Consider the following 72,089-nt stretch of genomic DNA (forward strand, 5'->3'; position numbering starts at 1 on the left):
CCATGCTAATGGACACCAAAAGAAAGCTGGGGTGGCAATCCTTATATCAGACAAATTAGACTTTAAAACAAAGACTGTAATAAGACACGAGGAAGGACACTATATCCTACTTAAAGGGTCTATCCAACAAGAAGATCTAACAATTGTAAATATCTATGCCCCTAACATGGGAGCAGCCAATTATGTGAGGCAATAAATCGCCAAAGCAAAGAAACACATTGACAACAATACAATAATAGTGGGGGACTTTAACACACTCCTCACTGAAATGGACAGATCATCTAAGCAAAAGATCAACAAGGAAATAAAGACTTTAAATGACACACTGGACCAAATGGACTTCACAGATATATTCAGAACATTCCAGCCAAAGGAACGGAATACACATTCTTCTCTAGTGCCCATGGAACATTCTCCAGAATAGATCACATCCTAGGTCACAAATCAGGTCTCAAATGGTACCAAAAGATTGGGATCATTCCCTGCATCTTTTCAGACCACAGTGCTTTGAAACTAGAACTCAGTCACAAGAGGAAAGTCGGAAAGAACTCAAATACATAGAGGCTAAAGAGCATCCTACTAAAGAATGAATGGGACAACCAGGAAATTAAAGAAGAATTAAAAAAATTCATGGAAACCAATGAAAATGAAAACACAACTGTTCAAAATCTTTGGGAGGCAGCAAAGACAGTCCTGAGAGGAAAGTATATAGCAATACAAGCCTTTCTCAAGAAACAAGAAAGGTCTCAAGTACACAAGCTAACCCTACACCTAATGTAGCTAGAGAAAAAACAGCAAATAAAGCCTAAACCCAGCAGGAGAAGAGAAATAATAGAGATCAGAGCAGAAATCAATGAAATAGAAACCAAAAGAATGGTAGAACAGATCAACAAAACTATGAGCTGGTTCTTTGAAAGAATTAACAAGAGTGATAAACCCCTGGGCAGACTTATGAAAAAGAAAAGAGAAATGACTCAAATAAATATAATCATGAAAAAAGAGGAGAGATTACAACCAACACCAAGGAATTACAAACAATTATAAGAATTTATGAGCAACTATATGCCAGCAAATTGGGTAACCTGGAAGAAATGGGTGCATTCCTAGAGATGTATCAACTACCAAAATTAAACCAGGAAGAAATAGAAAACCTAAACAGACTTATAACCACTAAGGAAATTGAAGCAGTCATCAAAAATCTCCCAACAAACAAAAGCCCAGGGCCAGATGGCTTCCACGTGGAATTCTACCAAACATTTAAAGAAGAATTAATACCTAATCTTCTGAAACTGTTCAAAAAAATAGAAATGGAAGGAAAACTTCTAAAGTCGTTTTATGAGGCCACCATTACCTTGATCTGAAAACCAGACAAAGACCCCATCAAAAAGGAGAATTACAGACCAATATCCTTGATGAATATGGATGCAAAAATTCTCACCAAAACTCTAGGCAATAGGATCCAACAGTACATAAAAAAGATTATGCACCACGACCAAGTGCGATTTATCCCTGGGCTGCAAGGTTGGTTCAACATCCGCAAATCAATCAACGTGATACAATACATTAACAAAAGAAAGAACAAGAATCGTATGATCCTCTCAATAGATGCAGAAAAAGCATTTGACAAAGTAGAGCATCCTTTCTTGATCAAAACACTTCAGAGTATAGGGATAGAGGATACATACCTCAATATCATAAAAGCCATCTACGAAAAACCTATAGCGAATATCATTCTCAATAGGGAAAAACTGAGAGCTTTCCCCCTAAGGTCAGGAACGTGGCACGGATGTCCACTATCAGCACTGCCATTCAACATAGTATTAGAGGTCCTAGCCACAGCAATCAGACAACAAAAAGAAGTCAAAGCCATCCAAATCGGCAAAGAAGAAGTCAAACTCTCACTCTTTGTAGATGATATGATACTGTATGTGGAAAACCCAAAACACTCCACTCCAAAACTGCTAGAACTCATACAGGAATTCAGTAAAGTGGCAGGATATAAAATCAATGTACAGAAATCAGTGGCATTCCTATACACCAACTGCAAGACAGAAGAAAGAGAAATTAAGGAGTTGATCCCATTTACAATTGCACACAAAACCATAAGATACCTAGGAATAAATCTAACCAAAGAGGCAAAGGATCTGTACTCATAAAAGTATAAAATACTTATTAAAGAAATTGAGGATGACACAAAGAAATGGAAAAATGTTCCATGTTCGACACTGGAGGGGCGGAGCAAGATGGCGGAGGAGTAGGAGACCTAGATTTCGTCTGGTCTCAGGAATTCAGCTGAATAGGGATCAAACCATTCTGAACACCTACGAGTAGGAGATCAAAGAGGAGAGTAGCAACAACTATCTGAACAGAGAAGCGACCACTTTCTGGAAGGTAGGACGTGCGGAGAAGTGAATCCGAGGCGATATTCGGGAGGATAGACGGCGGGGGAGGGGCCTCCGCCGGCCGCTTCTGGCAAGTGCTAGAGCCGCGGAGCACAAAATCGGACCTTTTAGAAGTCGGCTCCGCTGAGGGACGTCGCTCCAGTGGCTAAGCGGGGGTGGAACCCTCGCGGGACAGTGGGGTCTCAGGACCCTTGGGGTCACAGAAAGACCGGGGGTGTCTGAGGGCGGCAGAGCTCCCAGGTGTCAGAGCGGGGAAGCCAGCTGCAGAGACAGAGCTGAGGCGTGGGCTCTCAGCTTGCGGTTGCCATAAACTGTGATCCGCGGCCCAGTCGGGCCACTGCTCCTGCAGCAGGGACCCAACAAGCGGCAGATCCGGGGAGACACCCCTTCCTTCCCGGGGAGGAGCGGCGCAGGAACGCACTGCAGGGATCTGCTGGGTTTGGGGACTCCACATGGGGTCGGGTGCGACAGATACAAACGCTCGGTCACAGGCCGGGTGAGCACGGAGTGCTGCCGGAGACCAGGGACAAGGGAGTGACTGCTTTTCTCTGGGGGCGCACTGAGGAGCGGGGCCCTGAGTTCTCAGCTCCTCCGGGCGGAGATTGGGAGGCCACCATTTTTGCCCTGGTTCTCCAAGGCTGTACGGAGAGCTTGCAGGGAACAAAAGCTCCTGAGATCAAACCCGAGCAGCTTCCTTAGCCCGGAACGACAAGGGCGGGGCAATTCTGCCTCCTGGCAAAGACATTTGGGAACCACAGCAACAGGCCCCTCCCCCAGAAGACCAGCACGAACAGCCAGCAAGCCAAGACCAAGTTTACCAATCAAGGAGAACGGGAGAACTCCAGCGCTAGGGGAATACTGCACATAGACTTCATGGTTTTTTTTTACCATGATTCATTAGTTCATCAAAGTTAATTTTTGTTAACTGTTTTTTTTTTCTTTTTCTTTTTCCCTTTTTCAACCAACATCTTATCAATCTCTTTTAAAAAAAAAAACATTTTTTATTTTTCATTTTTAGAGTCATATTTTATCCCTTCATAGGAGTTAGCCTTCTTTTTGGCATATATATATAAGTTGTTCTCTCTTCAAAATTTTGAGATACACTTTCTTCTAACAGATCAAAATATACCCTAAACCACTAGTGTATGGCTCTGTTCTAGTCTCCTGCCTGATCACATTCTCTCCCTATTTTCTTTCTTTTTTTTTAAATCTTCTTTCTTTTTTCAAACAACTTCTTATCTTATCAAGTCCTTTTATAAATTCTATTATAATTTTCATCTTTACAGTCATCTTTTATCCCTTCATTGTATCAACCCTTATTTTGTACATATATGTCTTTCTTCCTTTAAAATTTTAGGAGGCACTTTTTTCTAACAGACCAAAATACGCCCAAAATCTAGTGTGTGGCACTGACCTATGCACTAGCCTGATCATATTTGATCACATTCTGCTTTTTTTGTATTCTTTTTTTGTTTTTACCTTTTTTCTTTTTTTTTTCTCTTTCTTTTTTCTTTCTTTCCCTTTCTTTTCCCCTGGTTTCAGGTCTTTTCGGATTTGTATAGAGTATATTTGCTGGGGACGTTGTAAACCTGTTAGCATTTTGTTCTCTCATTCATCTATTCTCCTCTGGACAAAATGACAAGACGGAAAAAATCACTTCAGCAAAAAGAACAAGAGGTAGTACCGTCAGCCAGGGACCTACTCAATACGGATATTAGTACAATGTCAGACCTAGAGTTCAGAATCATGACTTTAAAGATACTAGCTGGGCTTGAAAAAAGCGTGGAAGTTATGAGAGAAACCCTTTCTGGAGAAATAAAAGAACTAAAATCTAACCAAGTCGAAATCAAAAAGGCTATTGATGAGGTGCAATCAAAAATGGGGGCACTAACTGCTAGGATAAATGAGGCAGAAGACAGAATCAGTGATATAGAAGACCAAATGATGGAAAGTGAAGAGGCTGAGAAAAAGAGGGAGAAACAACTACAGGACCACGAGGGCAGAATTCGAGAGATAAGTGATTCGATAAGACGAAACAACATTAGAATAATTGGGATCCCAGAAGAAGAAGAATGAGAGAGAGGGGCAGAAGGTATACTGGAGCAAATAATAGCAGAGAACATCCCTAATGTGAGGAAGGAAACAGGCATCAAAATCCAGGAGGCACAGAGAACCCCTCTCAAAATCAATAAAAATAGGTCAACACCCCGACATCTAATAGTAAAACTTACGAGTCTCAGAGACAAAGAGAAAATCCTGAAAGCAGCTCGGGAGAAGAGATATGTAACCTACAATGGTAAAAATATTAGATTGGCAACAGACCTATCCACAGAGACCTGGCAGGCCAGAAAGGACTGGCAAGATATCTTCAGAGCACTAAACGAGAAAAATATGCAGCCAAGAATACTATATCCAGCTAGGCTGTCATTGAAAATAGAAGGAGAGATAAAAAGCTTCCAGAACAAACAAAAACTAAAGGAATTTGCAAACATGAAACCAGCCCTCCAAGAAATATTGAAAGGGGTCCTCTAAGCAAAGAGAGAGCCTAAAAGCAGAAAAGATCAGAAAGGAACACAGAAAATATACAGTAACAGTCACCTTACAGGTAATACAATGGCACTAAATTCATACCTTTCAATAGTTACCCTGAATGTAAATGGGCTCAATGCCCCAAGCAAAAGACACAGGCTATCAGATTGGATTAAAAAACAAGACCCATCCATATGCTGTCTGCAAGAGACTCATTTTAGACCCAAAGACACCCCCAGATTGAAAGTGAGGGGGTGGAAAACCATTTACCATGCTAATGGACACCAAAAGAAAGCTGGGGTGGCAATCCTTATATCAGACCAACTAGATTTCAAAACAAAGACTGTAATAAGAGATGAGGAAGGACACTATATCCTACTGAAAGGGTCTATCCAACAAGAAGATCTAACAATTGTAAATATCTATGCCCCAAACATGGGAGCAGCCAATTATATAAGGCAAATAATAACAAAAGCAAAGAAACACATTGACAACAATACAATAATAGTGGGGGACTTTAACACCCCCCTGACTGAAATGGACAGATCATCTGAGCAAAAGATCAACAAGGATATAAAGACTTTAAATGACACACTGGACCAAATGGACTTCACAGACATATTCAGAACATTCCATCCCAAAGCAACGGAATACACATTCTTCTCTAGTGCCCATGGAACATTCTCCAGAATTGATCACATCCTAGGTCACAAATCAGGTCTCAACCGGTACCAAAAGATTGGGATCATTCCCTGCATCTTTTCAGACCACAATGCTTTGAAACTAGATCTCAATCACAAGAGGAAAGTCGGAAAGAACTCAAATCCATGGAGGCTAAAGAGCATCCTACTAAAGAATGAATGGGTCAACCAGGAAATTAAAGAAGAATTTAAAAAATTCATGGAAACCAATGAAAATGAAAACACAACTGTCCAAAATCTTTGGGATACAGCAAAGGCAGTCCTGAGAGGAAAGTATATAGCAATACAAGCCTTTCTGAAGAAACAAGAAAGGTCTCAAATACACAATCTAACCCTACACCTAAAGGAGCTGGAGAAAGAACAGCAAATAAAGCCTAAACCCAGCAGGAGAAGAGAAATCATAAAGATCAGAGCAGAGATCAATGAAATAGAAACCAAAAGAACAGTAGAACAGATCAACGAAACTAGGAGCTGGTTCTTTGAAAGAATTAACAAGATTGATAAACCCCTGGCCAGACTGATCAAAAAGAAAAGAGAAATGACCCAAATCAACAAAATCATGAATGAAAGAGGAGAGATCACAAGCAACACCAAAGAAATACAAACAATTATAAGAACATATTATGAGCAACTCTATGCCAGCAAATTAGATAACCTGGAAGAAATGGGTGCATTCCTAGAGATGTAGCAACTACCAAAACTGAACCGGGAAGCAATAGAACACCTGAACAGACCTATAACCACTAATGAAATTGAAGCAGTCATCAAAAATCTCCCAACAAACAAAAGCCCAGGGCCAGATGGCTTCCCAGGGGAATTCTATCAGACATTTAAAGAAGAATTAATACCTATTCTCCTGAAACTGTTCCAAAAAATAGAAATGGAAGGAAAACTTCCAAATTCATTTTATGAGGCCACCATTACCTCGATCCCAAAACCAGACAAAGATCCCATCAAAAAGGAGAATGACAGACCAATATCCTTGATGAACATGGATGCAAAAATTCTCACCAAAATACTAGCCAATAGGATCCAACAGTACATTAAAAGGATTATTCACCACGACCAAGTCGGATTTATTCCTGGGCTGCAAGGCTGGTTCAACATCCGCAAATCAATCAACGTGATACCATACATTAACAAAAGAAAGAACAAGAATCATATGATCCTCTCAATAGATGCAGAAAAAGCATTTGGCAAAGTACAGCATCCTTTCTTGATCAAAACTCTTCAGAGTATAGGGATAGAGGGTACATACCTCAATATCATAAAAGCCATCTACGAAAAACCTACAGCGAATATCATTCTCAATGGGCAAAAGCTGAGAGCTTTTCCCCTAAGGTCAGGAACGCGGCAGGGATGTCCACTCTCACCACTGCTATTCAACATAGTATTAGAAGTCCTAGCCACAGCAATCAGACAACAAAAAGAAATCAAAGGCATCCAAATCGGCAAAGAGGAAGTCAAACTCTCACTCTTTGCAGATGATATGATACTTTATGTGGAAAACCCAAAAGACTCCATCCCAAAACTGCTAGAACTCATACAGGAATTCAGTCAAGTAGCAGGCTATAAAATCAATGCACAGAAATCAGTGGCATTCCTATACACCAACAACAAGACAGAAGAGAGACAAATCAAGGAGTCGATCCCATTCACAATTGCACCCAAAACCATAAGATACCTAGGAATAAATGTAACCAAAGAGGCAAAGGATCTGTACTCAGACAACTATAAAATACTCAGGAAAGAAATTGAAGAAGACACAAAGAAATGGAAAAACATTCCATGCTCATGGATTGGAAGAACCAACATTGTGAAGATGTCAATGCTACCTAGAGCAATCTACACATTCAATGCAATCCCCATCAACATACCATCCACTTTTTTCAAAGAAAGGGAACAAATAATCCTAAAATTTGTATGGAACCAGAAGAGACCCAGAATAGCCAGAGGAATCTTGAAAAAGAAAAGCAAAGCTGGCGGCATCACAATTCCGGACTTCCAGCTCTATTACAAAGCTGTCATCATCAAGACAGTATGGTAGTGGCACAAAAACAGACCCATAGATCAATGGAACAGAATCGAGAGCCCAGAAATGGACCCTCAACTCTATGGTCAACTTATCTTTGACAAAGCAGGAAAGAATGTCCAGTGGAAAAATGACAGTCTCTTCAACAAATGGTGTTGGGAAAATTGGACAGCCACATGCAGAAGAATGAAACTGGACCATTTCCTTACACCACACACAAAAATAGACTCCAAATGGTTGAAAAACCTAAACGTGAGACAGGAGTCCATCCAAATCCTAAAGGAGAACACAGGTAGCAACCTCTTCGACCTCAGCCGCAGCAACTTCTTCCTAGAAACATCACCAAAGGCACGGGAAGCCAGGGCAAAAATGAACTGTTGGGATTTCATCAAGATAAAAAGCTTTTGCACAGCAAAGGAAACAGTCCACAAAACCAGAAGACAACCGACAGAATGGGAGAAAATATTTGCAAATGACAGATCAGATAAAGGGCTAGTATCCAAAATCTATAAAGAACTTATCAAACTCAACACCCAAAGAACAAATAATCCAATCAAGAAATGGGCAGAAGACATGAACAGACATTTCTCCAAAGAAGACATCCAAATGGCCAACAGGCACATGAAAAAGTGCTCAACATCGCTCGGCATCAGGGAAATCCAAATCAAAACCTCAATGAGATACCACCTCACACCCGTCAGAATGGCTAAAATTAACAAGTCAGGGAATGACAGATGTTGGCGGGGATGTGGAGAAAGGGGAACCCTCCTACACTGTTGGTGGGAATGCAAGCTGGTGCAACCCCTCTGGAAAACAGTATGGAGGTTCCTCAAACAGTTGAAATTAGAGCTACCATTCGATCCAGCAATTGCACTTCTGGGTATTTACCCCAAAGATACAAATGTAGGGACCCGAAGGGGTACGTGCACCCCAATGTTTATAGCAGCAATGTCCACAATAGCCAAACTGTGGAAAGAGCCGAGATGTCCATCGACAGATGAATGGGTAAAGAAGAGGTGGTATATATACACAATGGAATATTATGCAGCCATCAAAAGGAATGAGATCTTGCCATTTGCAACGACGTGGATGGAACTGGAGGGTGTTATGCTGAGTGAAATAAGTCAATCAGAGAAAGACATGTATCATATGACCTCACTGATATGAGGAATTCTTAATCTCAGGAACAAACTGAGGGTTGCTGGAGTGGTCGGGGGTGGGAGGGATGGGGTGCTGGGTGATGGACATTGGGGAAGATATGTGCTACGTTGAGCACTGTGAATTTTGTAAGACTGTTGAATCACAGATCTGTACTTCTGAAACAAATAACGCAACATATTTTAAGAAAAAAGAAAAAGAAGAAGATAGCAGGAGAGGAAGAATGAAGGGGAGTAAGTCAGAGGGGGAGACGAACCAGGAGAGATGATGGACTCTGAAAAACAAACTGAGGTTTCTGGAGGGGAGGAGGGTGGGGGGATGGGTTAGCCTGGTGATGGGTATTGAGGAGGGCACGTTCTGCATGGAGCACTGGGTGTTATGAACAAACAATGAATCATGGAACAGTACACCAAAACAAATTATGTAATATATGGTGATTAACATAACAATAAAAAAAGAAAATGTTCCATGCTCATGGACTGGAGGAAGAAAATTGTGAAGATGTAATGCTACCTAGGGCAATCTACACATTCAATGCAATCCCCATCAAAATACCATCAATTTTTTTCAAAGAAATGGAATAAATAATCCTAAAATTTGTATGGAACCAGAAAAGACTCCGAATAGCCAGAGGAATGTTGAAAAAGAAAAGCAAAACTGGCGGCATCACAATTCCGGACTTCAAGCTCTATTACAAAGCTGTCATCATCAAGACAGTATGGTACTGGCACAAAAACAAACACAAAGATCAATGGAACAGAATAGAGAGCCCAGAAATGGACCCTCCACTCTATGGTCAACTAATCTTTGACAAAGCAGGAAAGAATGTCCAATGGAAAAAAGACAGTCCTTCCACAAATGGTGTTGGGAAAATTGGACAGCCACATGCAGAAGAATGAAACTGGACCATTTCCTTACACCACAACAAAAATAGACTCCAAATTGTTGAAAGACCTAAACGTGAGACAGGAGTCCATCAAAATCCTAAAGGAGAACACAGGCAGCCAGCTCTTCGACCTCAGACGCAGCAACTTCTTCCTAGAAACATCACCAAAGGCAAGGGAAGCAAGGGTAAAAATGAACTATTGGGATTTCATCAAGAGAAAAAGCTTTTGCACAGGAACAGAAACAGTGAACAAATCCAAAAGAGAACCGACAGAATGGGATAAGGTATTTGCAAATGATATATCAGATAAAGGGTTAGTATCCAAAATCTATAAAGAACTTATCAAACTCAACACCCAAAGAACAAATAATCCAATCAAGATATGGGCAGAAGACATGAACAGACATTTTTCCAAAGAAGACATCCAAATGGCCAACAGACACATGAAAAAGTGCTCAACATCGCTCGGCATCAGGGAAATCCAAATCAAAACCTCAATGAGATACCACCTCACAACAGTCAGAATGGCTAAAATTAACAAGTCAGGAAATGACAGATGTTGGTGGGGATGCGGAGAAAGGGGAATCCTACACTGTTGGTGGGAATGCAAGCTGGTGCAGCCACTCTGGAAAACATTATGGAGGTTCCTCAAAAAGTTGAAAATAGAGCTACCATATGATCCAACAATTGCACTACTGAGTATTTACCCCAAAGATACAAATGTAGGGATCCGAAGGGGTATGTGTACCCCGATGTTCATAGCAGCAATGTCCACAATAGCCAAACTGTGGAAAACGCCAAGATGTCCATCGACAGATGAATGGATAAAGAAGATGTGGTGTGTATATATATATATATATATATATATATATATATATATATATATACACACACACAATGGAATATTATGCAATAGGATACACACACACACACACACACACACACACAATGCAATATTATGCAGCCATCAAAAGGAATGAGATCTTGCCATTTGCAACAAAGTGGACGGAAATGGAGGGTGTTATGCTGAGCAAAATAAGTCAATCAGAGAAAGACATGTATCATATGACCTCACTGATATGAGGATTTTTTAAAAAAGGTTTTATTTATTTAATTGATAGAGAGAGTGTGAGAGGGTACACAAGCAGGGGTAGTGGGAGAGGGAGAAGCAAGCTTCCAGCTGAGCAGGGAGCCCGATGTGGGACTCGATCCCAGGACCCCAGGATCATGACCTGAGCCGAAGGCAGTTGCTTAACCAAATGATCCACCCAGGCGCCCGATATGAGGAATTTTTAATCTCAGGAAACAAACGGAGGGTTGCTGGAGTGGGGGGTGGGTGGGAGGGATGATGTGGCTGGGTGATTGACATTGGGGAGGGTATGTGGTAAGGTGCGTGGTGTGAATTGTGCAAGACTGTTGAATCACAGATCTGTACTTCTGAAACAAATAATGCAATATATGTTAAGAAAAAAAAAGGAGATAGCAGGAGGGGAAGAATGAAGGGGGGGAAATCGGAGGGGGAGATGAACCAGAAGAGACGATGGACTCTGAAAAACAACCTGAGGGTTCTAGAGGGGAGGGGGTTGGGGGGATGGGTTAGTCTGGTGATGGGTATTAAAGAGTGCACGTTCTGCATGGAGCACTGCGTGTTATGCACAAACAATGAATCATGGAACAGTACATCAAAAACGAATGATGTAATATACAGTGATTAACATAACAATAAAAATTTAAGAAGAAAAAAAGAAGAAATAATACCTATTCTCCTGAAGCTGTTTCAAAAAATAGAAACAGATGGAAAACTTCCAAACTCATTCTATGAGCCCACCATTACCTTAATCCCCAAACCAGGCAAAGACCCCATCAAAAAGTAGAATTTCAGACCGATATCCCTGATGAATATGGATTCCAAAGTCCTCAACAAAATCCTGGCTAATAGGATCCAACAATACATTAAAAGGATCATCCACCACAACGAAGTGGGATTTATCCCTGGAACGCAAGGGTGGTTCAACATATGCAAATCAATCAGTGTGATAGATCACATTAATAAGAGGAGGGAGAAGAACCATATGGTCCTCTCAATTAATGCAGAAAAAGCATCTGACAAAATACAACATCCTTTCCTGATTAAAACTCTTCAGAGTATAGGGATAGTGGGAACATTCCACAAGTTCATAAAATCCATCTATGAAAAACCCACAGCGAATATCATCCTCAATGGGGAAAAGCTGAAAGCCTTTCCCTTAAGATCAGGAACACGTCAAGAATGCCCACTCTCACCACTATTGTTCAACATAGTACTAGAAGTCCTAGCAACAGCAATGAGACAACAAAAAGAAATAAAACGTATTCAAATTGGCAAAGAAGTCAAACTCTCTTTTCGTAGATGACATGACACTTTATGTGGAAAACCCGAAAGACTCCACCCCCAAATTACTAGAACTCATACAGCAATTCAGTAATGTGGCAGGATACAAAATCAACACACAGAAATCAGTTGCTTTCTTATACACTAACAACGCAACCGTAGAAAGAGAAATTAGGGAAATGATTCCATTTACAATAGCACCAAAAACCATAAGATTCCTCGGAATAAACCTAACCAAAGAGGAAGGATCTGTACTCTAAAAACTACAGAATACTCATGAAAGAAATTGGAGAAGACACAAAAAGATGGAAAAATATTCCATGCTCATGGATCGGAAAAATAAACATTGTTAAAATGTCTATGCTACCCAGAGCAATCTGTACCTTCAATGGCATCCCGATCAAAATTCCAACGACATTTTTCAAAGTGCTGGAACAAACAATCCTAAAATTTGTATGGAATCAGAAAAGACCCCGAATCGCCAAGGAAATGTTGAAAAAGAAAAAGAAAGCTGGGGGCATCACGTTGCCCGATTTCAAGCTATATTACAAAGCTGTGATCACCAAGACAGCTTGGTACTGGCACAAAAACAGGCATATAGACCAATGGAAGAGAAGAGAGAACCCAGATATGGACCCTCAAGTCTATGGTCAAATAATCTTTGACAAAGCAGGAAAAAACATGCAATGGAAAAAAGACAGTCTCTTCAATAAGTGGTGCTGGGAAAACTGGACAGCCACATGCAGAAGAATGAAACTCGACCATTCTCTAACACCATTCACAAAGATAAACTCAAAGTGGATGAAAGACTTCAATGTGAGACAGGAATCCATCAAAATCCTAGAGGAGAACATAGGCAGGCAGTAAGCTCTTTGACATCACCCACAGCAACTTCTTTCAAGATAGATCCCCAAAAGCTAGTGAAACAAAAGCAAAAATGAACTTTTGGGACTTCATCAAGATAAAAAGCTTCTGCACAGCAAAGGAAACAGTCAACAAAACAAAGAGGCAACCCACAGAATGGGAGAAGATATTTGCAAATGACACTACAGATAAAGGGCTGGTATCCAAGATCTATAAACAACTTCTCAAACTCAACACCCAAAGAACAAATAGTCAAAAAATAGGCAGAAGATATGGAAAGACACTTCTCTGAAAAAGACATACAAATGGCTAACAAGCACATGAAAAAGTGTTCATCATCATTAGCCATCAGGGAAATTCAAATCAAAACCACACTGAGATACCACCTTACTCCAGTTAGAATGGCAAAAGTGGACAGGGAAAGAAACAACAAATGTTGGAGAGGTTGTGGAGAAAGGGGAGCCCTCTTACACTGTTGGTGGGAATGCAAGTTGGTACAGCCACTTTGGAAAACAGTGTGGAGGTTCCTCAAAAATTTAAAAATAGAGCTACCCTATGACCAAGCAATTACACTCCTGGGTACTTACCCCAAAGACACAGATGTAGTGAAAAGAAGGGCCATATGCATCGAATGTTCATAGCAACAATGTCCGCAATAGCCAAACCGTGGAAAGAGCCAAGATGCCCTTCAACAGTTGAATGGACAGAGAAGATGTGGTCCATATATACAATGGAATATTACTCAGCCATCAGAAAGGATGAATACCCAACTTTTACATCAACATGGATGGGACTGGAAGAGATTATGCTAAGTGAAATAAGTCAAGCAGAGAAAGTCAATTATCATATGGTTTCACTTATTTGTGGAACATAAGGAATAGCATGGAGGACATTAGGCGAAGGAAGGGAAAAATGAAGGGGGGGTGAAATCAGAGAGAGGGATGAACCATGAGAGACTATGGACACTGAGAAACAAACTGGGTTTTAGAGGAGAGGGGGAGGGGAGACTGGTTAGCCGGGTGATGGATATTAAGGAGGGCACGTACTGCATGGAGCACTGGGTGTTATACGATAACAATGGATTGTGGTTCACCACATCAAAAACTACTGATGTATCATATGCTGACTAAATAACATAATAAAATTAAAAAAAAAATTAAACCTGTGTTAAGATGGGTTTGCCAATACTACTTTACGTGAATTAAGAATATTTTAAACCTTAAAAACTCTAATATTGTAGATATTAATACATGCAACCCACGTAATGAAAAACTCTTTGATATCTTCAATAATTCAAGTGTGGAAGGGTCTTGAGAGCACAAACTGGGAGAATTGGGATCCCGGGAATGCCTCCGGCTGTCCTGCCGCTGCTGCGCCACAAGGGGGCAGCATGCTCCCTACTACTCACCCACAGGGGTCTCCCCACATCCCTGTAGAGCACACCTCCCACCTCCTTTCTTTCCTTCTCTGCACTCTCCTGAGCTGCACAGCCTCTTCATGACAGGAAGTAACCTTCTAAGCGTGGTGCCATCAAGACCAAGGCAGTCACATATTACTCTTTAAATGTTCATCTGATGTCTCCTATGCAAAGCTTATCACCCAAGGCTGAGTGCACAGGAGAAGGCCCCTCTCAGAGTTAAGTAAGTAGTGAGGGAGTGGGACCCAAAGGCAAGACACTAAACAGCAACACGGTGATGAGTGCGAAAGCCCTTTATTTTCTCTACAGGACCGAATGTTAAGAATAGATTCCTGACCTGACGGGCGGAGGAAAACCAACAAGGGAGATACTGAGATACTGGCCAGGAATGTCTGGAAGGATCTGGAATCTCAGGGACATAAGAAGGACAAACACCAGGTTCTGAGAGACATAGAAGAGGAGGGATTGGAAAACTAGAAGCCAGGGAACAGGAAGGGGAACACGGGATTTTTCTATTTGGAAGGTGAGGTTTCCCAGAAGTCAGGAGAGTTTGAGCAAAGACCATAGGTAAAATGGGAAGTAGAGGACATTCTACCTTGGGAGGAGTGCAGGTGGGGCTCTAAGGAGCAGACCTACTGGAGGGGCCTCACTACAGAGGCAGGGGCAGGGTCCAAGCTGCCCCCAGCAGTCTGTCTCAGAGAACACAGGACACTGGTGGGTGAAGGCCATGAGCAAGCTAGGTGGGGGTCAGCCTCGTGTGGACTAGCCCGAAGGGACAGTGGTCTGACTTACCCATGCCCATCCTAATACGCCGGAGACACAGAATGAGCAGTGTGGGGGCAGGGGTGTCAGCAGGCCTGTGGTCAGGAGTCCAGATCCGGAAATCTCCATGGAAGAGCATCTGGGAGTCCTGGGCTGAGATGGAGGGAAGGAGGACAGGGAAGACGGAGGGAGGGAGGTGTACAGGAAGAGGCAGCGGGTGGTGTGGCCAGGAAGGGGTTTGGCCCAGGAGCCATCTGCCCTGCAGGAGAGGGAGCCTGACCTCTCTTGCTGGGGGAGCTGCAGGTCAATGGGGTGGAGGGTGTGGGGGGAGGGAGCAGACAGGGCCCTGGAGCCCTGAGGCATGTGGTATTGGGACAACCCCAAGCCCCCTCCAGACTCCAGCAAAGCCTGGAGGCAGCCCTAGAAATGAGTAATGGCCAGCAAGTCTAGCCTCCTCACTTAGTGAAGAAAAGGGACATAGCCGATGAACATAGGGGAAGGGAAGGAAAAATGAAATCAGGTGAAAATGAGAGGGAGGCAAACCGTCAGAGAGGCTGACCTCTAGGACACAAACCGAGGGTTGCTGGAGGGGAGATGGGTGGGGAAAGGATAACTGGGCGATGGGCATTAAGGAGGGCACTTGGTGTCATGAGCACTGGCTGTTACATGCGACTGATCCATGGCTAATTCTTCCCGTGAAACTCAGGGAAAAAAAAAAAAGAAAAGGAAAGGAAAGGGAGTCCTGGCCAGTGGGATGAATGACTTCCCCCAACGCCCACACAGCAAGTCTGGCAGAGCGAGGGCGGGACCCAGTTCCTAGCTCCCCCTTCTGCCATGACCCTTCCCCCAGGGTCCCACAGGCGAAAAGAGGCAGGGCCTGGCGAGGTCCCACTGTGTGCCTGGGGTCCCCACCCCTCCTTTACACATCAGCTTGGAAGGGGTGAGCTTCCCTGGGGGCCAACAGCAGGACAGCTGCGCAGAGGGGCAGAGACAGCCCCAGTCTTGGTCCTGGGCGTGGGGGAAGGAGGACAGGCACAGGACGAGGGCCGCAGGAGCCACTGTCTGCTCACCTGTTTGCCCATTTGCTTGAACACAGCTAAGGAGACCGCACCCATGTCTCCCACGGACAACCTCCAGGGATCCTGTGCAGACCAGGAAATCTCCCCAGTTCATTGTAGAGGCAAGGACAGGCTGCCTCAAAATGTGCCATTTTGGTATACTGATTCTCTATTTATGTATTTCTGATTTTAGTTTTAAGCAATCTCTACACCCTACCTGGGTCTCAAACTCATGACCTCAAGATGCAGAGTCCCAGACTCCACTGACTGAGCCAGCCAGGTGCCCCTGGCATACTGAATATTTTCAGCAAAAGTGACTTAGGACACAGCTTATGCAAGGACACTTAGACCTTCCCCCTGAAAGCAGGAAATACACCTCCATGGAAAAGTACCCTCCCTGAAGCAGGAGGTAAAGAGACTGCCTTTTCCTCAGAGGTGGGGAAGTTAGAGCCGAAAACGCTTTAGAAACAACCCCTGTTACTTTTTACCAAGTATGGCTCCAGCCCAAACTCTGTCTAGACGTCCTTATTAATCCAAGCTCCCAAAGCTCAGGGTTCTTTGTCCTGTCAATGCCTCACAGATTTACTGTCCCTTTGTCTAAAATGGGTGAAACTGCCTGCCTTGGTCCCTTCTTGGAGTCTCAGTCGCATTATTGGGCCCCCAATCACTGTCCTATTAATCTGACTCACGTAATTTTAATTCTTAGTCCTGCTAAGACCTTGAGGGTGGAGAAGAACTTCCCCTCCCTTCATCAAGCCCTAGTAGGAGGCTCTGAGTCTCCCCAAGGAGAAGACCTCACTTCCCACCACCTGCATCCCAACCTCTGGCCTTGGGGAGCATTGAGGAGGTTGGGTAGGGGGGAGCCCCAACTGCGGGAGCCCAGAATAGGCTGCCTGGGTCAGGACCTGCACTGTGCAGCCCGGCCCTCCCTGAAGTCCGGGTGGGCCTGGGATCACGGGGCCCGCTATGGCCTTCTGACCTGCAAGAACTCACTGGCATCACGGGACCCCCCAGTGTGGACTCCCTTGTGTTTCAAAGCCAGTCTAACCTCTCAGTCCTGCCGACTGCTGATCCTGTTCTCACAGCCCCCCAAGTCACTCTCGTCCTGATGTGATGCCCCAGGGTCACGGTCAAGGAACCTCAAAAGCCCTATGTTCAGGAGAACTCTCCCCACGCTTGTCCTGTTCCACATCACTGGGTACTCTGCCCCAAGCTGGCGCATGCGCAGCACTCTCCTCTCAGCTGACCCGAGGCACTGAGGGCCCTGCAGGCCTCTGGAGCCAGGACTGGTCCCTGGTCACCAGTGTAGTGGGGCCCACACAGCAAAAATCACCATGAGATCATGGGGTACTCGACATACACCAACTTCCAAGCACTAAGCTACACAAATGCTCATCTTTTCCCCTACAGTAGAACCACGAGTATCTGCACTGCTTTGCCAGGATGGAGCAGGCAACTGACAAATCAGCCCCGGCCCTATATGAGTGACCTGGGAATACTGAGTATGGAGAAGACTTGGACCCCATCAGGCAGAATGTCACCTTTTAAAAGCTGCTTCCAAAAAATTGGGGGGTTGACTCCCTCTACCCTGGAAGGTATGCAGGTGGTTGGGAAGCAGCCTGAGCAACATAGCCTGCCCAAGCCTGGCTGATGGGGTTCTTACTGTGCATGCACACGCTGTGCATCAACAGGGCAAGAAACGGGAGAGGCTGGTCACTGGAGCAGGCTTCTGGGGACACAAGGCCACCTGCCTCATTCTAAACTCTAATTACACAGTTTTTCACTGAAGGCAGAGATGGAGAAACCAATCTTGCCAGGACAGAGCCAGACAGGCTGGGTAGGGCACTGGAATTCCAGCAAGACTCACCAGGGAGCCTTTACTGCTGGTCAAGCCTGGAACCCCATCCAGAGTGGGTCCAAATGGGTACTGACTCTGGCCAGTTGAAAACTGCAGCCTCCTGGAGGTATCACATTCCCTGGTTTCAAACTCTAGTGTGAAACTCTAATAATGAAAACAGTAGGGCACTCAGACATATACATGAATGGAATGGAATAGAGAGCCCAGGAAAAACCATGCATATAAAGGTCAATAAACTGATGACAAAGAGGCAAGTCCATACAAGGGGGAAAAGACAGTGTCTTCAATAAAGAGTATTGGAAAGACTGGACATGCATAAGAATGAGACTGGACTACTGTCTTACAGCATACAGAAATATAAATTCAAAATGAATTACAGACTTGACTGTAAGAACCAAAACCATGAAACTCCTAGAAGAAAATATAGCCAGGATGCTCTTTGACATTGGTCTTAGCAATATATTTTTTGGACCAGTCCCCTCAGGCAAGGGCCACAGAAGCTAAAATAAACAAATGGCTTAATATCAAATGAACAGCTTTTGCACAACAAAGGAAACCTACAACATAACAAAAAGGCAACCCAGTGAATGGGAGAAAACATGTGCAAAACGTTCATCCAATGAGAGTTAATATTGAGAATATGTAAAGAACTTATACAACGTCATGCCAAAACCACTAATAACCTGGTTTAAACATGGGCAGAAGACTTGAATCGACTGTTTCTCAAACAAAACACAGATGGCAAACAGGCTTCCGAAAAGATGTTCAATATCACTGATCATCAGGGAAATGCGTATCAAAACCACAATGAGATATGGCTTCCTACCTGTCAGAGTGGCTATTACCAAAAAGACAAAAAATAACAAGTGTTGTTGAGGATGTGGAGAAAATGGAACCCTCGCGCACTGTTGCTGGGAATGTGCATTGGTGCAGCCCTACGGAAAACATTAGGGAAGGTCCTCAAAAAATTAAACATAGAAATACTGTATGACCCAGCAATTCCACTTCTGGGTATATACATGAAGAAAACAAACAAACAAACAAAAAAAAAACACCAATCCGGAAAGATATACACATCCTTGTGTTTCTGGCAGCATTATTTACAAGGGCCAAGATTTGGATGCAACCCTAAATGTCTGTCGATAAATGAATAAAGAAGATGAGGCATGTATACATAAGGAATATAACTCAGCTGGGAAAATGAATGCAATCTTAACATTTGCAACAACTTGAATGGACCTAAGAGTATTATGCTAAGTGAAATGAATCACAGAAAAACAAACCTAGAGTGATTTCACTTATATGTGGAATCTAAAACACAAAACAAATTGGAACCAGACTCATAGATACAGGAAACAAGCTTTTGGTTACCAGACGAGGAAGGGGTCGGGGCAGATTATATAGGTAAACGGGATTAAGCGGTACAAACTTCCAGTTATAAAATAAATAGGCCATGGGGATGAATATACACGTAGGGAATATAGACAATATAATTACAGTCACTTTGTAGGATGACAGACGGTAACTAGACTTACCCTAAGGATCATTTAGTAATGTATAAAACTATCGGATCACTCTGATGTACACCATCTCATTTTTATTGTATACCAATGACACTCCAATTAAAAAAAGTAATTAAATTGAAAAAAAATAAAAAATAAAACTGCTACCTCACAAAGATTCTGGGGCTGGGCTCCCCCTACCAAGCATACCGGGCAGTTACTTGGGGCTAAGGCCCCAGGTGCCCAAGACCTGCTGAAGGAGTGTGCCCTGCACATGCAGGGCTGCTCAGTGCAGCGTTCCCAGGGATTTGGAACAGGGCAAGGGTTTGCAGACTCTGGTTTCAGGAGCTGGCTCTCAGGGTACAAGGGGTTTGTACAGTCACATGCCTTATATGCACAATGCAGCCTAGGCTCACCTTAGGCACAGCTGGAGGATACTGAACTAGCTACGGCAAGGAAGGGCCACTGGCTGGCAATTCCTCCAGTAAGAGAGAGCTGGGCTGTCTGGCAAGGGAGACACCAGGTCCCCAATCAGGCAAACAGTCCAGACGTACTGTACATGGACCGGGCAGTTCAGGGATGCCCAGGATCTGGAACAAGGCGAGTGTCTGAGGAGGCCAGGTCATTGGATCCGTCTCTAGAGGGATAAGGGGTATGTCTAACTTCAAGACATAACCTGCAGAAACGAGCATACTTTTCCCAAAGACACAGCTGGAAGAGACTGGAATATATTCCCAGGGCAGAGTTAGTTGGCTGGAAGATGATTCTTCCAAGAAGAGTCCTCTGGGTTCCCTGGTTCTGGAAGAGCCCTGGACCTGATTAGGCTACAAGTCCAAATAAGGATTTGCAGCTGCTGCCTCAATGTGATTCTCGGGGAGTGAGCTGGGGACTGTGCACCCCAAATCCGGGCCCGAGGCCCTCCCACCTACTCTGTGCTGCCCTGCAAGCAGGTGCGCTCCAGGGGAAGCTGGTGGCCTCTCGGGCTGAAGTCACACATTTCCCATTCTTGGGGTCTTCATCCATTCTTAACAACTGAGCCACTCAGGCGCCCCTATCTTCATCCATTCTTTTTTTTTTAATTTTTTTATTGTTATGTTAATCACCATATATTACATCATTAGTTTTTGGTGCAGTGTTCCATGATTCATTGTTTGTTCATAACACCCAGTGCTCCATGCAGAACGTGCCCTCCTCAATACCCATCACCAGGCTAACCCATCCCCCTACCCCCCTCCCCTCTAGAACCCTCAGTTTGTTTTTCAGAGTCCATCATCTCTCATGGTTCGTCTCCCCCTCTGACATACTCCCCTTTTCTTCCTCTCCTGTTATCTTCTTCTTTTTCTTTTTTCTTAAAATATGTTGCGTTATTTGTTTCAGAAGTACAGATCTGTGATTCAACAGTCTTGCACAATTCACAGCGCTCACCGTAGCACATACCCTCCCCAATGTCTATCACCCAGCCACCCCATCCCTCCCACCCACAACCACTCCAGTAACACTCAGTTTCTTTCCTGAGATTAAGAATTCCTCATATCAGTGAGGTCATGTGATACATGTCTTTCTCTGATTGACTTATTTCACTCAGCATAACACCCTCCAGTTCCATCCACGTCGTTGCAAATGGCAAGATCTCATTCCTTTTGATGGCTGCATAATATTCCATTGTGTATATATATATATACCACCTCTTCTTTATCCATTCATCTGTCGATGGGCATCTTGGCTCTTTCCACAGTTTGGCTATGGTGGACATTGCTGCTATAAACATTGGGGTACACGTACCCCTTCGGGTCCCTACATTTGTATCTTTGGGGTAAATACCCAGAAGTGCAATGGCTGGATCGAATGGTAGCTCTAATTTCAACTGTTTGAGGAACCTCCATACTGTTTTCCAGAGGGGTTGCACCAGCTTGCATTCCCACCAACAGTGTAGGAGGGTTCCCCTTTCTCCACATTCCCGCCAACATCTGTCATTCCCTGACTTGTTAATTTTAGCCATTCTGACGGGTGTGAGGTGGTATCTCATTGAGGTTTTGATTTGGATTTCCCTGATGCCGAGCGATGTTGAGCACTTTTTCATGTGCCTGTTGGCCATTTGGATGTCTTCTTTGGAGAAATGTCTGTTCATGTCTTCTGCCCATTTCTTGATTGGATTATTTGTTCTTTGGGTGTTGAGTTTGATAAGTTCTTTATAGATTTTGGATACTAGCCCTTTATCTGATATGTCATTTGCAAATATTTTCTCCCATTCTGTCGGTTGTCTTTTGGTTTTGTGGACTGTTTCCTTTGCTGTGCAAAAGCTTTTTATCTTGATGAAATCCCAATAGTTCATTTTTGCCCTGGCTTCCCGTGCCTTTGGTGAAGTTTCTAGGAAGAAGTTGCTGCGGCTGAGGCCGAAAAGGTTGCTACCTGTGTTCTCCTTTAGGATTTGGATGGACTCCTGTCTCACGTTTAGGTCTTTCAACCATTTGGAGTCTATTTTTGTGTGTGGTGTAAGGAAATGGTCCAGTTTCATTCTTCTGCATGTGGCTGTCCAATTTTCCCAACACCATTTGTTGAAGAGACTGTCTTTTTGCCATTGGACATTCTTTCCTGCTTTGTCAAAGTAAGTTGACCATAGAGTTGAGGGTCCATTTCTGGGCTCTCGATTCTGTTCCATTGATCTATGGGTCTGTTTTTGTGCCAGTACCATACTGTCTTGATGATGACAGCTTTGTAATAGAGCTGGAAGTCCGGAATTGTGATGCCGCCAGCTTTGCTTTTCTTTTTCAGTATTCCTCTGGCTATTCTGGGTCTCTTCTGGTTCCATACAAATTTTAGGATTATTTGTTCCCTTTCTTTGAAAAAAGTGGATGGTATGTTGATGGGGATTGCATTGAATGTGTAGATTGCTCTAGGTAGCATTGACATCTTCACAATGTTCATTCTCCCAATCCATGAGCATGGAACGTTTTTCCATTTCTTTGTGTCTTCTTCAATTTCTTTCCTGCGTATTTTATACTTTTCTGAGTACAGATCCTTTGCCTCTTTGGTTAGATTTATTCCTAGGTATCTAATGGTTTTGGGTGCAATTGTAAATGGGATCGACTCCTTGATTTGTCTCTCTTCTGTCTTGTTGTTGGTGTATAGGAATGCCACTGATTTCTGTGCATTGATTTTATAGCCTGCTACTTGACTGAATTCCTGTATGAGTTCTAGCAGTTTTGGGGTGGAGTCTTTTGGGTTTTCCACATACAGTATCATATCATCTGCAAAGAGTGAGAGTTTGACTTCCTCTTTGCCGATTTGGATGCCTTTGATTTCTTTTTGTTGTCTGATTGCTGTGGCTAGGACTTCTAATACTATGTTGAATAGCAGTGGTGAGAGTGGACATCCCTGCCGCGTTCCTGACCTTAGGGGAAAAGCTCTCAGCCTTTCCCCATTGAGAATGATATTCACTGTAGGTTTTTCATAGATGGCTTTTATGATATTGAGGTATGTATCCTCTATACCTATACTCTGAAGAGTTTTGATCAAGAAAGGATGTTGTACTTTGTCAAATGCTTTTTCTGCATCTATTGAGAGGATCATATGATTCTTGCTCTTTCTTTTGTTAATGTATTGTATCACGTTGATTGATTTGTGGATGTTGAACCAGCCTTGCAGCCCAGGAATAAATCCCACTTGGTCGTGGTGAATAATCCTTTTAATGTACTGTTGGATCCTATTGGCTAGTATTTTGGTGAGAATTTTTGCATCCATGTTCATCAAGGATATTGGTCTGTAATGCTCTTTTTTGATGGGGTCTTTGTCTGGTTTTAGGATCAAGGTAATGCTGGCCTCATAAAATGAGTTTGGAAGTTTCCCTTCCATTTCTATTTTTTGGAACAGTTTCAGGAGAATAGGTATTAATTCTTCTTTAAATGTCTGATAGAATTCCCCTGGGAAGCCATCTGGCCCTGGGCTTTTGTTTGTTGGGAGATTTTTGATGACTGCTTCAATTTCATTAGTGGTTATAGATCTGTTCAGGTTTTCTATTTCTTCCTGGTTCAGTTTTGGTAGTTGCTACATCTCTAGGAATGCACCCATTTCTTCCAGGTTATCTAATTTGCTGGCATAGAGTTGCTCATAATATGTTCTTATAATTGTTTGTATTTCTTTGGTGTTGCTTGTGATCTCTCCTCTTTCATTCATGATTTTGTTGATTTGGGTCATTTCTCCTTTCTTTTTGATCAGTCTGGCCGGGGGTTTATCGATCTTGTTAATTCTTTCAAAGAACCAGCTCCTAGTTTTGTTGATGTGTTCTACTGTTCTTTTGGTTTCTATTTCATTGATTTCTGCTCTGATCTTTATGATTTCTCTTCTCCTGCTGGGTTTAGGCTTTATTTGCTGTTCTTTCTCCAGCTCCTTTAGGTGTAGGGTTAGGTTGTGTATTTGAGACCTTTCTTGTTTCTTGAGAAAGGCTTGTATTGCTATATACTTTCCTCTAGGACTGCCTTTGCTGTATCCCAAAGATTTTGAACAGTTGTGTTTTCATTTTCATTGGTTTCCATGAATTTTTTAAATTCTTCTTTAATTTCCTGGTTCACCCATTCATTCTTTAGTAGGATGCTCTTTAGCCTCCATGTATTTGAGTTCTTTCCGACTTTCCTCTTGTGGTTGAGTTCTAGTTTCAAAGCATTGTAGGCTGAAAATATGCAGGGAATGATCCCAATCTTTTGGTACCAATTGAGACCTGATTTGTGACCTAGGATGTGATCAATTCTGGAGAATGTTCCATGGGCACTAGAAAAGAATGTGTATTCCTTTGCTTTGGGATGGAGTGTTCTGAATATGTCTGTGAAGTCCATTTGGTCCAGTGTGTCATTTAAAGTCTTTATTTCCTTGTTGATCTTTTGCTTAGATGATCTGTCCATTTCAGTCAGGGGGGTGTTAAAGTCCCCCACTATTATTGTATTGTTGTCAATGTGTTTCTTTGCTTTTGTTATTAATTGCCTTTTATAATTGGCTGCTCCCATGTTCGGGGCATAGATATTTACAATTGTTAGATCTTCTTGTTGGATAGACCCTTTAAGTAGGATATAGTGTCCTTCCTCATCTCTTATTACAGTCTTTGTTTTAAAATCTAGTTTGTCTGATATAAGGATTGCCACCCCAGCTTTCTTTTGGTGTCCATTAGCATGGTACATGGTTTTCCACCCCCTCACTTTCAATCTGGGGATGTCTTTGGGTCTAAAATGAGTCTCTTGCAGACAGCATATGGATGGGTCTTGTTTTTTAATCCAATCTGATAGCCTGCGTCTTTTGATTGGGGCATTTAGCCCATTTACATTCAGGGTAATTATTGAAAGGTATGAATTTAGTGCCATTGTATTACCTGTAAGGTGACTGTTAACTGTCTGTTGTCTGTGTTCGTTTCTGCTCTTTGCTGCTTTTAGGTTCTCTCTTGGCTTAGAGGACCCCTCTCAATATTTCTTGGAGGGCTGGTTTCGTGTTTGCAAATTCCTTTAGTTTTTGTTTGTTCTGGAAGCTTTTTATCTCTCCTTCTATTTTCAATGATAGCCTAGCTGGATATAGTATTCTTGGCTGCATATTTTTCTCGTTTAGTGCTCTGAAGATAGCTTGCCAGTCCTTTCTGGCCTGCCAGGTCTCTGTGGATAGGTCTGTTGCCAATCTAATGTTTCTACCATTTTAGGTTACATATCTCTTCTCCCGAGCTGCTTTCAGGATTTTCTCTTTGTCTCTGAGACTCGTAAGTTTTACTATTAGATGTCGGGGTGTTGACCTATTATTATTGATTTTGAGAGGGGTTCTCTGTGCCTCCTGGATTTTAATGCCTGTTTCCTTCCTCACATTAGGGAAGTTCTCTGCTATAATTTGCTCCAATATACCTTCTGCCCTCTCTCTCTCTCTTCTTCTTCTTCTGGGATCCCAATTATTCTAATGTTGTTTCGTCTTATCATATCACTTATCTCTCGAATTCTGCCCTCATGATCCTGTAGTTGTTTCTCTCTCTTTTTCTCAGCCTCTTTATTTTCCATCATTTGGTCTTCTCTATCACTGATTCTCTCTTCTGCCTCATTTATCCTAGCATTTAGTGCCCCCATTTTTGATTGCACCTCATCAATAGCCTTTTTGATTTCGATTTGGTTAGATTTTAGTTCTTTTATTTCTCCAGAAAGGGTTTCTCTAATAACTTCCACGCTTTTTTCAAGCCCAGCTAGTATCTTTAAAGTCATGATTCTGAACTCTAGGTCCGACATCGTACTAATGTCCGTATTGTGTAGGTCCCTGGCTGACGGTACTACCTCTTGTTCTTTTTGCTGAGGTGATTTCTTTCGTCTTGTCATTTTGTCCAGAGGAGAATAGATGAATGAGAGAACAAAATGTTAACAGGTTTACAACGTCCCCAGCAAATATACTCTATACAAATCAGAAAAGACCTGAAACCAGGGGAAAAGAAAGGGAAAGAAAGAAAACAGAAAGAGAAAAAGAAAAAAAAAAGAAAAAAAAAGAAAAAAAAAGATAAAAACAAACACAAAGCAATACAAAAAAGGCAGAATATGATCAAATATGATCAGGCTAGTGCATAGATCAGTGCCACACACTAGATTTTGGGCGTATTTTGGTCTGTTAGAAAAAAGTGCCTCCTAAAATTTTAAAGGAAGAAAGACATATATGTACAAAATAAGGGTTGATACAATGAAGGGATGGAAGATGACTGTAAAGATGATAATTATAAAAGATCTTATAAAAGGACTTGGTAAGATAAGTTGTTTGAAAAAAGAAAGAAGATTTAAGAAAAAAAAAAAGGAAAAAGGGAGAGAATGTGATCAGGCAGGAGACTAGAACAAAGCCATACACTAGTGATTTAGGGTATATTTTGATCTGTTAGAAGAAACTGTACCTCAAAATTTTAAAGAGAGAACAACTTATATATATATGCCAAAAATAAGGGTAACTACTATGAAGGGATAAAATATGACTCTAAAAATGAAAAATAAAAAATGTTTTTTTTTTTAAAAAGGGATTTATAAGATGTTGGTTGAAAAAGGGAAAAATAAAAATAAAAAAAACAGTCAACAAAAATTAACTTTGATGAAATAATGAATCTTGGTAAAAAAAAAAAAAAAAAAACAGCCGTGAATCTATGGGCAATATTCTCCTAGCGCTGGAGTTCTCCTATTCTCCTTGATCGATCAACTTGGTCTTGGCTTGCTGGCTGTTTGGGCTGATCTTCTGGGGGAGGGGCCTGTTGCTGTGGTTTCCAAATGTCTTTGCCGGAGGCAGAATTGCCCCGCCCTTGTCGGTCCGGGCTAAGGAAGCTGCTCCGGTTTGCTCTCAGGAGCTTTTGTTCCCTGCAAGCTCTCGGTACAGCTTTGGAGGACCAGGGCAGAAATGGTGGCCTCCCAATCTCCACTCGGAGGAGCTGAGAACTCGGGGCCCCGCTCCTCAGTGTGCCCCCAGAGAAAAGCAGTCACTTCCGTGTCCCCGGTCTCCGGCCGCACTCCGTGCTCACCCGGCCTGTGATCGAGCGTTGCTATCTCTGGCACCCGACCCCGCGCGGAGTCTCCAAACCCAGCAGATCCCTGCAGTGCGTTCCCGCACCGCTCCTCCCCGGGAAGGAAGGGGAGTCTCCCCGGATCTGCTGCTTGTTGGGTCCCTGCTGGGGGAGCCGTGCCCCGACTGGGCCGCAGATCACAGTTTATGGCAACCCCGAGCTGAGAGCCCGCGCCTCTGCTCCGTATCTGCAGCCGGCTTCCCTGCTCTGATACCTGGGAGCTCTGGCGCACTCGGGCACCCCCGGTCTCTCTGTGACCCCAAGGGTCCTGAGACCACACTGTCCCGGGAGGATTCCACCCCCCGCTTAGCCACTGCAGCGACGTCCCTCCGCCGAGCCAACTTCTAAAAGGTCCGATTTTGTGCTCCGCGGCTCTATCACTTGCCAGAGGCGGCCGGCGGAGGCCCCTCCCCCTCCGTCTATCCTCCCGAATATCGCCTGGGATTCACTTCTCTGCACGGCCTACCTTCCAGTAAGTGGTCGCTTCTCTGTTCAGAGAGTTGTTGCTACTCTCCTGTTCGATCTCCTGTTGAGTTCGTAGGTGTTCAGAATGGTTTGATCCCTATTCAGCTGGATTCCTGAGACCAGACGAAATCTAGGTCTCCTACTCCTCCGCCATCTTGCTCCGCCTCCTCTTCATCCATTCTTGTTCACCGCAAGTCCCTCTCCACTGGGTTGCTTGGGCCCCATGGTAGGAAGAAACTCACCAGCTGTGCCCCCACCGCACTGTGCTAGGGTCCTCCAGAGGAGGCTCCACGGTGCAAGGATCTGGGGTTTGTCCACCATGCAGCCACAGCAGGGCTGTCACCAAATAGGCACCTAGAAATGCTGCATGAAGGATGGATCCTGCCACGAAGTCTGGGATGGAGGAAACCAGGAGCTCTACTGGGGTAGAAATCTTGTAGAGTCAACAACTCCACCTCCCAACCTGTGGAAGGAGTCTCCCACATGATCCAAGCAGCCTCTATTAGAGAGCACACCCCTGTCCCTCCACAGCTACTCCAGCCCTGAGAGACCCTACGATATCTAATCCCAACACAACCTCGGGGGCCAGCACTGATGTGGGAAACAAAGGCAGAAGAAAAATTATTAAATTTCCTTATACCTACAGCCCACTGATAAGCCCTTGAAACAGGTAGAGGGACATTTCTTCTAGGGACTCAGCTGCCTCTATTGATACTTTGCTAAGGGGGAAAGGCAATCCTAGCCCGGAAGCACCCCCAACCCCCAGATCCTGTAGGTCCAACTTTAGCATATCAAACTTTCTTTGGAAACTTCCTTTATCTCTAAACCCCCCAAGATATGTGTTGGTAATCACCCCCCAAGCAGATAGCCCACCGATATACATCTGAAGGTTCTCATGACTCAGGTTTTATTAGGTGGTAATAAATGGCCTTTTCCCAACAATAGGTAGCCCCCTCAAGGTCCTGGAAACCTTGCTTCCAAAGTTCCTTAGAGACTTACCCTATCCCTAACCCCCTCTCAACTTGAAAGTATATAATGGGCCGTTCCTCATGACCCCAGTGCAGCTCTTCCTGCCTATGGGTCCTGTCCCCGAGCTTTCAAAAAACCACCTTTTTGCACCAGAGAGGTCTCAAGAATTCTTTCTTGGCCATTGGATTTGACCCCTAATGTTCTTTCCTACATAGTCCCACCTCACGGAACTTTCCCATCCTCCCACCTTGAGAGTGGACTTCCACTTTAATTAGGTGTTTGGTGCTTGCTACATCCCTGCTGACTGTCTTAATTCAAGCACGGATCAGATCCCTGCATGAATCTTCTCCTGGAGGATCCAGGAACTGAGACCTCCATTCACACAATGCAGACTCAGGGGTAACAGCTTCAAATGATGCATGAGTGCCACCAATTGGCACCTACTGCCTCAGAATGATGGGGGGGGCTCTCCCATCCTCTACACTGTGCAGGCATTTGGGGACAGGCACTAACTCCCCAGGCCCGGAGGGCCCCAGTGCCCAAGGTCTGCAGAAGGACTACGTGCTGGGCATGTGCGGCTGTGCAGACCAGTGTCAGGAGGGATCTAGAACTGGCAAGGGTCTTGGAGTCCTGATCACAGGATTCAGCTCTTGCAGGACCAAGTTTGTGCCTAATCGGAAGCTCTACTCGGCACAAGTGGGCATGGTCCCCCTGAAGGCCGAGATGGAGGAAATGGTAGCACCTTGCCTGCATCAGCCCAGCCCCCTGGCTAGGGTCTCCTTCACTGAGAGACTTGCTTACTGGTCAGCCCAGGCCACTATCAGGCAGTCAGTCCAAACGGGGACTGGTAGTCCCCAGTTTAAAGCTGCCACCTCAGGAAGATTCGGGGGGCATCGGGCACTGTCCCCTCTGGAGGCTATGCAGCTTTGGGGGACCAGCCTGAGCCTAACAGGCCCCAAGAGCCAAAGGCCAGCTGACAGAGTACATACTGCACATGCGTGGGAGACACAGGTTAGGGGAGCCTGGAATCTGAACCAGGGCATCCGTAGGGACAGGCTGAGTTCTAGTAGTGAGCTACTGGGGGACCAGGACACAGCCTAATTCCAAGTGCTAGTCTGCACAAATGTGCCAGTTCTTCCCCGTGAAGACACACCTAGAGGAATCTGGACTGCCTGTCAGGCAAGGCAGTGCAGGATGGGTTGAGATTCCGTCCAGTAAGAGAGACCCAAGAGCCTTGATTATGGTAGCCCGGGACCCCATCAGGCAGCCACTCTAAGTGGGGAGTGACTGAGCCAGTTTGAAGCTGCCACCTCAGAAAGAGTTTTGAGGAGTGAGCTCTGTCCACCCCGAGAACGCTGCAGGTTCAGGGGACCTGACTAAGCCCAACGGGCCTGGTAAACCGGGGTAGCCCAACGCTGCTGGCCGACAGTGTAGACACTCTCAGCACACACTACTTGTCTCTCCTGGTTTAGCATCCCATATCCTCTCCTGTCTTTACCTGCTAGACCTAACTGGCTATCACCTGCATGACTCCATACTTACTGTCTGCATCATAGTACGCATACATCTTCGATTTCTTTCCTTTTATTCTTTTCCTTTCCTTTCCTTCCTCTTCCTTCCTTCCTTCATTCCTCTTTCTTATCTTCATTCTTTCCTTCTTCCTTCCTTTTTTCTTTCATTTTCTTTCTTTCTTTCCTTTCTTTCTTTCTTTCTTTCTTTCTTTCTTTCTTTCTTTCTTTCTTTCTTTCTGTCTCTCTCTTTCCCTCCCTTCTCTCTCTCCTACCTCACACCCACGCCCCTTCCTTCCTCAGCAGTCATTCATGAGGAAATGTCTCCCTTTATATTCATGCTCCGCAGTCAAGACTTTTAGGACCCATGTCCCACCCACCCAAGGGCTCCCTTCTCTAGCTGGGCCCTCGCCACTATACAAGGGTATGCAGTATAAAATGTCCATTTTCCTGTGAAAACTTTTCTTGTTGAGATTTTAATTTTTTTGTGGTTTTTTGTTTTGTTTTGTTTTGTTTTTTCAGTGAGGGAAAGGCTTGTTGCCTTAGCCACCAATGTGGACAGCAGAGATTGACTACTCCTGTTGCTGTCAGCCCTGTTAACACCACTGAGGACAGAATCAGCCCCAAGTCTCCAGCCCCCACCCCACCCCCACCAGGTCTCATTGAGGGGACAGTCCTGGAGGCTCAGCATGGGCCCTGCCTGTCACAGCAGCTCACTGCCTAATGGGCTTCCACAGCAGAACGCAGAGATCTCACTGCTGTTTCTCACGGCCTAGAGAATGGTAGGAAAGATCTATATCTTCTTTCCCTATCCGTCTTATGTCCTAATGCAGTTATTCCAGGACCTGGAGTAAAGATCCCTTCAAATACAAAACGTGGTAAGACTCGACTTCCTTGGAAACAGATCTCCACTTCCTTGGAAATTGATCTTCAATGTACTGAAGAGAGAAAGAGACGCTTACACCAGACGCGTCAGCGGGAAATGACCCAGAGACACCCTGTTAGGTAAGGACACACATCATCCAGATCTGAGGGCCAAGAGGGGCATTCAAAAGCCTCCAGAATAAACTGCAGTGCATGCACAAATGTTCCTTCTCATTAAGGGACATGCACACTTCCTTGGTCTCAAAATCTAAGTCACGACAACATTAATTAAGTTACATCTACAAGTTACAAAATGATGGCATAATATTTATTATACATTACATATTGTATATACTTATGTTTATATATGATTGCTTTACATTTTAAGCATATGTACATTTCTACTTTTACTTTTAATATTTTAAACTTCAAAATTTTTCTTTAAACATTCTAGGCTTCTGTTTTTTGTCAGTTTGGCATTACACATCATCCACTTGGGAGACAACAGTAAGAAGCATTTTATTTATACTCCCTTTTTATTGTATATTTATTGTTTAGTCATCATCAGTCTCATACTTTCAATGTTTTCAAAAGGTTATCAAGGAGAGAAACATAAGGGTAACAGAGAAGAAATCAACAATGCTACAGCACAGAAGCTCCAGCAGAAAACACTCAACTGGATGCTGAATAATTTTGGAGAGGGGAATGGAAGCACGGATGGCTGGCGGCCCCAGGATTCAAGTCCCTACCTCAGGGCTTTCCAAGGTGGTAAGTCGCCTTGTCCCCCGAAAAGCTTTGTGGTCATCTCCGTCACTGGCCTCCCAGTTTAGGATCGGAGAACAACTTGGAATACATTAAGGATAAAATGAAAGCCCCAACAGAGCTCATTTTATCATCTTCACATGATGATATACTATAAAGTGAAAAGTATGTCCGAGTGAGGTGCTCCTCTGCTGTGAAAACAAGTTGTGCCCTTTCATTGGTATGAGGTTGCATTTGCTCAGGTCTAGAGGAGTGTGATTTAAAGATATTCAAGCAACTATTGCACCCGAAGTGAAAAGCGGACCCTTGATTGGCTTATTGCAGACTCTCAGGCTCCAGACCCCACGTCTCTGGCTTGGGGGGGGGGGTGGTGGTGTCATGTTCCTCTGGCAGGGACAAGGGGTTGGGAGGGTTTTCTGTAGTCCTCAAAACCTGTGGGTGGTCCCTGCCCTGAAGGCCTGGTTTTAATCACTGTCCAGGAAAGTCACAGCCTGACTTTAACATATGAATGGAAGGAAGAGAGAAAATCTGACTTGCAGGGTCCTTGAGCCAGATCCTGACCCTCCAGGACCCCTGGCAGTTTGTTTTGAATCCTTAAATTAACAAGTAGGGTTTACCTGAGCAAACACACATGGGCAGGGAGGTAAACTTTAGGGCCTCTCCGGGGAGGCTCATGTGGCCCTCTCGGGGGGAGTCTCCCGCGAAGGGCCAGGAGGCAGCCGGCGCCAACACCCAGAGGTCCCCCCAACAGGCGCGCCCCCGCCGCTGCGCTGCTGCAGGAATGGCGGCACCTGCGTCCTGGGCAGCTTCTGCGTATGCCCCGCCCACTTCACCGGCCGTTATTGCGAGCACGACCAGAGGCAGAGGTGCGCGCCTGCGGGAGCGGGCTGAGAGTTGGCCGGGGGGAGAAGGGGCGCTTGACCTTGTGGAGGGGAGCGGGCGCGGCGGGGGGCGCCGGGGTAGAGGTTGGGGGAGGAGAGTGGATGGGCGCAGGCGCTGAGCACGCGCGGGGCGGGGCGGGGCGTGGAGGGGAGCGGACACGAAGGGCGGGGGGCCGGGCGGGGCGATCCCGCCGATGGTGCCTCTCTGTCCGCTCAGGGAATGCGGCGCCCTGATGCACGGAGCCTGGACCCTCCACCGCTGCCGCCTTTGCAGGTGTGTGTTCGCAGCTCTGCACTGTCTCCCCCAGCAGACGCCCGGCAGCTGCGGTAAGAGGATCGCGTCCTGAGCACACAGTCCCCGCACGCCGGGCATTGCTCCTTGGTACCTTCCAATCCGCAGAGATGTAGCTATGCCAGGCGACACAGAAATGAGAAGCTGGGTTGATTGATCACTTAGGAAAGTCACACTGGTTGTGAATCACATAGCATGTTATCATTATTATTTAGAGTGATTCCTAAGTTTACTCTGCCCCGATTGCTGGGTTTAAATGTGTTTTCCAAACAGTGGCCTTTGAGTGAGCAGACTTTGGGGAGCACAGCAGCTGGTAAGCAGAGCCAGCCTGGCAGAGAGGTTGCCCACTCAATCTCCAGTGACACCACGCCAACACCGTCTCCTTAACTTTGAAATGAGGAGGGCACTGGAGCAGGACAGGGACAGGCGTGGATGGCCAGGCGCCGCCCTTTAGAGCCAACCAGGCAGTGCTCCCAGAGAAGGAAGGCACCTTGTAACCACCCTCAGACCTGCCAGGCATAGGAAAAGCCAGGAGGGTGTGGAGAACACATGGGGTGAACACTCATTTGTGAGAATTCTGAGCAGGGAGCAAACTCAAGGCACATGTTTCCCTTGTTAAACTCAGGAACATGAATTTCCTGGGTCAGAAAACAGACTTAGGAAAAGGACGCACAGTCTTTCCATCCCACATCCTGCACCCTTTCCCCTCTTCAGCATGCTCTGCCTGGACTCCAGTGAGAAGCACAGTGAATGAAGGCACATCCCTTCAGCCTCTTCATCAGCCCTGGGGGCCTTGGCTGTGCAGTGAGCAGTCAAAGCTCCCAGACCCCCTTTTCTGTTCCTCCGTCCACCTTCTTCGACCCTGGCCAAATCCCACAGTTGAAGGGGATGTACTTCCTGATATCACAGCCCTTCAACAGCACCCCCCACCCCTTTGTCCACTGTCAGGACTGCAGGGGAGGGGCACCACTACTGGGGGTGGACCCTCCAATCCAGCCTCCTGCCCCTGCCTTCCTGGTGGGCCCAGTAGTGGAGGAGCGCACTTAATGACTGCTCAGCTTCCAGCCCACCTTCCTGCCCCTCCCTCCCTGTGCTGCAACCTTGGGGAGGATGAGCTGTCAAGAGATGCTAAATGAAGGTACAGCCCATCAACCCCCCCTTCCTGCCCCTCCCTTCTCATGCAGCTGTGCGTGGTGTGGCCAGTGCCAGTAGGGAGAGAGAGATGATAGTACAGCATTGCACGATGTTGCGGGTTGTCCTCCCTGTCTCCTGCCCACCGGGTTTCCCAAAGCACCCTGCTCCTTCTGTTTGCCGGGCTTATGCCCCTGATTCACTGGCTGCTCCTTTTGTGGCTCAGAAAAAGAAGGACACAAGTTAGGGAACAGGCATCGGGATGGCAAGTGGCACCTGTGTGGTCCTACAGGTGAAGTCATTTCCTACATGCCCTTGGCGCTCCCAGCAGGAATGTGGGGCCGGGGCTAGCTGTGGGCATTTGCAGTCTCCTGTGCAAGGCCAGCTTGGGTTCAGAAGCAACAGGGCAGGGACCAGATTCCAGACCCTCTGCTTACTGTTTTCTATCCTTGGAGACCTCCAAGGCTGGGACTGCTGTCTGCCAAGGACTGGGACAGTGGCTCCTCCATGTGACTTCTGCTCATCACAGCTAAACAAAATAGTCATGTTTCACAGTAATTTGTCAGGTGCCGAGAGGACAGGAGCACTTTTGTACTGTTGGACCTTCCTTCCTCAGGGCGGATGACCCTGCTGGCTTGCTGACGGAGGTTATGATGACAGGAGGGATGGTGATGAGAATGATGATGGCTCTCAGTATAGTTCAGGCCCTGTCTCCACCTTATCCCGTTTGATTCTCTTAAGCCCATGAAATAGGTATTATCGTACTTTTTATATTTGAGGAAACCGAGGCTTAGAGGAGTTAACGCCTACCGCTAATAAACAGGATCTGATGTTTCTTTAAGAGATAATCACAAAAGGCTAATTGTCAAATTGAGAAATAATACATTTTATAACATTTAATTATTTAAAAATACTGCCAAGGAACATACCATAGCATATTGATATAATTAATATTATTCTATGAATAGTAAGAATATTACTCTGAATAAAATGGCTACCATTTATGCTCTACATGAGGACATCCCTGAAGTACATCAAACACTTTTTTTAATTGCGATATAATCTACATATAACAGCATATTAGTTTCAGGTGTATAACATAATGACTCGGCATTTCTGTACGTTGTGAAATGATCACCACACTAAGTCTAGTTAATATCCATCACCTTCCATAGTTATGGTTTTCTTTCTCGTGATGAGAACTTTTAAGATCTACAATCTTACTAACTTTCAAATATAGATTTATTAACTTTAGTCAACATGCTGTACATTACATCCCCATGAGTTATTTATTTTGAAACTGGAAATTTGTACCTTTTGATCTTGGATCTTCACCCACTTTGCCCACCTACCAACCCTCACCTTCGGCAGTCACCAAACTTCTTGTATCTGTGAGTTGTGTTGTTTTTACTTAAGATTCCAGATGTGAAGCTTATGGTATTTGTCTTTCTCTGTTCCATCTATTTAATTTAGCAGAACGCCCTCAAGGTCCATCCGTGTTGTCACAAATGGCAAGATTTCCTTCTTTTATGTGGCTGACAAATATTCCATTGTGTGTGTTTGTGTTATCTATCATATATTTTCTTTTATCCACACTTATGTCACATTCATTTTATTTATATCATATATGTTCTTTGTCCATTCATCCATCAGTGTTCACTTAGGTTGCTTCCATGTTTTGGCTATTGTAAAAAATATGCAGTGAACACAAAGGTGCATATATATTTTTGAGTTAGTATGTTTATTTCCTTTGGATAAATGCCCAGAGAGGGAATTGCTGGATCATGCGGAGTTCTATTAATAATTTTTTGAAAACCCCCGTACCTGTTTCCAGAGTGGCTGCACCAGTTTACATTCCCACCAACGGTGCATAAGGTTCAGAATGTGAATCTCAACTACTGTGCCATTTCTGTACTCTTCCTATAGGAATAATTATCAATACAAACTAAAGATATTTTTGATAGTGTTATTTTGAATATTGAAAATAGGGCCATATTCTAAATCTATAGGTGTTGTAAATCCTTTAACGGGGTGTTATGAGGATTTTGAAGAACATATGGAAGATAGAATGGAAAATTATGTTCATAATATAAGGAAAAGAGGTGAATCAAGGATACCTGTGAATGGGTGAGTCGCCAGTAGATAACATCATACTACAAAATCATGACCCACCAGCACCTCCAGGGACCTGAAGGCCATGGGACCTCCTAAGGTCCTTCTTGACCTGATGCTCTGTGGGTCCAAGAATGACAGGCTTTCTCAATGCCAAATAGAATGTCTTTTCAAGGGCATGGTTTTCCATTCTGATTCAGAAGAACGCTATTAGTTTCTCAACCTGCCCTCTACCCTCTCACAGAGATGTTGAAGGATAAACTGAATGCCAAATAATCTTGTTTGTTGCTGTGAGCTATTTTGTCATTTTCCTGTTACATGTTGTAAATGGTGTTTTGTGAATAATATTCTCAATAAATATTGAACGGATTGTCTTTGACCAGTTAGTTCCAAATACAGCTCCAAAGAAGAAACACCATATAAGCCCTTACCTATTATTAGATTGCTTTCAAAAGAAACCATTTTGAGTATTCTAAACGATATGCTTGAGGCAGGCAACTCTCATTACCTCTACTATTTTCTTCATTTACATTTGTTAATTTTGCATTTAAAGAGACAGTGTAGGATAATAGAAAAAGCATTGGAAAAATCCCTCCAAAATACTTGTTCAAATCCCCCAAAATACTTGTTATAATCCTTATGATTTTGATGAAAGGTTGAATAACTTGCTTGTGTTTCAGTCTCTTCAACTGCAAAATTAGAGCTGAATATTTACCCCATTGATTTGTTAAGATGAAAAGGACTTCACCTGTTATATATGATGCACAAAATAATTATTATTTTATTCTCATCCCCATTAGCAGTGTTCAAGTCAATATAGTGAGGTTTCAAAAATTATTTCATAATCTAACATTATATGCAAGTTTCCTGAAATGTGTTTTATAGTTTGTGAACAATATCCACTAATTGAGGGGCATTAAGTTAATTATGGTTAAAAAAAAAAAAACAACAAACAAAAAACAGGCTTCCAGCAGACAGGAAGCTTAGTGTTGAGCCAGGCCAAAAACTCATTATACCATGGGGTGGTTAGCCCCCCAAAATTAAGTACTTCATTAGCTTCAAGAACCAGTTTAGTGTTCCAAAATTTAGAGTCTAAGTACTGACAGGGTGAAGTAGCAAACTCAAGTGCCTTCAGAGGTAAACAGGGAATGTGAATGTCAGGTTGGGGTCAGCTCAAGCCTCACCTCATGCTTCCAACTCAGTTTTAAAAACGGTATGTCTGACACCAACCAACCCAAACAAGGAAACAACCATCATAGGGCCAGAACCAGCCTATTCGGCCTATGGGAGAGGTGGCCCTCCAGGGTCATGGCCCCAGCCAGCAACAACATGCTGTGTGGGAGAGAGAGAGACCCTTTGTCCTGCCCTCCAGGGACAGTCTCCCACGCTAGGTGCCATTGCAATGGGTAAGATTCTCTGGGTGTCATGGCAGGAGAGGAAGGCGTCTGGCTCCCAGAGGTATCTGCAAATTGGAGAGTTTTAGGAATGCTGGTTCTGGACCCCACGTTGAAATATGGCGTTCTCCTCATTCAGGGTGGTCTTCATCCTTTTATCTGTTTTAATTTCCCACTCCCCTCCAGTAAAAATACTTGAGTATGTTCCGCATTCAGTGGTGTGAGACAGTGGTCATGCAGAGCAGGTGCAGACTTAATTTTACTTACATCTTCTTTCTCACATTTGCACAGGACTAATACACACGATAAAAATCTGTGCTGTGTTTGACCAAGTCTAAAAAAGGCCTTTTGATAAGGATGTGATACAAATCCTAGGTCACAGTAAGTCATCCCCTGGAGGCAGAGTTTCCTTTTTGGTAGGAGGTGAGTTAATGGCCATAGAACAATTGATTCAGTAGATTCTAAGAAGTACAGTAAATATTGTAAGGCTTAGTTTTACATTTTCTATAAATGTATAGTGGAAGTTCTAATATTGTCTCTCTGAGCTCAGTGGGTGACCATGGGCCTCCCGAGAGGGACACCATATGGCACTCACAGTCCCAATTTGTGGACCCCCGCGGGCAAGGCTGACTTGGTCTAACCAAAGCTGACTAAAGCAGGATCCTGTGAGTTTCTATCCAAGAAATGACTGCCAGCAGGGCCTTAATCCTTTCCTGTGGGCAGCCTGTTTCCTTCCACCACGGAGAGTCAACACTGAAGCTCAGTATGGGCTGACCCCTTTCTCACCTGGATTATTTTTTCAGACCTGGAAGATTTTGTCGCCGCACGCTCCAGTGGACTGAGTGCACAACGCATGCTGAGTGTTCTCTTCCTTCTTCCGTGCTTGTTCTTCCAAAGCCTCCTCAGGGAAGAGGGAGACTGCTGACCAGACCCTAGAGGACCGAACCCCCAGTTCCACATCGGCAGAGCCTTGGCATCCCCGCGCAGCCTGAGCTAGCATGGTCCTCTCTGGGAAAGCCGGGACTTGGGCAGCCTCTCATTTTCTGCGTTGTAGGGAATAGGTTTGTCTCATCTCCTATCAACTGACGCATTCGATGAATATTTTCATTGTTTAATAAATATTTCCGTGGAAGACTGTCTCGCTTCCCTAAGCCTTATTTGAAGGTCTGTGACTTAGACACCATGAGTAAACACTTGTGCTGGGGCCTATTCAACCCTAAATTCTCTGATGATTTCAGAGTAAACTGAGCACATGGCCCCTCGCAGATGACAACTCTTCCTCGAGCACCCCTTCATCCCCTCCACACACATAGATGCACCATGGCTGTGGCAACACGTCATGTCGCGCATTTGGGCACTGTTTGTCTCCCGCATCACTCTCTGAGTCCTCGGGAGGTAAACACGGGCCCACATGGGCTGTGCTCCGGGTCAAGCAGAGCTGCAGCTTCAGAAAAGCTTCATGGATAAGGAAGGCAAGAGAGGGGAGGGAGGGTGGGAAGGAGGGAGCCAAGACCTGAGTCTGACAGCCAGTCAGCCCACCTCCTTTTCTGCAGCTTCCTCTACTAACCAGTGCCCTTGTGACACCCTTTTCAGGGCAATTAGCACTTACTGGGATTATCACCATCTCCTTAAAAGGAGAAGATTGTACACAGCAGAGCCCATTCTCAAGGCAAGGCAGAGGGAGAATTAGCACAAAGAGGTTACAGCCTCAGGCTCTAGGCTAGCCCTCCAATCTTGGAGTCCAGCCATCTACTAGCCCACCAGGCAAGCACAGCTTCCTTGCAGTAGGCCAGCCACCGAGTCTTGTTCCAGACTCAAACTTGTCCATGCACGTGATGCGCCTTGCTCTTTGTTCCCAAAGCTGCCTTGCTCTGTTGGATCTGGGAACTGTATATATGTAGTGACTGGGGAAGGAGAGGGATACATGAGCGGAAGCTAATGGGCTTCTTGAAGCCTTGGGTGGGGGGAGCTTTAAAACAACCCAAAGGTATGTATTCTTCCAAACAATGCAGTGCCATCCAGGATCTGCTACGCTGGCGTGCATCAGATAATTTCAAGACAGGTGTTACCATCTGGTCTCCATCAGGGTTCTATGATTAATGTGCAAACGGGTGTAGAGAGTGGAAAAAGCAGGGTTAATGATCAATCATACATGGTGCTGTGAGAGGAGCATAAACCATAAGTAAGGAACATAGCCAACAACCACATGAAGCTGGGTTAATAATTAACTCATACAACTCTAGGACTGCTTATGCTTTCAAGACAGTCTAGGAAGCAAGCATCCAGCCTCAGTCTGAACCCCAAGGTGAAATCAATATGAATTTGCAAAAAATAAAGGGACTGAAGGCCCATCTTCTTATCAGTTGCACCGTACTCGGGAGTCAGGCGCTTCTAAGCTGGATCTGCCAATGATATTTCTCTGATAATTTTCACAGCCCTGTTTGGACAGTTCCCACAATGAGAAATCGGAGTGAAAACAAGAAGAATATTACCAATTATTCAGGTAAACAAATAAGAATAAAATGGGAGCAAGGAAAGGACTCGGGAATAGATAATACGGCCTGCATTGAAATATTGATTGATCAAGATATTGGTATTTTATAAGGCTTATGCAATTTCATTTAAAATGTTCCCAGCCGAACTCAACGGAAAGGCCATCCCATGACATCATATTGCCCATGTGATGACGTAACGCCGCACGTGCGGGAATACTTTTGGGGACAGAAAGGTGCCCTGCCCCCAGACAGTTACCACAGTGCTCAACTGTCAAATGCTGCACTGCAGGGGGAGTTTTGACTCCCCCTGGATGAGAGAACACTACACCTCGAGGGGAACAGAGTGCTCGCTGTGAGCTCTGGAACGGAAGTCCCGCTGAGTTCCCCCAGGCTGCTACCGCAGTGCTACACGTAGCGTGCACACATGTGGAAGTACACATATCTCCAGTCATCGGTTGACAGATCCTTAGGTTGTCTTCCTTTCTTCACCATTTTGAGTAATGCCGCGGTGATCAAGGGATTGCAGGTATCTCTTCAAGTCTCTGTTTTTATTTCCTTCACATATATACCCAGAAGTGGAATTGCTAGATCATGAGGTAGTTACATTTTTAATTTTTTGAGGAACTTCATCTGTTTTCCACGATGGTTGTACTGTCAGTGTACAAGTGTTCCCCTTTGTTCACATCCTCATAAATACTCATTAGCTCTTGTCTTTGGTATAAGAGCCATCCTAACAGGTTGCATATGTCATTGTGGTTTTGATTTATATTTCCCTGATGAGTAGAGACATTGAGTCCCCCTATTCAGATACCCGTAGACCATTTCATGTCTTCTTGGGGAGAAAGTCAGGTCAGGTCAGTAAAGGGTTGATTTGGACTATGGTTCCTGAAAAAGTAATTACTAACATTGTGAGACATAAATATTTCTAGGCAATTGTGATTTTTGACAGCAAGGTTGTCTTTAAATGGTTTCCAGTGCATTCTGAGCTGTACCTTCTATATCAGCCCAATTATTCTAGAAACAAACAAGTGATGAACTTTGAAAACTTCTCCTCAGAACTCGATGAATATGTTTATACTATGTGTAGAATATTTACCAAATGCTTTTTACACTTTTATACCAATAGGAAGTATGCTGAAAAACATAGGCAGACAAAAGGACACATTGTCTTACTTTCCAAGGCTGCACTTAGGAAATTGAACTGAGAGGATTGTGCCACATTTGAGAGGCTATAATTGTGGTCCAAAGCAAAAGCAAAATGTGTTAATTATTAGTAGGAATATGTAAGATGTAAACACTCATTTACCTTTTAAGTAGAAAATGGATCCTTTTAATAGAATAATTCCTGACTATAAATAAGAAACCCAAATTAACCATTTTTATCTATATCATCTATCTATCATCATCTATCTATCATCTACCTCCCTCCCTCCCTCTCTCCCTAAGAAAACTTTACCCACCAAACTCAGAAAAGAACATAAACTATCATCCAGTAGTTGTGAAAAGTAAGCCACCAGCTTCTTCATGGCACATGGAGAATTTGAGGATAAAAGGTATTTTCCCTGTAAATAGCTCCCCAGGGGTCCAGAGAGATCATTAAAAAGCTGACACTTCCCAGGACACAAAAAAGGATCCAGGGCTCGTGGTTGGAAATGTCACATAAATGTGTCACCTGTCTTATCTCCACCCTGCCATTGAGGAAAGCACACAGAGACAGCCTTCCTAGGCCAGGATCTCAGCGCTGCCCCATCCCAGGGATGAGCCTTCTCACAGCCCTGCTTTTGCTCACCATGACAGCTGATGCGGGGCCCTCCTTTGGAGACAGCACTTACAAGCTCTCTCCACTGTGGACTGTTTATAGAAGTGATTCTCTCCTTGCCACTTTCCCGTCTCACTCAGACTACCCTGGCACAGTCTAGAAAAGTAGGATCTGTTTCCACAAGGCCATGTGGGCTCTTGCTAAGGGAGGCCCTGAGGACACTGAGAGAAGGAACAGGGAGAGCCACAAGGGGTGATACCAGTCACGGGGTGTCAATGTCCTGACCTTTCAGAGCCTTTAACCCACTTCTGCATTAGAGTTTACTGCAGAGTCAAAGCGAATGCCTGCCGGGCCAGGAGCCCTCTTGTACCTTCGGCCACATCACAGTCCCTCCACCCCAGCCTGGAAGCAATTGATTTCTTGGCTGGGAGCATTAAGTGGAGCTCTGAATGTATGTCCAATGCTTGAGGTCTGCAAAAGCCAGCCTGGCACAAGTCGCTTTGTATCACACGGGCAATAGGCCCTGTGACTGACCTTTCCATTGAATTTATCTTTGAATCCTTATCATTAAGTTCTATAAGCTTTATAGGCACAGGCTTTGTCATTTCACCTGGACCCTCTGCCTTTGGAAAGGAAAACAAGGAGTGGTGTCTCCCCCAGTTAGAACGGCTGGGCCCCCGCACTGATCCCCTGTACAGCAACTGGATCCCGACTAGACGTTATGAAAGTCTGTCATCACAGCGATGGCTGAGTCCCCAGCAGTGACTCCTGGCAAGCTGGATGGGAGCATGCTTGGAAATGTCTGCAGTACTTCTGCTGGTGTGTAGATACTGGCATGCAAGCAAAGGTTCCATAACCAGCTCTCCAGAAAGAAATGGATCTATAAAAAATGTATATTGTTACTTATAATATTTACTGTATATATTTACAAATATGTTATACATTCGAAGCACACATATCTCTCTATTAATAGTAAGGTAGATTCAGTTTGTTATATATAACATATAGATAGATCAGAATTTATACATAATAATAATAGCAACATATATAATATTCTGTTGTAAATATCATGTACCAATAAGCTGTTGTTGAGTTTTTACCCAATTTTGCATCAGAATGCAACCTATGGTTGTGATTCAACCATAATCTGACAAATAATGCTGTATCATAATTCACTCTTTCTGCGATGAAGGTATTGTCATTACGTCTGATATGCGATCTACTGTGAAACAATTTCTAATGCTCCTACAAATGAAATTAATGAACTGAAACCTCTTTGAACTCTGGTACTACATGTGTGAGAACTTCACCGCTTGTTGACATGAGTGACTCCTTTGCTGTGTTACAATGTACCTGGGTTTAGTTTTAGTCGAGTCTGTTGAGACATAGAGGCACAGAAAAGACTGTTATGAAGGAAGAAGTTTATACGTGCAGATCCCTAGAAATAGGAGGCATGGAACATCACACAGAGCCACATGGGGAAGCACCAGGCTCATTCAGGAGACTGGGCTACAAGGGAAAGTAGAGGCAAAAGTCTTAAATGTGGTTTCCTTAGGAAGGAATGGGCAAGACAAGGTGAGAAGCCTTAGGATTGGGGAGTTTGAAAAATTTCAGCAGACTCTGGGGTGTGGAGGCTGTCATGGTCCAGATTCCTGGTACATTTTTCCCATTGCCCCCTCTGACTCTAACTGACTCTTTGTTTCCCCACGTGGCATGGTGTGCCCGTCCTCCTTGACATCTGTAAGGATAACAAGCTATCTTTGCACTGGCCTTGCCATACCTAAATAATAATAGAGGCCGCATTTGAAGACACTAGGGAAGAGCTATTCATACAGTAGAACTATAACGGACTAAAGAACCACTTAAGCACTGGCACTGGGTCATCACTGTGAGAGCTCCTACAAATGCTGGTACGGTAAATGTGTAACTCATGTTGACTGAACTTCCCCAAAGGCCAGTTCTCCAGGGAATGCCCAGAGGTCAAGGCAAGGATTGTTCGTAATGAGCCTCCACTTGGACCCCATGCATTGTCTCAGGGAAGCCTGGTACTGCTTGGGCCTCCGGAGTTTATTGTACACCAGGGACACCCCCATAAACCTGGGGGGAAATGTCATCACCTCCAAAGAACACGTTCACAGGGCTGGAAATGAACAAAAACCATACTTCCGAATCTCTGTTGCCGAGTCAATAATAACCTCATCTAATAATAAACCTCACCCTGAGCAGGCTTTTAGATGGCATTTGATCAAGCATGAGAAGAGGAAAGGCACCATAACTGTCTTTGTGTGCTCTGTGAGGGAACAGAGCCTTGAGGACTGAATCGGCACAGGGTCAGCATCCGAGAAACAGGGCACTGAAGTTTTGGTGCCTTGATTTAAAGCCCATGCACTGTCTCTCACGTCTCCACTGCCTGGAAGGGACTGTACTTTCCCCCTCCGAGTTTGGCACCAGCTGTGACTTTAGTCCTTGCTCTACAGCCTCCTGTGGGGGGGCGCTTGCCAGGCCCAAGACGTTAGTACCCCAGTCCTTGCTCAGCACTCAAGTCCTTTCTGCATCCAATGGGTACTTGCCCCACCCCCGCCCCCATGCTTCACCGCTTCTCCTTCCCTCACTCCTAAAGTCTTGTGATTATAGGCAGTCCCAGAGGGAATGCTCCCACAGTCTTCAAAGTTTGGAGTTCTGGAGCAGGTCTCCTTCCTGGGGCAGTCAGGCCCTGGGGCAGCCACAACCCACACCCAGCTCTGGTAGGAATCTGAGAAAGGAGGAGCCTTGCAGGCAGAGTTGGGGGACATTCACTCCAAAGTTCCCCAAGTGGGATAAGTTTCACTTCAGATAATGCTGCCAAAAGTGGAAATGCCATTCCCCTGTGGAAAATCTGTCTTCCTCACCTGTCCCTGCCTTGGTTTCTGTGTCATATGCAAAAGGCACTGTAATATAAAAAAGAAGCCAAAGATGTTCTTCAGGGACTGAGCATTAAGAAGGGCACCTGGCTGCCTTCCGAAGAGGATGAACGAGGGGGCCATATGTTGCAGGTGGAGGAAGAAAAAAACAGCAATGGGAGAGGAAAAGCACCACTTAGGTTCCTGTCGACTTGACCAGTAACAATAGGGTCTTGCTGTCTTATGAAGACCTTTGGAAGATAGCAAACCTAGGACATTGTTCTACTAGGTATAAGCATAAAATGAGACAAATTGTGGTTTGAGTTTTCCTTTCAGATCACGTATATGTATGAAATACGCTACATCTGAATGGACTTTGTGTGCCCTGTCAGGGTCAGTATCTTCTTCCACAAAACAAAATCTGAGACTGCTGGATTGAAAACTGTCACTTACTCACCCCAGAAACTCCTAGAAATCCATCATCTCCAGAAATAGTTTCCATGCCGTCCACAGGGAGGCTCTAAGGATTAAGAGTCATGATGTCAATCATTGCTGGGCTCAGGTGGTGATACTCTACAGAGTCTCTTCATCTGTCCCATGGTCTCATGCACGTAGTCTCTTCCTTCTGCCCTCAGAAGTCTTGATATACATTATCTTATAGTTTAAGGTGGATCAACATCAGAGTGATCCAATAGTTTTATACATTACAAATGATTCTTAGGGTAAGTCTAGTTACCACCCGTCATCTTACAAAGTGACTGCAATTATATTGACTATAATCCCTATGTGTATATACCATCCCCATGGCCTACTTATTTTGTAACTGGAAGTTTGTACCGCTTAATCCCCTTCACCTGTATCATCTGCCCTGATCCCTTCTTCCCCCGCTGGTAACCAACAACATGCTTCCTGCATCTATGAGTCTGGTTCCGTTTTGTTTTGTTTCTTTGTTTTGTTTTTTAGATTCCACATATAAGTGAAATCATACTAGATTTGTCTTTCTCTGACTCATTTCACTTCGCATAATACTCTTAGGTCCATCCGAGTTGTTGCAAATGCAAATAAGATTGCATTCATTGTCATGGCTGAGTTATATTCCTTATGTATACATTCCTCATCTTCTTTATTCATTTATCGAGAGACACTTAGGGTTGTATCCATATCTTGGCCCTTGTAAATAATGCTGCCAGAAACACAAGGATGCCTATATCTTTCTGGATTTGTGTTTTTTTGTTTTCTTCAGGTATATACCCTGAAGTGGAATTGCTGGGTCATACAGTATTTCTATGTTTAATTTTTTGAGGACCTTCCACAGTGTTTACCTTAGTGGCTGCACCAGTGCACATTCCCAGCAACAGTGCGTGAGGGTTCCATTTTCTCTACATCCTCGACAACACTTGTTATTTTTTGTCTTTTTGGTAACAGCCACTCTGACAGGTAGGAAGCCATATCTCATTGTGGTTTTGATATGCATTTCCCTGATGATCAGTGATGTTGAAGAGCTTTTCAGAAGCCTGTTGGCCATCTGTGTTTTCTTTGGGAAAGAGTCGATTCAAGTCTTCTGCCCATGTTTAAATCAGATTAATTGTGGATTTGGCATGAAGTTCTAGAAAAGTTCTTTACATATTCTGAGTGTTAACTCTCACTGGATGTACCTTTTGCACATGTTTTCTCCCATTCACCGGGTTGCTTTTTCGTTATGTTGTAGGTTTCCTTTGTTGTGCAAAAGCTGTTCAGTTTGATATTAACCCATTTGTTTATTTTAACTTCTGTGGCCCTTGCCTGAGGGGACTGGTACAAAAAATATATTGCTAAGACCAATGTCAAAGAGCTTCCTGACTATGTTTTCTTCTAGGAGTGTTATGGTTTCATTCTTACAGTCAAGTTTGTAATTGATTTTGAATTTATTTTTGTGTATGCCAGAAGACAGTAGTCCAGTCTCATTCTTACGCATGTCCAGTCTTTCCAACACCCTTTATTGAAGACACTGTCCTTTCCCCCTTGTATGGGCTTGCCTCCTTTGTCATCAGTTTATGAACCTTTATATGCATGGCTTCTCCTAGGCTCTCTTTCCATTCACGTATATGTCTGAGGGCCTTACTGTTTTGATTTATTAGAGTTTCGTAGTAGAGTTTGAAATCAGGGAATGTGATAACTCCGTGGAGGATGCAGTTTTCAATTGGCCAGAGACAGTACCCATTTGGACCCACTCTGGATGGGCTCCTGGGCTTGACCAGCAATAAAGGCTCCCCAGTGTGTCTTGCTGGAAGATGCCCTACCCAGCCTGTCTGGCTCTGTCCTGGCAAGACTGGTTTCTCTATCGCTGCCCTCAATGGAAAACTGTGTAATTAGAGTTTGGAATGAGGCAGGTGGCCTTGTGCCCCCAGAAGCCTGTTCCAGTGACCAGCCTCTCCTGTTTCTTGCCCTGTTGATGCACAGTGTGTGCATGTGCAGTAAGCACCCATCAGCCAGGCTTAGGCAGGCCTATGTAGCTCAGGATGCTTCCCAACCACCTGCATACCTTCCAGGGTAAAGGGAGTCAACCCCCCCAAATATTCCAGTGCCTTTTAAGTGGTGACAGTCAGACTGATGGGGCCCAAGACTTCCCAAACTAAGTATTCCCAGGTCTCTCATATGGGGCCGGGGCTGCTTTTGTCAATTGTCTGCTCCATCCTGGCAAAGCAGTGCAGATACTCGTGGTTCTACTGTAGGGGAAAAGATGAGCATTTGTGTAGCTTAGTGCTTGGAAGTTGGCATATGTCAATTACCCCCTCAATCCCACGGTGATTTTTGGTGTGTGGGCCCCACTACACTGGTGACCAGGGACCAGCCCCAGCTCCAGGGACCTGCAGTGCCCTCAGTGCCTCGGGTCAACTGAGAGGAGAGTGCTGCGCATGCGCCAGCTTGGGGCTGAGTAGCCAGTGATGTGGAACAGGACAAGCGTGGGGAGAGTTCACCTGAATGTAGCGCTTGAGGTTTCTTGACCGCGACCCCGTATCATCTAGTCAGAACGAGAGTGACCTGGGGGGCAACGAGAACAGGATCAGCAGTCAGCAGGACTGAGAGGTTAGACTGGCTTTGAAACAAAAGGGAGTCCACACTGGGGGGTCCCGTGATGCCAGTGGGTTCTTGCAGGTCAGAAGGTCATAGCGGGCCCCGTGATCCCAGGCCCACCCGGACTTCAGGGAGGGCCGGGCTGCACAGTGCAGGTCCTGACCCAGGCAGCCTATTCTGGGCTCCCGCAGTTGGGGCTCCCCCCTACCCAACCTCCTCAATGCTCCCCAAGGCCAGAGGTTGGGATGCAGGTGGTGGGAAGTGAGGTCTTCTCCTTGGGGAGACTCAGAGCCTCCTACTAGGGCTTGATGAAGGGAGGGGAAGTTCTTCTCCACCCTCAAGGTCTTAGCAGGACTAAGAATTAAAATTACGTGAGTCAGATTAATAGGACAATGATTGGGGGCCCAATAATGCGACTGAGACTCCAAGAAGGGACCAAGGCAGGCAGTTTCACCCATTTTAGACAAAGGGACAGTAAATCTGTGAGGCATTGACAGGACAAAGAACCCTGAGCTTTGGGAGCTTGGATTAATAAGGACGTCTAGACAGAGTTTGGGCTGGAGCCATACTTGGTAAAAAGTAACAGGGGTTGTTTCTAAAGCGTTTTCGGCTCTAACTTCCCCACCTCTGAGGAAAAGGCAGTCTCTTTACCTCCTGCTTCAGGGAGGGTACTTTTCCATGGAGGTGTATTTCCTGCTTTCAGGGGGAAGGTCTAAGTGTCCTTGCATAAGCTGTGTCCTAAGTCACTTTTGCTGAAAATATTCAGTATGCCAGGGGCACCTGGCTGGCTCAGTCAGTGGAGTCTGGGACTCTGCATCTTGAGGTCATGAGTTTGAGACCCAGGTAGGGTGTAGAGATTGCTTAAAACTAAAATCAGAAATACATAAATAGAGAATCAGTATACCAAAATGGCACATTTTGAGGCAGCCTGTCCTTGCCTCTACAATGAACTGGGGAGATTTCCTGGTCTGCACAGGATCCCTGGAGGTTGTCCGTGGGAGACATGGGTGCGGTCTCCTTAGCTGTGTTCAAGCAAATGGGCAAACAGGTGAGCAGACAGTGGCTCCTGCGGCCCTCGTCCTGTGCCTGTCCTCCTTCCCCCACGCCCAGGACCAAGACTGGGGCTGTCTCTGCCCCTCTGCGCAGCTGTCCTGCTGTTGGCCCCCAGGGAAGCTCACCCCTTCCAAGCTGATGTGTAAAGGAGGGGTGGGGACCCCAGGCACACAGTGGGACCTCGCCAGGCCCTGCCTCTTTTCGCCTGTGGGACCCTGGGGGAAGGGTCATGGCAGAAGGGGGAGCTAGGAACCGGGTCCCGCCCTCGCTCTGCCAGACTTGCTGTGTGGGCGTTGGGGGAAGTCATTCATCCCACTGGCCAGGACTCCCTTTCCTTTCCTTTTCTTTTTTTTTTTTCCCTGAGTTTCACGGGAAGAATTAGCCATGGATCAGTCGCATGTAACAGCCAGTGCTCATGACACCAAGTGCCCTCCTTAATGCCCATCGCCCAGTTATCCTTTCCCCACCCATCTCCCCTCCAGCAACCCTCGGTTTGTGTCCTAGAGGTCAGCCTCTCTGACGGTTTGCCTCCCTCTCATTTTCACCTGATTTCATTTTTCCTTCCCTTCCCCTATGTTCATCGGCTATGTCCCTTTTCTTCACTAAGTGAGGAGGCTAGACTTGCTGGCCATTACTCATTTCTAGGGCTGCCTCCGGGCTTTGCTGGAGTCTGGAGGGGGCTTGGGGTTGTCCCAATACCACATGCCTCAGGGCTCCAGGGCCCTGTCTGCTCCCTCCCCCCACACCCTCCACCCCATTGACCTGCAGCTCCCCCAGCAAGAGAGGTCAGGCTCCCTCTCCTGCAGGGCAGATGGCTCCTGGGCCAAACCCCTTCCTGGCCACACCACCCGCTGCCTCTTCCTGTACACCTCCCTCCCTCCGTCTTCCCTGTCCTCCTTCCCTCCATCTCAGCCCAGGACTCCCAGATGCTCTTCCATGGAGATTTCCGGATCTGGACTCCTGACCACAGGCCTGCTGACACCCCTGCCCCCACACTGCTCATTCTGTGTCTCCGGCGTATTAGGATGGGCATGGGTAAGTCAGACCACTGTCCCTTCGGGCTAGTCCACACGAGGCTGACCCCCACCTAGCTTGCTCATGGCCTTCACCCACCAGTGTCCTGTGTTCTCTGAGACAGACCGCTGGGGGCAGCTTGGACCCTGCCCCTGCCTCTGTAGTGAGGCCCCTCCAGTAGGTCTGCTCCTTAGAGCCCCACCTGCACTCCTCCCAAGGTAGAATGTCCTCTACTTCCCATTTTACCTATGGTCTTTGCTCAAACTCTCCTGACTTCTGGGAAACCTCACCTTCCAAATAGAAAAATCCCGTGTTCCCCTTCCTGTTCCCTGGCTTCTAGTTTTCCAATCCCTCCTCTTCTATGTCTCTCAGAACCTGGTGTTTGTCCTTCTTATGTCCCTGAGATTCCAGATCCTTCCAGACATTCCTGGCCAGTATCTCAGTATCTCCCTTGTTGGTTTTCCTCCGCCCGTCAGGTCAGGAATCTATTCTTAACATTCGGTCCTGTAGAGAAAATAAAGGGCTTTCGCACTCATCACCGTGTTGCTGTTTAGTGTCTTGCCTTTGGGTCCCACTCCCTCACTACTTACTTAACTCTGAGAGGGGCCTTCTCCTGTGCACTCAGCCTTGGGTGATAAGCTTTGCATAGGAGACATCTGATGAACATTTACAGAGTAATATGTGACTGCCTTGGTCTTGATGGCACCACGCTTAGAAGGTTACTTCCTGTCATGAAGAGGCTGTGCAGCTCAGGAGAGTGCAGAGAAGGAAAGAAAGGAGGTGGGAGGTGTGCTCTACAGGGATGTGGGGAGACCCCTGTGGGTGAGTAGTAGGGAGCATGCTGCCCCCTTGTGGCGCAGCAGCGGCAGGACAGCCGGAGGCATTCCCGGGATCCCAATTCTCACACCTTGTGCCCTTAAGACCCTTCCTTCCACACTTGAAAAATTATTGAAGATATCAAAGAGTTTTTCATTACATGGGTTACATGTATTAATATCTACAATATTAGAGTTTTTAAGGTTTAAAATACTTCTTAATTCACGTAAAGTAGTAATGGCAAACCCATCTTAACACAGGTTTGTTTAATTTTATTTTTAGTTAAGAGATCATACAGTGCAAAACGGGTTTCTGTTGTAGAATTCAGAGATTCAGTACGTCCATACAGCCCCAGTGCTCATCACAACAAGTGCCCTCTTTAATACCCATCCCCCATCTAGCCTACCCCCCACCCACCTCCCTCCATCAACCCTTAGTTTGTATCCTTAAGAGTCTATTGTGGCTTGTTTCTGTCTCTCCTTTTTTTTTCTTTTCCCCCTTCCCATATGTTCATCCGTTCATTTCTTAAATTCCACATACATCTTATATTAACACGTGTTTAAAGTGAGAAATACTTATGTATTTTTAAAAAGCTAGCGAGAAGAGTGATTTTTTAACATTTTTTGCACACCTCTTTTGTTTTTACTTGTATTTTGTAAGTTTTATTTAAATCCAAGTTAGCTAACATATAGTATATTGTTTATTTGGGGGTAAAATTTATTGATTCATCAGTTGCATATAACACCCAGTGCTCATGACATCAAGGGCCGTCCTTAATGCCCATCCACCAATTACCCCATTCCCCAACTCACTTCCCCTCCAGCAACTCTGTTTGTTCTCTGTAGTTAAGGGTCTCTTATGGTTTGTCTCCCTCTCTGTTTTTAGCCTCTTTTATTTTTCCTTCCCTTCCCCTATGTTCATCAGTTCTGTATCTTAAAGTCCACATATGAGTGAAATCTGATGGTATTTGTCTTTCTCTGAATGATTTATTTCACTTAGCATAATACCCTCCAGTTCCATTCACAGTGTGGCAAGGGGCAAGATTTCCTTCTTGTTGATGGCTGAGTAATATCCATTGTGTATCTATACCAAGTCTTCTTGATCCATTCATCAGTTGACAGATATCAGGGCTCTTTCCATAGTTTGGCTCTTGTGGACATTGCTGTGGTAACACTGGGGTGCGTGTGCCCGTTCTAATTACTACATTTATATCCTTTGGATGCATATCTAGTAGTGCAATTGCTGGGTCATAGCGTAGGTAGTTCTATTTTTAAGTTTCTGAGGAACCTCCACAGTATTCCGAGAGTGGCGGCACCAGTTGACATTCCCACCTGCAGTGTAAGAGAGTTCCCCTTTCTCTGCATCCGGGCTAACATATGTTGTTTCCTGAGCTGTTCAGTTTAACCATCTGACTGGTGTGAGGTGGTATCTCATCATGGTTTTGATTTGTTTTACTCTGATGAAGAGTGATGTTGAGGATTTTTTTTCATGTATTTACCAAATATCCTTTCTTAAGAGATGGCCCGTCTTGACAGTTGTCTAGCCTGCTTTCATCAGTGATGATTTAATGTGGCTCTGAGCTTGTATTGTTGACTTTGCTGGTCATAGACATTCCTTCAGAAGCAGTACCTCAGGGCAAAAGGTTTGTTCCCAGTGGGCTGCAGGGTTCCACCTGGCAGTTTTCCTCCACAGGGCAATCCAGAGACAGAATCACAGATGCAGTTGCGTCTTCATCTCATGCAGTTTGTGAAAGTCAGGGTGAGTCTCCGTGACCCATCTGTTATCCACAGTAGACCAGCCTAGTAAAATGAACAGTGGTTGGAATAACCCACTCTGCCTCTCTGCAGAGCTTCACAATCTTCCTGATCCCTCTCATCCCTCCATGGATGTTGCATGGCCTCTGATTTAGTCTGAGGAAAGGCATGGTTCCAAGGGCCTCTCTTTGGTCTCCTCTTTCCTAATAAACATCAGACCAGGGTTCAGAAACCAAAGTGGGAATTCCACCAGGTGCTAATATGAGTATTTCCATTCCACATTCTTGACCGGGGGAAATGAGCACAGGATGACGCTGTGGTCTCAGTGAACTGTTAAATGTAGGACAAGGCTTCTTCTATTTCCACACCTTCCAAAGCCCCTACTCCAACTGTTGGGCAGGTCATGTAACAGTCCTGGTCTTTGGGCATCAACATATGTTCGGAATCATTCTACAAAAGTTCCCAGAAAATGTAGTGTTTCCCTTTTTTCCAGAGTTGGTCCCACCAGTGAGTATCTGTGTCTTGGGGGACATTTGGGGAAAGTTGGGGTGGGAGATGAGATGCATGGCACACATGTAGGAGGTTGTATGGTCATTTCCCAAAGGGCTCCACTCTAGGGGCTCATAGCTGGGGAAGAGACCATGACTCTTCACTATAGTATCTACTGAATCTAGATATATATTTTTTCTGCTACATTGCCCAACAACTTCAATCTGGACAGACCTGATCAACTGTCCAACAGCACACATCCTTGAGGTTCCCGTCCTCTGGTTACCATTCTGGTTCCTGGGTGACTGCACACACCTTGACTCTGCTGGTTGAAGCATCCTCTCCGGCCCACTCCTCACCTCCCATCTTCTCCTGCAGTGTAGGACAGCTCCCCCAGAGCTCCTCGAGGACACTGGTACCTCCTGTACCCATGCATCTGTAAGTGTGTTGATGAAGGTAGTGCATGGATGGCTGTGTCTTTCAGCAAGCACGATTAGGGATGGCTGAGCACACGGCACATCACAGATCCATTTCAACATGCCTGATTCTTATACTTCCTGACTTCTTCCTGCCTTCCTCAATGGTATACCCAGGAAATCCCAGCATTTGGCCCTTATTGACCCCATATAGCATCCAGAATATCAACACCATGTGCAAGTGGTCAGGGTTGTCCTTTAAATACCAACTCTTAACTGAGCATATTCCTATCAATGAATTCAGTCCAATCCATATCTTTATTTTGTCCCTTTGGTCTACCACTCTCACAACATATTCCAGCCCTGCCACTCAGGCTTTGGCCAACGCAGAAGGGCTAGGTTCCCTAAGCTGTCAGTGTATCGTCTCTCCTTCAGGAAAGGCCTCGGAACTTTCTAATTGGCTAATTTTCAAAATTTTTTCTTTTCTTTTTCTCTCCTTATTTATTTATTTTTTTTGAGAGAGATAGAGAGCGACTATGAGCAGGGGCATGGGGGAAGGGTGGGGTGGGTGAGAATCCCAAGAAGGCCCCATGCTCAGCATGGAACCCAATGCAAGGCTCAATCTCACAAGCCTAAGTTCGTGACATGAACCAAAATCAAGAGTCAGACACTCAACCAATGGAGCCACTCAGTCGCCCATAAAATTTATCTTCAGATCAACTTCTATTATGAGCTCCTATCAACACAGAGCAACGAAGTCAAGCAATTCTTTCATCCTATAGAAAAACTTCTCCCTGAGGAAAGAGTGACTCTGCAGGGACCAACAGAAATTACACATCAAGCTAATAATCATGGACTATAAAACAAGGGGGGAAATCATTTTGGGGTGATGGATACATGTACATCACCTTCATTACAGTGATTGTTTTACTGGTATGTACATATATCAAGAGTCTTGAAATTATACACTTAGATCTATGGAAGTTTTGGTTACATAATCATACTTCAAAAGGCTATAAAAATATCCAAAGACTCACACACCTAGGAAGGTAAATACTCTGTACTTATTGATCTGAAATACTTATGGAAATAGACAACTCATCTAAACAAATCCGACCACGTCATAATGAGGAATTTTGGTAGGTCAGAAGAATTGAATGGAATAGAATAAATTCACTAAGGTATTGGAACTAAAGGAAGCTAGAAGTTAATATAATGATGTCCTATATGCTCTCCAATTTCCCTCTTGATATACTCTTTCCTTCTTAAAAATTTTATCTATTTCTTTGAGAAAAAGAGAGCGGGAGCACACACAGAGGCAGGGGCGAGAGGGGCAGAGGGAGAGGCAGAAACAGACTCCCTGCTGAGCCCGATGTGGGGCTCCATCCCAGCACCCTGAGGTCATGACCTGAGTTGAAGGCAGCTGCCCAACTGACTGGGCCAACCAAGTGCCCCAATAGTCTCTCTTTTTGTTAGTTTCTACCTTCTTACCTATTTTATCCACTTCTTGCCCCTCACCTTGGCAAATCATGTATATGTTCTCTGTATCTATGAGTTTGAGTTATTGTGTTTTTTGTTTTCTTCTATTTTGTTTTCTGGTTTGTTTTAGATTCCACATATACATGAACTCATGTGGTATTTGTCTTTCTCTTTCTGATTTATTTCACTTAGTACGCCCCCTTGGCTGTTATGAATTAGGTGGCAATGAATACAGGTACGCATGTATCTTTATGAGTTAGCGATTTCAGTTTCCTTGATTTTAACACCTAGGAGGGGAATTGTTGGATGATATGGTTGTCCTATTTTGAAATTAGTTTTCCTGACGTAATCTGTATCCTCAACGTGAGTCTCGAACTCACGACCCGCAATCAAGAGTCACACACTCTTCTGACTGAGCCAGCCAGGAGCCCCTCACGTTAATTTTTTGAGAAAACTTGATACCATTTCCCATAGTGGTTGCACCCATGACAATCCCAACAACAGAGCTTTCCTCCACATTTTGGTCAACCCGTGTTATTTCTGGTCTTTTTACTACTAGCATTTCTGACGGGTGTCAGGTGCCATCTCTTTGGGTTTTGATTTGCATTTCCCTGGTGATACGTGGTGTTGAACATCTCTTTATGCATTTGTTGGCCATCTGTGTGTTTTCTTTGGAAAAATGTCTATTCTGAAGTCTGCCAATTTTGTAACTCCTATTTGTTTTTGTGTTATCGAGTTGTATGAGTTCTCTAATAATTTAGATATTAAGCCTTTATCAGTTAGGCAGTTTGCAAATATTTTCTCCCACTCAGTATGTTGTCTTTTCACTGTGTTGATAATTGGTGACACTCACAAGGGTCTGCAGTCGGCCCTGTCTGTTTTTCTAAGTCACAGTGTCCTATATGCTCAGAAAGTAGACCCCCAACTACAAAACACATTCCTCTCTAGCCTGACCAGAACTCACATCCAGGTCAGAGCACCTCGAAAACCTGTCACCTCCTGCTCTACCTGGCCAAGAATCAGCCCCCTCCCCTGCACCTTCATGGGCGTGGCTGAAACCCTCTCACATCCTTCAACACCCCTCAAAAGGCCCAGCCTGACAGAAACTCGGGGCTCACATGTCTCTTGGTGTCCGGCCCCTCTCTTTCCTTGGAGAGTGAACCAACTCTGTCCTGCTTGTGGCTCTACTCTTTATACAATTCTTTGCCGCCCGCGGCACCGGCCACCCCAACCCTAACATCAGAATACATTACATCTTTCAAAATTAGAGAAAAATTATACTGGTCGTTAAATCTGTTTAGAGTTTATTCTTTTCTCTTAATTCCCACTTGATCCCTATCGGGGTCTTCATGACTTCCTGCATAAGCATCCAAGAGGTTCCCCAGGGTCTGGCCTTTCTATGCTATCGTTTCTCCTGCATCACCTGGCTCCACCCAGGGCTCCTCCTGGTTGTCATTCCTATAAGACCTCCCTCCCTCTAGCAGGCAGTGCTCTCAACATTGTCCACCAGAGCCCACATCCTGTAACTGCCCTGTAACTACCCTGTGGGAGTAAATAAATACTTTCTGCTCTAGAAAGCCCTGCCTTACCTGCAGAACTGGGGCAGTGACTCTCCATCTAGTCTTTTCCACTGTGCCCACGCAGAAGCCCTCAGCCCCCAGCAGAGGTCCGCGGCACACTGTCATGGTTGCGAGGGGTAGCTCTGCTTTCACCTCCTGGGCCAAGGCTGTGAGGCACACTGTCCAAGTCCTCAACTCTTGAAACCTCACTTTTCTCACCTAGAAAATGGAGAAATTAAGGTCTATGTCATAAGAATGGATGACAATAAAATGGAACAATCTGTGTGACTCAGTGAGAATAGTATGCCTGGTCTACATTAAACAATAAAATAAAGCAACTTGAATCAAACCAGAGCGTAGATCAGATGAGCCTGGGTTCAAGCCTCCACATAGCCAATAGTCATATATCCCCAAGCTAGTTTTTTAACTTCGCAGGTCTCAATTTCCTCACTGAAAAATGGGTGTAGGTGTGATAAATCCATTTATTCCTTTATTCATAGGAACAACACCAGATTGTGTGGTACCATACATCAGGTCCTGGGCCACAAGGTAGGAATGCAAGGACAAGAAAGGAGCACTCCCAGCACTGGGGGCACAGAGCCACCTAGAACACAGACCGCAGAATCACAGTCCTGGCTAAATACTGGAGTCCCCTGAGCAGGGTAAACAATCCTGATGCTGGGCTCTGCCCAGGGATTCTGAGCAGGAGGCCTTGAGGTGTGGCTTTAGGAGGGATTCCGAGCTTCCCCTCAGACCCCAATAGGCAGTACACATTGAAAACTACTGCTTTCCTCACTCTCAGAGAATCCCTTTACACCTGATTTTTGCAGAACATTTCCCCCAGAGCTTGTTGGAAGTACTGAGGACACAGAGGTGGGGTGGTCTTCAGTCCTGGGACAGGGTGTCCCAATTCCCACACACTTTGTGTCAGCTCAAAGGGAGTCAGAAGTTCCACTGGAGGTCTGGTGGGTGGGTTGGCTCCAATCTTATCTGTTTACAGCTGATAACAAGAAAGAACCTTCCCCAGAGCCGAGGATCCGCTGCCCCTCACCAGGCTTCTAGCCCTTCTCAGGCAGCCGCTTCCAGCTGGACCTTGCTCACCAAGGGAACCTGGGCTTCTCTGCCCTGACATGCAAAGCACCTTTTTTACAATACCTGTGGGTATATGAGAGCACATGACAGAAAGCTGAAAAACAGGTGTCAGCAGCTTTCTCACCACTAGGCCATCAGCCCTTTCCCTCCCTGGAGCTGCCTTAGGCAAACAGCCAGAGATGGGACATTCCATCCCTCTTTCTGGCTTCTCAATCCTGTCTTGCTGGCAAGACATTTCCTTTGCTTTTCCTACAGGTTCCTTGTAAAGCGTATATTTTCAGAACCTTATTTGACACAGAAGTTATCATGATTTCTGAGATTTGGATTCAAAGACTCCAGAAAAAAAAAATGGGGGGGTGGGTGCTGAATAAATGAGATTGGCAAAGGTTGATACTTAATCTCTGAACCCCAGTTCAGTGAATCATTATCCTGGTTCTTGGGTATATTCAAAAGTGACCACAAACAAAATATAATGAAAGGAAATACAATTTTGCATACTACTCTTAGAACGTTAATGTCATCAGAATGGTTTGGATTCGTTCAATATCATCATGTAAACTGAAGTTTTAAAACTTCTTATTCAAAGAAATATAGCCCTTTAGATCATACATGGTTTTATTTAGTGTAGAACCCATTTTACTCAAGGAGTTTCTATTGATTTAGAGTCATCTAATTTTATAAATAACTAAACTATGTAGTGAACAAGTAACAAGCATTAAGTTCAAAGGTATATTTGTCATGCCTGCAGTCACGGATGCTTCCCTGAAGGTGTGAGGGGTCCTCCTCCAGAAAGTTTGCCCAGCCAGGTCTCCTGGTCCCGCCGGGGCCCTGGCAGCTCACAGAACTAGTCCTTGGGAGGCCCACGGCAGCCAGGCTCACCAATTCCCTTGGCTCTATTGCTCTATTTATCAGCCTCTGGAGTAAACCTCACATTTAAAGATTGTGAAAATTAAGTCACTATCAAAGACTATTTCATCCTTGGAGGAAGCAGGCTATTTCTACAAAGCTGTTTTTATATTAAAATCACAGGATAATTTGCCCCAGAGTTGCAAAGCATCCTCTTCAGTGATGATAAAAGGGCCTTATTCTGGCAATCACTCCCTTCTTGGATCCAGAGCTTAACATCAGACAATGACTGGGGCAGTCCCCTCGTCACTCCTCCTCGGACTTCACACACTGAGCACCCTGTAGGCTTCTTCTCATAAAATTACCTATTGTTCGAAGATCTAACTGCCACTGGGACGTAAGCTAAGCCTCCCCGTTGCCTCTCCTTTTACATGGGGGATAATAAAAACACTGCCACAGAGGCATGCTGTATTAAATGGGCAATGTACATGACACAATCACCACCGTGCTGGGCAAGGAGAAGTCTCCGTCTGTGGAAGGGTCGATACATCCTCAGCAATCATTCGTGAGGAAATGTCTCCCTTTATATTCATGCTCCGCAGTCAAGACCTTTAGGACCCATGTCCCACCCACCCAAGGGCTCCCTTCTCTAGCTGGGCCCTCGCCACTATACAAGGGTATGCAGTATAAAATGTCCATTTTCCTGTGAAAACTTTTCTTGTTGAGATTTTAATTTTTTTTGTCGTTTTTTGTTTTGTTTTGTTTTGTTATTTCAGTGAGGGAAAGGCTTGTTGCCTCAGCCACCAATGTGGACAACAGAGATTGACTACTCCTGTTGCTGTCAGCCCTGTTAACCATACTGAGGCCAGAATCAGCCCAAGTCTAGAGCCCTCACCCTGCCCCCACCAGGTCTCATTGAGGGGACAGTGCTGCAGGCTCAGCATGGGCCCTGCCTGTCACAGAAGCTCACAGGAGCTAGAGCTGTGCTTTGCTCCCAGGCTTCTTCCTTCCAAGGCAGGGTTGAGCACCGAGAGTTCCAGAGCCACGGGGAGCAGTGTCGAGTTAGCAGCTCCAGGTAGCAAGAGCTGAGCCGAGAGGTGCCTCCCGCAACGGCCTGTTTCTAACCCCGCTCGGGCGTATGGAACCCGTTCCCCAGGCTTTCGCGCACGGACACCGAACACTGCTTCCTCACGCAGGGTGGTCGGCGGTAGCTACAGCACCGATTCTCTACACTCTGTTTGCTCCGCGTTAGTACGCTGGCCATGAGGCTTGCGTGCCAAAGCGGGGCGGCGGGCCTGGTTTCATGAAACAAGTGGGGAGTCGTGTCCCGCCTTCTGCCGCCGTCTGAGTCTCAATCCGAAAACAGGTTTGGACTCGCTGGCAGCGCACGCCCGCAGGCACACAGCAAAATGCTTCCACCCTCAGCAACGGCTATCCTGGCTGAAGCCAGGATGCTCCCCAGTGTGGTTCCTCCGAGTAAGCTGGTTGTTTTGCGGCCTGCACTCACACACGGGGCCACGCAACGAGGCCCAGAGACCAGAGCTGAGCCAAGAGGTGGGTCTTCGGCCCCGGCCTTTGTCTCGCTCGGGTGGGCCTCAGGGAGGCAGTTCCCAGAGCTCTCAGCCAGAGTACACAGTACCCGGCGTCCTCTAACCCAGTGACCGGCGGGAGCTCCAGGCACGGTATCTGCACTGATCTCTGCCTTCGAAGGAGGGGCCTGCAACTCAGGGATCCACACGCAAACATGCCGGAGGAGTGCTGGCTTTGTGACCTGAGAGCCGGCACGAGAGGTGCCTCTGCGCGGAGCCGTTTCTCTCGCCCTGTGATTTCGGGGAATCGTTTCCTAAGGCTCTCACGCAGACACGCTGAAAGCGTTGCCACCCTCCAGAGCCGTGATGCTGTCTATCCATCACGGTTCCTCTCCACTGCTCTGAGCTACAGTTCGGGAACTCTTCGCCTGCATTCTTCTGGCGGAGCGGCCAGGGACCTAGGCCTCCGGGCAGGCCCACAGGGCACAGCAGTGCTCACCGCCTCCCACAAGAGAGGAGTCGAGAGAGCAGCCTTCCTCACAGGCCTCTGTCTCGGTCAGAGTAACGGCTATTTTCCATTGCTCGTGCTTTCACCCAAACAGCCCACAGGTGAATTGGGCGCTCAGGAAGGGCCTTCTTGGCTGAGGCGCGGGGCCTCTGGCCTTTGGTTCCTTTGCGTTAGGCGGATGCCAGTTCTGGCTAAACGCACACAGGGCCAGACAATCTAGCTTCAGAAGAGAGGTGGGGGAGCCGAGAGGCGCCTTGGGCCCCTGCTCCTTTCTCCCCTGGAATTCTGCTGGGACCCACTCCCCGGGCGGGCACACAAGCACGGGTGAACAGGAGGCCGCACCCTGTGGAGAGCGGACGGGAGCTACAGCTGTGCTTTGCCCCAAGCTTCTTCCTTCCAGGGCAGGGTTGAGCACGGAGAGTTCCAGAGCCACGGGGAGCAGTGTCGAGTTAGCAGCTCCAGGTAGCAAGAGCTGAGCCGAGAGGTGCCTCCCGCAACGGCCTGTTTCTAAACCCGCTCGGGCGTATGGAACCCGTTCCCCAGGCTTTCGCGCACGGACACCGAACACTGCTTCCTCCCGCAGGGAGGTCGGCGGTAGCTACAGCACCGATTCTCTACACTCTGTTTGCTCCGCGTTCGTACGCTGGCCATAAGGCTTGCGTGCCAAAGCGGGGCCGCGGGCCTGGCTTCATGAAACAAGTGGGGAGTCGTGTCCCGTCTTCTGCCGCCGCCTGAGTCTCACTCCGAAAATGGGTTTGGACTCGCTGGCAGCGCACGCCCGCAGGCACACAGCAAAATGCTTCCACCCTCAGCAACGGCTATCCTGGCTGAAGCCAGGATGCTCCCCAGTGTGGTTCCTCCGAGTCAGCTGGTTGGTTTGCGGCCTGCACTTACACACGGGGCCACGCAACGAGGCCCAGAGACCAGAGCTGAGCCAAGAGGTGGGTCTTCAGCCCCGGCCTTTGTCTCACTCGGGTGGGCCTCAGGGAGGCCGTTCCCATTGCTCTTAGCCACAGCACACAGTACCCGGCGTCCTCTAACCCAGTGACGGGCGGGAGCTCCAGGCACGGTATCTGCACGGATCTCTGCTTTCGAAGGAGGGGCCTGCAACTCAGGGATCCACACGCACCATGCTGGAGGAGTGCTGGCTTCGTGACCCGAGAGCCGGCGCGAGAGGTGCCTGTGCGCGGAGCCGTTTCTCTCGCCCTGTGATTTCGGGGAATCCTTTCCTAAGGCTCTCACGCAGACACGCTGAAAGCGTTGCCACCCTCCGGAGCCGTGATGCTGTCTATCCATCACGGTGCCTCTCCACTGCTCTGAGCTAAAGTTCGGGCACTCTTCGCCTGCATTCTTCAGGCGGAGCGGCCAGGGACCTAGGCCTCCGGGCAGGCCCACAGGGCACAGCAGTGCTCACCGCCTCCCACAAGAGAGGAGTCGAGAGAGCAGCCTTCCTCACAGGCCTGTGTCTCGGTCAGAGTAACGGCTAGTTTCCATTGCTCGTGCTTTCACCCAAACAGCCCACAGGTGAATTGGGCGCTCAGGAAGGGCTTTCTTGGCTGAGGCGCGGGGCCTCTGGCCTTTGGTTCCTTTGCGTTAGGCGGATGGCAGTTCTGGCTAAACGCACACAGGGCCAGACGACCTAGCTTCAGAACAGAGGTGGGGGAGCCGAGAGGCGCCTTGGGCCCCTGTTCCTTTCTGCCTTGGAATTCTTCTGGGACCCACTCCCCGGGCGGGCACACAAGCACTGGTGAGCAGGAGGCCGTACGCTGTGGAGAGGGGACGGGAGCTAGAGCTGTGCTTTGCTCCCAGGCTTCTTCCTTCCAGGGCAGGGTTGAGCACCGAGAGTTCCAGAGCCACGGGGAGCAGTGTCGAGTTAGCAGCTCCAGGTAGCAAGAGCTGAGCCGAGAGGTGCCTCCCGCAATGGCCTGTTTCTAACCCCGCTCGGGCGTATGGAACCCGTTCCCCAGGCTTTCGCCCACGGACACCGAACACTGCTTCCTCACGCAGGGAGGTCGGCGGTAGCTACAGCACCGATTCTCTACACTCTGTTTCCTCCGCGTTCGTACGCTGGCCATGAGGCTTGCGTGCCAAAGCGGGGCGGCGGGCCTGGTTTCATGAAACAATTGGGGAGTCGTGTCCCGCCTTCTGCCGCCGCCTGAGTCTCACTCCGAAAATGGGTCTGGACTCGCTGGCAGCGCACGCCCGCAGGCACACAGCAAAATGCTTCCACCCTCAGCAACGGCTATCGTGGCTGAAGCCAGGATGCTCCCCAGTGTGGTTCCTCCGAGTCAGCTGGTTGTTTTGCGGCCTGCACTCACACACGGGGCCATGCAACGAGGCCCAGAGACCAGAGCTGAGCCAAGAGGTGGGTCTTCGGCCCCGGCCTTTGTCTCGCTCGGGTGGGCCTCATGGAGGCCGTTCCCATATCTCTCAGCCACAGCACCCAGTACCCGGCGTCCTCTAACCCAGTGACCGGCGGGAGCTCCAGGCACGGTATCTGCACTGATCTCTGCCTTCGAAGGAGGGGCCTGCAACTCAGGGATCCACACGCAAACATGCCGGAGGAGTGCTGGCTTCGTGACCCGAGAGCCGGCGCGAGAGTTGCCTCTGCCCGGAGCCGTTTCTCTCGCCCTGTGATTTCGGGGAATCGTTTCCTAAGGCTCTCACGCAGACACGCTGAAAGCGTTGCCACCCTCCAGAGCCGTGATGCTGTCTATCCATCACGGTTCCTCTCCACTGCTCTGAGCTAAAGTTCGGGCACTCTTCGCCTGCATTCTTCAGGCGGAGCGGCCAGGGACCTAGGCCTCCGGGCAGGCCCACAGGGCACAGCAGTGCTCACCGCCTCCCACAAGAGAGGAGTCGAGAGAGCAGCCTTCCTCACAGGCCTCTGTCTCGGTCAGAGTAACAGCTAGGTTCCATTGCTCGTGCTTTCACCCAAACAGCCCACAGGTGAATTGGGCGCTCAGGAAGGGCCTTTTTGGCTGAGGCGGGGGGCCTCTGGGCCTTGGGTCCTTTGCGTTAGGCGGATGGCAGTTCGGGATAAACGCACACAGGGCCAGACGACCTAGCTTCAGAACAGAGCTGGGGGAGCCGAGAGGCGCCTTGGGCCCCTGCTCCTTTCTCCCCTGGAATTCTGCTGGGACCCACTCCTCGGGCGGGCACACAAGCACGCGTGAACAGGAGGCCGCACTCTGTGGAGAGGGGACGGGAGCTACAGCTGTGCTTTGTTCCCAGGCTTCTTTATTCCAGGGCAGAGTTGAGCACCGAGAGTTCCAGAGCCACGGGGAGCAGTGTCGAGTTAGCAGCTCCAGGTAGCAAGAGCTGAGCCGAGAGGTGCCTCCCGCAATGGCCTGTTTCTAACCCCGCTCGGGCGTATGGAACCCGTTCCCCAGGCTTTCTCGCACGGACACCGAACACTGCTTCCTCACGCAGGGAGGTCGGCGGTAGCTACAGCACCGATTCTCTACACTCTGTTTGCTCCGCGTTCGTACGCTGGCCATGAGGCTTGCGTGCCAAAGCGGGGCGGCGGGCCTGGCTTCATGAAACAAGTGGGGAGTCGTGTCCCGCCTTCTGCCGCCGCCTGAGTCTCACTCCGAAAATGGGTTTGGACTCGCTGGCAGCGCACGCCCGCAGGCACACAGCAAAATGCTTCCACCCTCAGCAACGGCTATCCTGGCTGAAGCCAGGATGCTCCCCAGTGTGGTTCCTCCGAGTCAGCTGGTTGGTTTGCGGCCTGCACTCACACACGGGGCCACGCAACGAGGTCCAGAGACCAGAGCTGAGCCAAGAGGTGGGTCTTCGGGCCCGACCTTTGTCTCGCTCGGGTGGGCCTCAGGGAGGCCGTTCCCATATCTCTCAGCGACAGCACCCAGTACCCGGCGTCCTCTAACCCAGTGACCGGCGGGAGCTCCAGGCACGATATCTGCACTGATCTTTGCCTTCGAAGGAGGGGCCTGCAACTCAGGGATCCACACGCAAACATGCCGGAGGAGTGCTGTCTTCGTGACCTGAGAGCCGGCGCGAGAGGTGCCTCTGCGCGGAGCCGTTTCTCTCGCCCTGTGATTTCGGGGAATCGTTTCCTAAAGCTCTCACGCAGACACGCTGAAAGCGTTGCCACCCTCCGGAGCCGTGATGCTGTCTATCCATCACGGTTCCTCTGCACTGCTCTGAGCTAAAGTTCGGGCACTCTTCGCCTGCATTCTTCAGGCGGAGCGGCCAGGGACCTACGCCTCCGGGCAGGCCCACAGGGCACAGCAGTGCTCACCGCCCCCCACAAGAGAGGAGTCGAGAGAGCAGCCTTCCTCACAGGCCTCTGTCTCGGTCAGAGTAACGGCTAGGTTCCATTGCTCGTGCTTTCACCCAAACAGCCCACAGGTGAATTGGGCGCTCAGGAAGGGCCTTCTTGGCTGAGGCGCGGGGCCTCTGGCCCTTGGGTCCTTTGCGTTAGGCGGATGGCAGTTCGGGATAAACGCACACAGGGCCAGACGACCTAGCTTCAGAACAGAGCTGGGGGAGCCGAGAGGCGCCTTGGGCCCCTGCTCCTTTCTCCCCTGGAATTCTGCTGGGACCCACTCCCCGGGCGGGCACACAAGCACGGGTGAACAGGAGGCCCCACTCTGTGGAGAGCGGACGGGAGCTACAGCTGTGCTTTGCCCCAAGCTTCTTCCTTCCAGGGCAGGGTTGAGCACGGAGAGTTCCAGAGCCACGGGGAGCAGTGTCGAGTTAGCAGCTCCAGGTAGCAAGAGCTGAGCCGAGAGGTGCCTCCCGCAACGGCCTGTTTCTAAACCCGCTCGGGCGTATGGAACCCGTTCCCCAGGCTTTCGCGCACGGACACCGAACACTGCTTCCTCCCGCAGGGAGGTCGGCGGTAGCTACAGCACCGATTCTCTACACTCTGTTTGCTCCGCGTTCGTACGCTGGCCATAGGCTTGCGTGCCAAAGCGGGGCCGCGGGCCTGGCTTCATGAAACAATTGGGGAGTCGTGTCCCGCCTTCTGCCGCCGCCTGAGTCTCACTCCGAAAATGGGTCTGGACTCGCTGGCAGCGCACGCCCGCAGGCACACAGCAAAATGCTTCCACCCTCAGCAACGGCTATCGTGGCTGAAGCCAGGATGCTCCCCAGTGTGGTTCCTCCGAGTCAGCTGGTTGTTTTGCGGCCTGCACTCACACACGGGGCCATGCAACGAGGCCCAGAGACCAGAGCTGAGCCAAGAGGTGGGTCTTCGGCCCCGGCCTTTGTCTCGCTCGGGTGGGCCTCATGGAGGCCGTTCCCATATCTCTCAGCCACAGCACCCAGTACCCGGCGTCCTCTAACCCAGTGACCGGCGGGAGCTCCAGGCACGGTATCTGCACTGATCTCTGCCTTCGAAGGAGGGGCCTGCAACTCAGGGATCCACACGCAAACATGCCGGAGGAGTGCTGGCTTCGTGACCCGAGAGCCGGCACGAGAGGTGCCTCTGCGCGGAGCCGTTTCTCTCGCCCTGTGATTTCGGGGAATCGTTTCCTAAGGCTCTCACGCAGACATGGTGAAAACGTTGCCACCCTCCGGAGCCGTGATGCTGTCTATCCATCACGGTTCCTCTCCACTGCTCTGAGCTAAAGTTCTGGCACTCTTCGCCTGGATTCTTCAGGCGGAGCGGCAAGGGACCTAGGCCTCCGGGCAGGCCCACAGGGCATAGCAGTGTTAACCGCTTCCCACAAAGAGGAGTCGAGAGAGCAGCCTTCCTCACAGGCCTGTGTCTCGGTCCGAGTAACGGCTAGGTTCCATTGCTCGTGCTTTCACCCAAACAGCCCACAGGTGAAGTGGGCCCTCAGGAAGGGCCTTCTTGGGTGAGGCGCGGGGCCTCTGGCCTTTCGTTCCTTTGCGTTAGGCGGATGGCTGTTCGGGCTAAACGCACACAGGGCCAGGCGACCTAGCTTCAGGACAGAGGTGGGGGAGCCTAGAGGCGCCTTGGGCCCCTGCTTCTTTCTCCCTTGGAATTCTGCTGGGACTCAGTTGGCAATGTGTGTACCCTGTGGAGGGGCGACTGTTGTGGAAGCTGCGCTTGTTTCTTCACAGTCATGTTTGGCACCTGAGCGTTCCGGACACACGCGGAGAAGTAGTGTTAGCTTCAGGGAGCCATTGCCGTGCCGAGAGTGGCCCTCCGTCCCGTCGCGCTTCTCCCTCGCTCTGACGAAAGGGACCCGTTCCCCAGGCCCTCGCCCACGGTACACCGTATACGGCCTCCTCCCTCAGAGAGGGCCGTGGCCGCTAAAGCACGGTTTCTCTACACTGTTGCTGCTTCCCGTTAGTGCCCTAGCAGTTCGACTTGCCTGCCAAAGTGGGGCCGCGGGGCTGGCTTCCTGAAACGCGTCGGGAACCGTGTTCTGCCTTCTGCCGCAGCCCGAGTCTCACCCAGAACACCGGTTTGGGCTCACTGGCGGGGCCCTCACGCACGCACACAGCAGAAGACTTCCACCCTCTGCAACAGCTAGCTTAGCTGAGGCTCGCGTTCTCTACAGTGCGGTTCCTTCGGAGTAGGTGGTGGGCTTTCGGTCTGCACGCACACACGGGGCAAACGGTACCAGTCCCAGAGACGAGAGCTGAGTCTAGAAGTGTCTATGGCACCGGCCTTTTTCTCCCTCGCGATTACGTGGGGAGGCCATCGCCCGGGGTTTCCAGCCACAGCACATGGGATACGGCTTCCTGCCGGCCAGTGAGTGGCCGGAGCTTAAGCTCGGTTTCCCCCACAGGGCTGTCCCTTCGAGGGAGGCGCCTGGAGCTTGGGCCTCCACACACCCATGCAGGAGGAGTGCTGGCTTCGTGAAACTCGAGCTTATTCGAGGGGCGCCTCCGCACGAAGCCTTTTCTCTCGCCCAGTGATCGAGGGCATCGTTTCCCAGGCTCTCACGCACACCTGCTGGGAAGTGCTTCCACCGCCCGGAAGAGGGATGCTATCCACCACACTGTCCCTCTACACTGCCGTTTCTTCGGGGTGGTACGCTAGCGATTAGACTGCCGGGCCAAGTGGGGCCGCAGTGCTGGCTCTCCTGAAGACAAGCGTCGAGTCGTCTTCTGCCTTCTGCCCCATCCTGAGTCTCACTCAGCATATGGTTTCAGGAGCCCTTGCAAGTGCTCTCATGCACGCTCACGGCCATACGCCTCCAGTCTCAGGGAAGGCTACTGAAGTGGCAGAACGTGTTCTCCACAGTGTTGCCTTTTCAAGGGAGGTGGCTTCCTTTCGGCCTGCGCGCACACACGAGGCCTCGCGACTAGCCTCATGGGACAAGAGGGGAGCGAGAGCTGCCTTCTGCACGATCCTGTTTCTCCCTCTGTTTCACAGAGGGGATCCGTTCCCCGGGCTCTCATGCACGAACACTCTTACCACTGTGCCTCCAGCTCCAAGAACAGCCATGTTGACCAGAGTTTGGTAACTCTCCAGCTGGGATTCTTTGTGATAGTGTACCTCGGGTACCTCGGCACCCAGGCCCCAGGGTACAGCAGTGCCAAACTCCTAAGACAAGAGGTGAGTCGAGAGCAGCCTTCCTTACAACAGGCCTCTGCCTCGGTCAGGGTCACGGCTAGGTCCCGTTGCTCATGCTTCCACAAAAACACACAACAGAGGACGTTTGCACTCAGGAAGGGCCTTCTTGGCGGAGGCACGGGGCTCTCTGCCGCTTTGTTCCTTTGCGCCAGGTGGTCGGCCCTTGGGACTAAATGCACACGGGGGCGGACGACCTCGCTTCGCGAAAGGGGGGGTTGAGTTGAGAGGTGCCTTGGGCCCAGTGCTTCTTTCTCCCTTGGAATTCTGCTGGGACCCGCTCCCCAGGTTGGCACACAAGCACAGTTGGAAATGTGGCCACCCTGTGGAGGGGCGACGTGCGTGGAAGCTGGGCCTCCTTACAGGCTTGTTTCTTCCAAGTCAGGGTTGGGCCCTGAGTGTTCCAGACACACACGGAGCAGTAGTGTTAGCTTCAGGGAGCAAGAGCCAAGCCGAGAGGGGCCCTCCGCCCCGGCCTGCTTCTCCCTCGCTCTGACGAAAGGGACCCGTTCCCCAGGCTCTCGCCCACGGTACACCGTACACGACCTCCTCCCTCAGAGAGGGCGGCGGTCGCTAAAGCACGGTTTCTCTACACTGTTGCTGCTTCCAGTTAGTGCCCTAGCAGTTCGACTTGCCTGCCAAAGTGGGGCCGCGGGGCTGGCTTCCTGAAACGGGTGGGGAGCCGTGTTCTGCCTTCTGCTGTGGCCTGAGTCTCACCCAGAACACCGCTTTGGACTCACTGGCGGGGCCCTCATGCACGCACACAGCAGAAGGCTTCCACCCTTGGCAACGGCTAGCTTAGCTGAGGCCCGCGTTCTCTACAGTGCGGTTCCTTCGGGGTAGGTGGTGGGCTTTCGGCCTGCACGCACACATGGGGCAAACGGTACCAACCCCAGAGACGAGAGCTGAGTCGAGAGGTGTCTTCGGCACCGGCCTTTTTCTCCCTCGGGTTTACGTAGGGAGGCCGTTGCCCGGGGCTCCCAGCCGCAGCACACGGGGTACGGCTTCCTGCCGGTTACTGATCGGCCGGAGCTAAAGCATGGTTTCCCCCTCTCGGCTGTCCCTTCGAGGGAGGCCCATGGAGCTTGGGCCTCCATGCACCCATGCAGGAGGAGTGCTGGCTTTGTGAAAGTCGAGCTGATTCGAGGGGCGCCTCCGCACAAAGCTGTTTCTCTCGCCCAGTGATCGAGGGCATCGTTTCCCAAGCTCTCACGCACACCCGCTGGGAAGTCCTTCCACCGCCCGAAGAGGGACGCTATCCAACACGGTCCTTCTACACTGCCGTTTCTTCGGGTTGGTACGCAGCGATTAGACTGCCGGGCCAAGTGGGGCCGCAGTGCTGGCTCTCCTGAAGACAAGCGGCGAGGCGTCTTCTGCCTTCTGCCCCATCCTGAGTCTCACTCAGCATATGGTTTCAGGAGCCCTTGCAGGTGCTCTCACGCACGCTCACGGCCAAACGCCTCCAGTCTCAGGGAAGGCCACTGAAGCGCAGAACGGGGTTCTCCACAGTGTTGCCTTTTCAAGGGAGGTGGCTTCCTTTCGGCCTGCAAGCACACACGAGGCCTCACGACCAGCCTCATGGGACAAGAGGGGAGTGAGAGCTGCCTTCTGCACGATCCTGTTTCTCCCTCAGTTTCACGGACGGGACCCGTTCCCCGGGCTCTCATGCACGAACCCTGTTAACCACTGTGCCTCCACCTTCAAGAGGAGCAATGTTAGCCAGAGTTTGGTAATTCTCCAGCTGGAATTCTTTGTGATAGTGTCCGGGTACCTCGGCAGCCCGGCCCACAGGGTACAGCAGTGCTAACCTCCTAAGGGAAGAGGTGAGTCGAGAGCCGCCTTCCTTACAACAGGCCTCTGTCTCGGTCAGGGTCACGTCTAGGTCCTGTTGCTCATGCTTCCACAAAAACACACAACAGATGACGTTTGCGCTCAGTTAGGAGTCTGCTTCTCTCTTTCCCGCTGCCTCTCCTCCTGCTTGTGTGCTCTCTCTCTCTAATGAATAAAAGAAATCTTAAAAAAAAGGATGAAGGCCTCTTTTTTACTCAGTTCTCAGATGTATCCATGAAGTTTTCCCTTGGCCCAAGACCCCTGTAGTTTCTTAATCCTAAAATGGCCAGATTGTTAGGACATTGTTCTATCCACGTCGTTCCCAATACTACCCATTCTCATCTCCATGAAGCTTTCATTCTTAAGATTAGATGGATTATGCATGGCCCTCCATGTGTCCATTTCCATTTACTTGCTCTTTTTTCAAAATCGATTCAATCTAGGGGGCCATTTTCAGAAGAATTGTCTCAGAACCATATTTTCTGCTTTAATCTAGGGAGTGTGGCAGAGTTCTTGGGACTGTGGCATACCTAGGACAACAGGGTCCCTTGAGGTCAAGTTTCAGAACTCTGAACATCATGAAACCAAGGATATTTTGAAGGTGCCCACCAGTTTAGATTGGGCCGGAGGATTTGGAGGGGTCTGGTGCCATTTCTGGGGCAAGGAGAAATTAAGTTAGCCATATTCAACCCAAATTTATTCCATTGCCATTTGACATGTATAACTACATATACATCCCTGAGCTCTTTTTTTTCAACCTACATTCTTCCTGGAGGAATTTGAGAGCCAGTGTTCTCAGAACAATAGTTTCTTATTGAAACAGGGGAGGCTGAACGAGTCTCTGCAACTCTTAGCTAGATTGTTCCACAGGGCCCCTTGTAATTTGCTTCAGAGCAATGTTGACATCAGGAAGTCTAGGGCATCTGAATGTGCTCAAATTATTGTGTGTAGGCATGGCTTGAGGTTTGGGAGGGAGCTTTCCTCATTTCTGGGGCAAGGGGTGATGAAGTTAGACATCACAGTCCCAGATAACATTCATTTCCTTTTTTTTTATTATGTTCAATTAGCCAACGTGTAGTTTTTCATTAGTTTTTGATGTAGTGTTCAAAAATTCATTAGGTGTGTATAATACCCAGGACTCATCACATCATGTGCCTTCTTTAATATCCGTCACCCAGTTAGCCAATCTCCCCAACACCCTTCCTTGTGTAACCCTCAGCGTGTGGAACTGACTGTAAGCTGACACGGTCCTTGCGGTCAGGGAGCTTAGCCAGGGGCCGGCTCCCGCAATCCCTGCATGTCACCCAGTATTTGATTTGGCCTACATAAGTGCTCTGGGACTTGAGGGGCAAACCCAATAGTTCCTCTGTAAAAATGCTTGATTAAGCTTTCATGTTATTTGGCAAAGTGGCCAGGAGGAACTTGTGGTTGTCTGTTCCATTTAAAGGTTTCTTACTAACGTGCCGTTTCTGGATAAACATCCTTGTTATTGAACTATAAAATAAAGCTTCTCAAGCATATCGGGGCTCCATTGAGTTATCAGCTCATGGAGACCTCCAGATCCCAGCTTTCTTGACTCTTGTTTTTCTTCATTCCCCACCGTTCTCTCTCTCGGGTTTTCCTGGCCTTTTCGCACTGGCTCGCGACAACTCTGTTTCCCAGAGTCCAGAGTCTCATGGTTTGTCTCCCTCTCCGATATCTTCCCATTCAGTTTTCCCTCCCTTTCCCTATGGTCTTCTGCACTTGTCCTTATGAGTGAAACCATATGATAACAGTCTCTGCTTGACTGAGGTCCCTTAGCAGAATACCATCCAGTTCCATCCATGTCGATGTAAATGGTAGATATTCAGGCTTTCTGATGGCTGAGTAATATTTGTTGCATATATGAACCACATCTTTATCCATTCATCTGTTGGACGACATCTTGGCTCCTTCCACTGTTTGGCTATTGTGGACATTGCTGCTATGAACATTGAGGTGTAGGGGGCCCTTCTTTTCAGTACATCTGTATCTTTGGGGGTAAATACCTAGTAGTGCAATTGCTGGGTTGTAGGGTAACTCTCTTTTTAAGTCCTGGAAGAACCTCCATACTGATTTCCAGAGTGGCTGTACCAGCTTGCATTCCCCGCAACAGTGTAAAGGTTTTCCCCCTTTCTCCACATCCTTGTCAATATTTGTTGTTCCCTGTCTTGTTAATTTTAACCATTCTGACTGGTGTCAGATCTCATTGTGGTTTTGATTTGTATTTCCTTCATGCCTAGTGATGTGGAGCATTGCTTCATAAGTCTTTTAGCCATTTGTATGTCTCCTTGGAGAAGTGTCTGTTCATGTCTTCTGCCCATTTCTTGGCTGGATTTTTTGTTTTTTGGGTGTTGAGTTTATTAGTTCCTTTTTGTTTTGTTTTGTTTTATTATGTTATGTTAGTCACCGTACAATACATCGTTAGTTTTTGATGTGGTGATCCACGATCCATTGTTTTCATATAACACCCAGTGCTCTGTGCAGTATGTGCCCTCCTTAATACCCATCATTGGGCTAAC

The 72,089-nt window shown here is 47.3% G+C and overlaps 1 protein-coding gene across 1 annotated transcript; it reads left to right on the forward strand.

The window, feature by feature from the left end:
- Positions 1-31,004: 31,004 nt before the first annotated feature.
- On the forward strand, positions 31,005-38,383 carry LOC148161760 (cryptic protein-like). Its single transcript, XM_088020575.1, has 6 exons — positions 31,005-31,027; positions 31,341-31,393; positions 31,481-31,654; positions 32,400-32,514; positions 32,747-32,856; positions 38,262-38,383. The coding sequence occupies exons 1-6, from the start codon at positions 31,005-31,007 to the stop codon at positions 38,381-38,383; spliced, it is 597 nt and encodes a 198-aa protein (XP_087876701.1).
- Positions 38,384-72,089: the final 33,706 nt, after the last annotated feature.

Source organism: Eumetopias jubatus, unplaced genomic scaffold, assembly GCF_037043125.1.
Source record: "Eumetopias jubatus isolate StellerSeaLion01/CBP00866 unplaced genomic scaffold, mEumJub1_p1.0 scaffold_74, whole genome shotgun sequence".
Classification (NCBI taxonomy): domain Eukaryota; kingdom Metazoa; phylum Chordata; class Mammalia; order Carnivora; family Otariidae; genus Eumetopias; species Eumetopias jubatus.

What these genes read in the sequence shown, in the direction of transcription:
- LOC148161760 (XM_088020575.1), top strand. Translation starts at nt 31,005, where the DNA reads ATGACCCAGAGACACCCTGTTAG. An exon ending in ACCCAGAGACACCCTGTTAG is followed by an intron (nt 31,028 to 31,340) that starts GTAAGGACACAC and finishes TAAACATTCTAG; the next exon opens with GCTTCTGTTTTTTGTCAGTT. An exon ending in CCTCAGGGCTTTCCAAGGTG is followed by an intron (nt 31,655 to 32,399) that starts GTAAGTCGCCTT and finishes TCCCCCCAACAG; the next exon opens with GCGCGCCCCCGCCGCTGCGC.